Source organism: Convolutriloba macropyga, chromosome 7, assembly GCF_964194025.1.
Source record: "Convolutriloba macropyga chromosome 7, txConMacr16.3, whole genome shotgun sequence".
NCBI classification, from domain to species: Eukaryota; Metazoa; Xenacoelomorpha; order Acoela; family Convolutidae; genus Convolutriloba; species Convolutriloba macropyga.
In genome coordinates, this window is record NC_134474.1 from 27,592,812 (window position 1) to 27,656,703 (window position 63,892).

Below are 63,892 nucleotides of genomic sequence, written 5' to 3' on the forward strand. Positions count from 1 at the left end.
TTGTACCGCTAATTTGTATCCAAAATGAGATATTTTTCACTTGTTGTGGTTCAATTTGGGTAATTTTTTACAAGTTCTGGGCAATTTTTGGATTACCTGAGTGAATTTTGGGTCAATTTTGGGCAAAAAATGACAATTTTGGGTCAATTTTGATCAATTACCAGATCAATTTAGACAAAATATTGTAAAATCTTGGCAAATTTTGACAATTCTTTACCAAAAGCGGGTGTTTTCTTAATGAAACAGGGTGAAATCGGGAAAATTTTGTCTAAACTTGACAATTTTTTGACAATTTTGGGCTAATATGTCAATAATTTGGGTCAAATCTAATAGTTTCGGGTTAAAATTATTTCAATTTTGTGTCTAAAAGCAAAAATTGTGGTCAAAATTTACTACATATAGTTAGTTATTGGTTAATTTCAGGCAAATTCTGGATTAAAACCGATTAATTTGCATGAATTTCAGATAAAAACTGAAATATTTTGGTCAAAAATGGGCAAATTTAGGACTAAAGGCTCTAAAATTGGGCACTTTTTAGGTAAAAATTGAAAAAATTTGGTCTAAATAAGTGAATTTTAGGAATATATGAGCTTAATTTGGCAATTTTAGAGAACAATCTGGGCTTATTTTGGTGAAATTTAGTGGATTTTGGCACCAAAACTCAATTATTTAGTCAAAACTGAGGTGAATTTAGGCAAAAAACACACAATTTCTACACCAAACAGGGCTAAATTCTTCAAAAATCTGATGAAAAATAAAAGTTTTCACTTTATTCCGGACAATTCTAGTGAAAAATCGTGTATAATTGGCTGATTTTTGGATGAATTCTCACTAATTCCTGTTAATTTTGGCAAAAAATAGGAAAAATTGGGCTAAAAACCTGATAAAACCAACTTTGCTTATCTCAAAACTATGAAATTTTGGAAATTGGGGGGCTAAATCGAGGCGTTATAGTGACTGCTGGGGTGTTTGGTTAACAATACAACGTTATTTGTAGCTATCAGAGTGATTTATTAACTTTTAGAGACACTAAAAGGTACACTATGCATGTATAATGAGGTAGAACCACGTTAAACTAGGCTTATTTGCATGTGGGTCAATTTGTTTTTGCAATACTATGGGTTTGGAGGATGATAAGTTCGACTATTTAGATGATAAATTATAAGTTAAGATGTATAGGACACGCTAAGGTTAAGTTACGGACAATAAATGCGAGCTAGATTAATGGATATTGATGTATGATTTCGTATATAGGACTAGGGGGGATAGTACAGTTCGTTATGCTAACAGTATTAAAGATTTGGTTAAGTTGAACACAATTATTTAGTCTAAAAGTAACATTAATGTGACCGGTCTTGTCGAATTTTGTGCGGGGGGGAGTACAAATACGTCTTTTTATGATACACAATTATGTACTCACGTGTGCGCTTAAAAAACCAACCTACAGTGTCAAAATTTGGGTCTGAGAAGCAAAGAACCGGTGCTCAAAGTTATTAAATCAGTGGACTGTTCTTTTGTGGGGAGAACCCGTCTCTTTTAGTCGGTCGTAATTGAGACGTTCAGAATCTTAGAACATCTCACACAGGTACTGGGATAGCGCGGTATGTGGCCCTACCATAGAACCTGTGTGACCTCTGGGTTTTTGGTTTGGAAAACTAGCCACAAAAAGTCCACCAGGCTCCTAAATGTGTGAGCAACCGACGTTCTTTATTCCTCGTCGCACCAGTTTTTAACTCACTGGTGTGGTAGGTATTTTATTCGCTTGATCTTAATTACCACACTAGAGCTAAACCTATATTATTGTAGCGACCTTAATTGCGTGCTAGAATAAGTCTCACAATATGCTCACAATGTTCTTTGCTAATTTCCAAATCTATGTGTTATTTGCTAGAAAATAAAATTGGTTAGATACAAAGGTTAATTAGTAAATAGATAAAAATGATAGAGCACAATTGGGGGTTAATTCCTACTTGAAAATATGGTGGGGTATCTAATCTTAATCAAGAAATTGAATCCATCTTACTGCTGGATATGAATAATAATTTAACTCTATTTTTGTTAGAAAATTGGCAGACTTACAATTGCTGCAGATAGTCCCGCTTAGCGGAGAAAATAGTGGTTTCGCTCTTAGAGCAGAGAGAGGAAGAGAGAGAAGAGAATTTTTTGGTTAGATTTTTAGCGTCTTAAGTTGCGCTGGTTGAGTTGGAGAACTGATTTCCTTCAGCAGCAAAATCTAGTCTCGTGCGTGTTTATAATTGAGTCAACACGACTAAAAAATCACAAGACCTATGACTAGCTCCGAATCAATTCCTAGGTCATTCGTGGAGCCGACTACTACTCGTCTTTAGTCATATATTCGTTTCAGAATTGGTGCTGAAGAGCGGCCTGGATAGCTTCAGTATCCTTCACGTATTACGCGTATTAATAGCGGTGGTGAATCAGCCGGTATGGACCGCTGCATAGTGTATTAAATAATACACAGCAGTATTTGGCTATGAATAATGTATTCATTCACTCAACGAAATTCACGCAGCATAGCTCTCTCTTAATATTCCGTCAGTTTAGACTAAGTCTAAAGTGTTCACAAAGTCGACGGTTAAATAATTATACTCTCTGTAGTATCGGTAATTGCGGCGGCAATTATCCAATTAGCAATACTACACTATCAAAAATAATTTTACTGGTTTGCGGTGTTCTGGAGTTTTAAATTTTCCCAAAATTAGGCTGTCTTGGTTACTCAAAATTGCGGCAACGCCAAAACAAAATCAGTTTTTTGCACCTGAACTCAATGATTGTAAATCAAATTGAAAAAAAAATTCATTCTAGAAGATTTCACGAGTTCTCAGGGGATGTCTCAAATCCAAAATTCAAATTTTTGGCAGTGGAAAGGGTTCTTGCCAAATAGGTTAATGTTCAGTGACAGAGAATAGTTTGGTGATATGCTTTTAACAAACAAACTACTGAACAAAAGAATGCAGAGCTGTCAACATTGTTCTCAACCTAAGCAGCTTTCGCAAAATTGCATATGCCCATCAAGCAAGCTGAAGCTCAAATCAAATGACTGTCAAATTTTAATACTTTTAGACATCGAATCAGAGCAAAAATATCTTTGAAGTGAACTGGTAGTTTGGCCACAATTATGGTTCGCATTTGAAGTCAGGAAATATTAACTTTTTCCAGAGCTGCATCTAGTCGTTTAATGAAAAATATTGTGAAACAGATAATGCTACCCCACATATTTTGGCACTTTCATGGATACCCAGCTCAATTTATTAACAACCGAAGTCTTGCAAGTTTAAGGTTTCTTGAACTTCGCAATAGAAAAATAAATGTCTGGCGTATATGCGATATTTTGAGCATAAGGAGTGCTGGAACTGCTCGATGGGTGTGCAATTGGTTGAAAGGAGATTGCACGTTTTATAGAAGGGAACCCCAGTCAAAATTGGACGGTTACCTTGCAAGAGCTTCCAAGAATCTTGCATGAACCTTGCAAGATTACGCATGAACTTTGCAAGATTGCCGTCCGATTTCGAAGAGGCTTGAAAGATAACCGTCCATCTTGTAATACTCTTGCAAGATAACCGTCTTTCAAGAAGCGCCGGAAACGTGCCAAAGCTGCTTATCATAAGATAGTGCCCAAATTCAGAACTGAATAAGTTGCAAAAGGATCCATGGTGCTGAAAAATCGACGGTAGAATAATTGGACGGCGAGGCGACTGAACACAAGTCAAACTTGACTTTAACCAACTCCAAAAAACACTGTACACTGGTGCTGCAGGATGAAGAACAGTAATTGCTTATTTTGGAGTTATGGTGTAACCATTCGGAGTATTAGTGAAAGGGGCATTCTTATGGCTCCATGTAACCAAAAAATGATGATGGGAGACAACCCGAGAAAAACAGTTTCTTAGCAACAAAAGCCGTTCCAAATGGTAATAATATATTAACTCAAGACAGTAAGGGGCGTCAAAAAATTCAACTCCGGCATATTTTGACTGGTTTCGATTAATCCGATTTTCCAAGTTTGCGAACGTCTCTTTTTTTTGCCCCCAATTAGCTAGCCTCTCCATTTTTAACATCAATGATTTTGACCCCCAGTCAAAAGACGTAAATCTGAGGATCAATTTAGGACGTTAACTTAACAGTTTTTGCAGGTGCAATTCTCAGGAGTATTTCCTGAAAACTCGTTGGTGGTTGCACCTATTTATCAAATTGCCACAATAATTCCTGTTTTACAAGATTGACTCGATAATTACTGACATCTGGATATTCACTAGCAGTCAAAACTGGAAATACTAATTGGCTTTTCCCTCATACTTAAATGCGGGAAGTGCACAAACAATCGATATACCTCAAAGAGCACTTTTTCTAAGATCTTGAGTCCTATTTAATTACTGAGAGAACTCTTGGTGAGCATTTTCGCTCATTACTGGAGCTTGATTATCTTTGTCACCATGAGGGTATAATAAATTGTAAGAATAGAATGGTAAGAGCTGGATACTTCCTTAAGTATTCCAAAACGGTGGGGGTCCTTTCTGATTTCGCATTTTACCATACTGGCCGTTGCTGAGCTGCCGTTGTTCTACACTGAGCAAGCCCTCGGACAGTACGCAAGTCTGGGTAAACTTAGGACGAAAAAAATTTAGAAATTAAAAATTCTTTTGCTATTTATTTTTACCATTTTGCGTGAAATTTTTCAGAATTCCAATTTTTTGAGTACTCGCATCACTGCTTATTACGGTTGATGCAACAGGACGGTTGTTGTAAAATTGCAAAATATTAGCGGATGTTGATGAAGTTAATTTCAAAAACTAATACTAAAACTGGGTGATTTGTAATAACGGAAGATTTCACTGGTTTGCGTTGTTCTTAGGAATCTTAGATTTTCCGAAAAATAACGTGTCTTAGTTGCTCAAAATTGCTGTTTAAAAATCCGGCGGGGGGGTTGAATTTAAGTTGATTTTGATACTCACCGACATCAATAAAAGCACTGTACACAGGTGGTGCTGCGGGATACAGATTGGTAATTACCAGTGGTATATTAAATGTAGCCCTATAATTTTTAGAGTGATGGAGTAACCATTCGGAGTAATAGTCCAGGTGGCATTTTTACAGCTCCTTGTAATCATAACTTGATGATGGGAGACATACCGAAGGAAACAATATCTTAGCAACAAAAGGCGTTCCAAATGGTAATAATATATTTACTCAAGACAGTAAGGGGCGTCAAAAAATTCACCTCCGGTATATTTTGACTGGTTTCGATTAATCCGATTTTCCAAATTTGCGAACCTCTCTTTTTAGCCCCCAATGAGATAGCCTTTCTTTTTTTGACATCATTGATTTTGACCCCCGGCCAAAAGATGTAAACCTTAGGATCAACTTAGGACGTTAACAGCACACTTAACAGTTTTTGCACGTACAATTTTTCCTGAAAACTCGTTAGTAGTTGCACCTATTTATCAAATTGCCACAATATTTCTTGTTTTACAATTTTGACTCGATAATTACTGCCACCTGGATATTCACTAGCAGTCGATACTGGCAAAACTAATTGGCTGGCTTTTACCTCATACATAAAAGCGGGAAATGCACAAACAATCGATATGCCTCAAAGAGCTTTTTTTCTAAGATCTTGAGTCCTATTTAATCACTGAGAGAACTCTTGGTGAGCATTTTGGCTCATGACCAAAATTTAATTATCTTAATCATCATGAGGGTGATAATAAATTGTAAGAATAGAACGATGAGAGCTGCTGAAGTTAACAATCAATTTTTACGGTATAGTCAGTGAATGATGAAATGTGCTCAGTGTATGAGTTGAAATGGTTCAATTATATAAGAATTCAATGTTTGTTTACTTAGCGTAGGTGATAGTTGAACAATGGTTGACAGACAGCTGATGAATAACAGAGCGTAAATTGGCAATGATATAATTGCATAGTAAACAAAGCCCCTCTATGGAATGTGGAAAATTTGGGATGCAATTTCTAATGGTTACTTAAGATATTAGGGTCTGTTTCTTAAGGATCACAGTTTTTTGGTTGAGTATAAGTAGAATAGGAGAAACAACTGACGACTGACAGAACACCAGTCATAAGCTCAGTGAGTCTAAACTGCACATCACAGTTTATTGAACAAGCAGTTGGGAAACCGAGAGCATTCTTTTTTTTTGTTCAGTGTAGTGAATCAAGTTTTTGCATACATAATAATAGTTATTAGAATAAATTGTCTCTTTATTCTTCTACAGAAAAAGTTTCTATTTTAAATTATTTTGATGGCGAAGTTGCGGGTTGTTGGCCTTAGTGCAAGGTAGGCATTTCTCAGATATAATAAAGCGAACAGCGTAAAAGAAGAGTGGAGTTATCAGAGTAGCGAGCTAGCTCTTACTCCGCCAATTCAAAATTTAAACACAGACTTTGAAAAAAAAGGACGCGCAGCTCAAATAAATTTGAAATTTTGAAAAACCACTCTGTAACTGCTCCTCAATCAAGATGACTTCAGATAAATAGTAAACAACTTTTGTATTTTTGCACAATTTTTCATTGCAAGGCATCCTATTTGTAACTGCACCTCAACCAAACTGACTTCAGGTAAATTTTGCCGAACTTCTATGTTTGCACAGATTTTTCCATTGCAAGTTGTCTTATTTTGAATTAAGCTGATGCTGTAAGAAAAAAAAAATGAGCAAAAAGCAAATTTTATCCTCAAAACGTGTCTGCAAACGGAACTTTTCATAGACAAAAAGTTACCAAATTTAATTAAATTTTCATTTTATCGATAGATAAAAATTTTGTTCTGATTTCAGGAAAACTTCTGCTTAGAATTTGAGTTCGAAATGCGCCATAGATGTTATTTTTGTGAAATACAAAAAACTACATGCAACTATCTTTAGTTTCTAAAATAACTCAAGATAGTCCGCTTAGCATAATAGTTTCTGGTTTTTGGAAAGAATTGTGTTCGTGGCCAATCTCAGACTATCACCTGCCAAGAAATGATGCTGAATTTGTCGTATTTGATGAAAATGCATAATTCGTTGACGTTAACGATATTTTATCTTGATAATCTTACAGTTTCCAAGAAATCCAATGATTTTCGCTTTTTCACAAGTTCAAGGCTTCCTTTCCTACTGTTTTTGTACTCTTCTTTGCCGTTTGATGAGTTTTTTTAGTTTATTGGCTGTATTAGTAGCATGTTGAGTCATAAGGTCCAATAATTTTTTCTTGCTAGTATATCGGTTAGTTGTTTAGTTTTTTAGGGTATGATTGAAGTTTTCTTTGAGTTACGGCTTTATGGTTTGTTTGTTTTCAGATTTTGATAATAATAGTCAGCTAGCTTTTTCATTGAAATTTCCAAATTTTTGTAGGATTCTTTGTTGTCCTCTAGGTATGGTTATTTGCAAGGGTGTGACTAAGGTGGCTCTCGAAACGTATCGTCAGAGTGGAATCAAAGACTGCCATTGGTTTGCATACTATGACTTATTTACAAAGTTTGCATCCTAAATGGTTTATGCACAGAGAGGCAAAAAAGACTCTGGAAAAAAAGTATGCTCATTTTAAGCCTTTGAAAGTACGTATTGAGACAAATTTAGCAGTTTTGTACCACTGAATTTTCACAAAAGATTTGTCATGTGTTGCTTGAACGGAGTTTTTGTCTGCTACATATCTTTTCCTGTTCTTTCCTTTTTATTGCAGGCTTTATCCACTCAATGCAAAATTCTGCTTTTCGACAATTTGATTGACAAAACATCCGCTTAGGTTTCTGAATAAATCACTAGCTTTTCTTTGTGTTGGTGTGTATGTGCGTTTGTGTGTGCGTGAGCGCTTTGGTTATTTCAAAGATTTCAATTTTTGGATCCTGTTTTAACGAAATCAAGGCAAAATTTCGGAAAACCTTAGTTGTGTTTTTACTGCGAGATCAAAATTAAAAGCTTCCCATTTATTTTCCTCAAAAAGATTAAGCAAATGTCAGCAATACCCGCAAAAAGTAAGACTTAAAAAAACTTGAAAGACAAAATGAGGTAAACCTGAGCATAGCCAGACAGCGTCAAAAAACTGAAAAACAAACGCAATTGCGAGAGTGACGTTCCAAAGCCTGAAGGGGAAACTGCAAGCGAGTGGTTACTGCCGAGTTTGAAGAAGTTGAGTTGACGAAAACTTAATCATCGTGCAGCCTCCACACTGACAAACAGAGCGAGCTGTTTACTGAGACAAAAACAGTCAAGAGCACAAATATTGTTCAAGTTGAGCCAAATCGTCATCATCCATGATCGTTGTAGATTTTCCACCTATCCCTCTGGTCTCATCGCTCAATCAAATCAAGCCACTGCTAATCTTACTTCTTCAGTTCAACTTGCCAACTTCTGATCAAATCCATGTACTTTCTAAAATTGAGGCTAAAATCAAACTCACCGTCAACAAGCTGCATGCTATGAAAAAAAGGAACAATCCAAACAATAGACCATTTCCTGATACCAATTTCAAAGAGCCGGCACAACTTCGATGTGCACCACCATCATCACTGCCATAGGAGTTTGCTGTGCCATCTCTAGTAAACGCATCGAACACAACCGCACAGCTTTCCCAAGAAACCATGCATTTCGGTGGACTTCAGGTAAAGCACCAATTAACTAACAGGCCTGACATGCCGGGACAGTTTAGTCAGCCACTTTGTGGTGTAACACACCAATAACACAGATTTTGTTGGAGTGGCCCACTCAACGTTCTCCTCATGGCAGTCACAAGAAAATGTGAACTTAATTAAAGATGCCGCAGAAAGAGGAACAATCCCCTGTTGGATTGAAAAGTGTAGCGTAACGGTAGCGACCAATTGCAGTGTTATGTGCGGTTCGGGTAACATAGAGGTGAGATTGACTCGAAATCTTTGACGGTTGACTTCAAGTTGACGTAATCAAAACGTATCGTTAGTGTGAAATCAGAGACCGCCATTGGTGAGTTCGCATACTATTGCTTATGTACCAACATTGCATACTAATCTGGTCTATGTGCAGAGGCGCACAAAGATTCTGGAACAAAAGTGTGTTCAGTTTAGGTCTTTGAAAATGCGTATTGAGACAAGTTCAGCAGTTTTCTACAACTGAAATTCCAAAACAGTGATAACATCATAAGATCTTCTACTTCGCATAAAGATCGATTGGAGCATTAGGTCACACGTTTATGGTCTGCTCTAAAATGTGCCTCATTTCTTAAGGCAGCTGGGCCAAAGCTGTCACTCAAACTCTTGGTCTCCTTGACTTCGACAATTGGTTGCAGTAGATGGCCGCTGCATATCATTTGTGTAGGTGGCCTCTGCAAAGGAAGAGAATAACACCAACACTCCGAGGAAAATTTTGTCTAATACGATTGAATCCCACGCACGGAAAATGAAACGCGCTTTTTTTCCAATGTCTGTAAGGGAAATCATCACCTTTAAACAGTATCATGAAATTGAAGAAAAACTCTGACCCGAAGCAAATGTTGTGGCCGAAGCAAAACTGTGCTTCTCATGCTTGATTGAAGAGAATATATTCCTTCTGGAAGTCGTATGACTTCCAGGAAATTTGAAAGATATGGGTCCAACAGCTCCCTATGAAATTAAAAATCTTAACGGAATTGAGATGTTTTATCAATCACAATCTCAAAACTAACAACACTAGTTTTAATTCAAGATGAAGAAAACCCTCCTGTGGGCCATCATCGAGTAAGTGCTCTAAAATTGATGCCAACGCACAGCAAACAAACCCCGCTACTCTTTGCACTGTCTGTATGTCAGTCATCACCTTTAAGAGTATCAAGTGTTCGAAGAAAAAATTCTCACCCGAAGCAAATGTTGTGGCCGAAGAAAATTGTGCTTCTCAAGCATGAGGGAAGAGTATATATTCCCTCCATTCCTTCTGGAAGTCCTGTGACTTCCAGAAAATTCGGAAGATAAGGCTGCAACAACTCTCTTTAAATCATCACAAAATTGAGATGTTTTAACCATCACAATCCTCAAAAGAACACTTCTTTTAATTCAAGATGATGAAAACCTTTTCGTGGGACATCATCGAGTAAGGGCTCAACTATATCACCTGTCTGTATTATGAAAAGGCTTAATCACTCTTCTAATAAAGCTCCTACCGCTTTAGTCTTGTGCAATACCACTTCCAGTAACTTCTGTTTTCTCATTGGTCTCGCTTATAGAATTTTGATTCTTGCTCGACCTTCGTTGTTGGCTCATCCACTGGATGGGTTTTAATTTTACGAAAAACTTTAAAATTGTCTTAAGGTTAGTCTTGGTTTCTTGTTTTTTGGCTGTATGATGTAGTTTGTAGAGTAAGGTGCTATACTGTTTACACTTTTGTAGTATGGTGGTTGTTTGCGTAGTCTTGTTGCTCACCAGGATATGATCTATGTTTTTTCTTACTGCTGCTTTGTTTTGCGAAAATAACAAATATACCCGGCTAGCCATTTAGCGCACATTGTTTTATTTTTGTTTTATTCTCTTTTCATGCCGAGATACGGTTGTTTACTGCGGCGTGGGTTGGTTCTCACGTTACGGCTAGTAAGCTGCTCAAACCGTCCAGTTTTTTATTATAATACAACGTTGCCATAAATTTTTGCAGTTTAGTTCTCGTAAAGACTTGTCCTAAATTGTACAGAAATTTTTGGACTCCTTCATAAAAGAGACTTATGACCAAGAATAACGGCTTTTTAGTTTGATTGAGTTTGTGGCTTCGGTCTGCTGCAATTGCTGCTTCCTCACCCATTGCATGACGTTTTCTGCCCAATCTGATCACGGTTTCCCAGTTCCGAACGCTTTGCTATCTCCTAGTCTTGGATTGGTCCGCTCTTTTCACCACGTTGCTGTGCGACCCAAATTTTTGATTCAATCCATTTTGTTTTGATCAGTCATGCGCGTTTGCCTGACGCTTCTATTGCGCCGGTACGTCTCGTTTTTCATTGTATCGTGTGTCACTTTTTAAGCGTTTTGGTTTGTTCCATCAGTGCACATCTGTGCCTCAATGTTCGATCTATTTTTGACGGGCAAATTTGCCCCTTGTCCGCCTGATTGGCAGAACCTCCTCTTGGATTCTGCATCAAGACCGAGCCAATTTTGCGGAAAAATCTAGAAAAGTTTTTGCTGCGATGGTTAAATTAGAGGCTGAATAGATTGTAAAAAAATGAGCAAAATCAAAAACAGTTTCTTAACCTAAGAGAGGAAACTTGACAAAAAAGTCTGTGATGCGCAAAGATTCTTTTACAAGTCGAATTGAATAAAGAGCTCTTTGAACACAAAACTCATAAGATCCACATGTCGCTTATTAAAACCAGTAGTGCAAAATAGATACACTACTGAAAAATGGGTTCCTATTTGACCTCTTTAAAAAGGTCAAGCAAACTTCAACGACAGATAAAACTATTAAAACTAAAAAATAATGACACCTGAAAGACAACGCATAGTAGATCTTAGCAACAGGCAAGATTGAAACAATGCAATTGCGGAAAATATTATAAAGCTTGAAAACAAGCTTTGGAAGTCAGTAGCAGCCACTAAGTTCGATGAAAAAGAATTGATGAACCCCAAATATTTATGCAGTATTATGCAGCTTCCACAATGACGAACAAAAGGAGCTTTTTACTGCAAAAATCACAGTCACGAGCAAAAAACTTGTTCAAATTGGGTCAAATCATCATCGTCCAAGAGCTTTGCATTTTTTTCATTTTTGTGAGTCCATCACTCACTGAGATGAAACCACTTATTTATGTCTCATCAGTCAAATTCACCAACTTTTGATCATTTTAATGCCAATGCTGAAGTTGAGGCTAAACCCAAACTCACTGTCAACAAGCTGCAAGCTATGAATAAAAGGAACAATGCAAGCAATAATGTAGCTCCTGAAACCAAATAAAAGGAGCGAGCACAACCTCACTACACACCACCAGCTCTGCTGTTGGAGTTTGGTATGCCCTCTCAATAAAACACTTCCAACATCAACCGACAGCTGTCCAATATTACCGTCCCTTCCGTTTGCCTGCTGTTGAAAGACCAATTAGAATATTAGGCCGAGCATGACGGGATAGTTGAACTTAGTCAGCCATCCTCATTCACCACATTCAAATGTACTCGCTGACGTTTCAAGAAAACATAATCTGCCGGACCCGCAAAAATAACAAACCGTTGCACTTGGCGTCACTGACAACATAGATAATAACTCCATATAAGCATCAATTCTTATACCACGTAGCATTTTCCCGACAGTTACGTTCATTGCATTTCTGCAAAGGGCAGCACCTGTTCAATCCCTGCCATCAATTTGACATTTATTTTCAATTTTGGCCCAATTTTCCATTAAGTTCATTGACATCTGACATTTCTAGTCAAAATTGCTATAAGCTTGAATGGGTGCTATGACCTGAATTACAATAAGCTAATCTGCTAATTTGACTGAAACTTTGCGAAAATCAATCAAATTGAATAAAAAAAACTTCTCGGAGAAATTTTCGGTAAATACAGACAAACCTTGGCGGATTTTGAGAAATTGTTAAATCCAGTGAAGTGAAATTGGACAAAAAACGAACAAGAATTTAAAAAATTGTTCAAACTTTCTATTTTTGAAAAAAAATTAGCATTTTGAACAGAATTGGGTGAAAGTCTGACGAATTTATTGCAAAAACAGCCAATTAAGTGGTTGAATGCGCTCCAATTGTATATATTTGAGGTAATTTTAAGCAGAACTTGTAGAAATCAGTTCAGTTGACGACTAAGTTTGTTTAATGCTGAGAAAATCTTGGCAGAAACGGACAAGAGCAGTCATTTCTAGTATCAATTTGTGAGTTAAATATATAATAATCTGTTAAAATTGGAATATTTTAGCTTAATTACAATTGGCTGAATTTTGGTTAGTTATCTCTAATTTTTGTTATTTTATTCAAAACACAGACCAAATTGGACGATACGTTTGATGAAACCCACTTGGTTTTCCTCAAAGTTTTGAATATTTGCGGAGTATTTTGTTAAATTTAGGCGTAAAAGTGATTAAAACAACTTTTGGTTAACAACACAGCTTTTTTCTCAGCTAACAGACCAAGTTAATGACTTCAACGGGCATCAGTAGGTACACTGTACCTGTTTGATCAATTAGGTTAACACTAAAGTAAAATTGCAAATCGACTTAAGCACAACTGAGAGTTTGAGAATGACAAGATGTCTAATTTAGATACAAATTTAAATGTTTAATGGATTAAGTTTGCTAAAATTTTTTTTATTATGACGAAGCGAAAATTACAATTTGCAATGTTGACGATTTTAAAAATTGGTTTGATATAAACACCATTATAACGCCCAGAATAATAGTAACGTGAACGATGCTTTCTAATTTTTGCGCTGGTAAGAGTACAAAGTACTAATTTTATGATAACCAAGTAATCATTTACGTAAAAACTTTAAAGCCTGAACAAGAGTCTCAAATGTGTGTTCAAAAAACAACCAACGGCGCTCCTTATGAGAAAACAATATACCAGTGGAATTGTACCTTTGTGAGGAGAACCCGTCTTCTTTGGTCGACCTTAAGGGAAAAATTCAAGGTCCAAGAACATCTGCACACTGGTATTGCTATAGCGCGGTAGCTGGCCCTACATGAGAATCTGTGTAATATATGGATTTTGGTTTGGAAAACTAGCCACAAAATTCCGCCGAGCCTGCCCTTATTATTCTCTGAGCAACAGACGTTCTTTACTCTTCGTCGCAACGGATTTTGACTCTAAGTTGAAATGATTTTATGCGCCAATTTGTCACTCCAGAGGTTAAAAAGATGTTGAAAAAAAATTCTCACCCGAAGCGAATGTTGTGGCCGAAGAAAACTGTGCTTCTCAAGCATGAGGGAAGAGTATATATTCCTTCCATTCCTTCTGGAAGTCCTGTGACTTCCAGGAAATTCGGAAGATAAGGCTGCAACATCTCTCTATGACATAAATCATCACGAAATTGAGATGTTTTAACCATCACAATCCTCAAAAGAACATTTCTTTGAATTCAAGATGATGAAATCCTTTTCGTGGGACATCATCGAGTAAGGGCTCAACTATATCACCTGTCTGTATTATGAAAAGGCTTAATCACTCTTCTAATAAAGCTCCTACCGCTATAGTCTTGTGCAATACCACTTCCAGTAACTTCTAATTTCTCATTGGTCTCGCTTATAGAATTTTGATTCTTGCTCGGCCTTCGTTGTTGGCTCATCCACTGGATGGGTTTTAATTTTACGAAAAACTTTAAAATTGTCTTAAGGTTAGTCTTGGTTTCTTGTTTTTTGGCTGTATGATGTAGTTTGTAGAGTAAGGTGCTATACTGATTACACTTTTTGTAGTATGGTGGTTGTTTGCGTAGTCTTGTTGCTCACCAGGATGTGATCTATGTTTTCTCTTACTGCTGCTTCGTTTTGAGAAAATAACAAATATACCCGGCTAGCCATTTAGCGCACATTGTTTTTGTTTTATTCTCTTTTCATGGCGAGATACGGTTGTTTACTGCGGCGTGGGTTGGTTCTCACGTTACGGCTAGTAAGCTGCTCAAACCTTCCAGTTTTTTATTATAATGCAACGTTGCCGTAAATCTTTGCAGTTTAGTTCTTGTAAAGACTTGTCCTAAATTGTACAGAAATTTTTGGACTCCTTCATAAAAGAGACTTATGACCAAGAATAACGGCTTTTTAGTTTGATTGAGTTTGTGGCTTCGGTCTGCTGCAATTGCTGCTTCCTCACCCATTGCATGACGTTTTCTGCCCAATTTGATCATGGTTTCCCAGTTCCGAACGGTTTGCTATCTCCTAGTCTTGGATTGGTCCGCTCTTTTCACCACGTTGCTGTGCGACCCAAATTTTTGATTCAATCCATTTTGTTTTGATCAGTCATGCGCGTTTGCCTGACGCTTCTATTGCGCCGGTACGTCTCGTTTTTCATTGTATCGTGTGTCACTTTTTAAGCGTTATGGTTTGTTCCATCAGTGCACATCTGTGACTCAATGGTCGATCTATTTTTGACGGGCAAATTTGCCCTTTGTCCGCCTGATTGGCAGAACCTCCTCTTGGATTCTGCATCAAAACCGAGCCAATTTTGCGGAAAAATCTAGAAAAGTTTTTGCTGCAATAGTTATATTAGAGGCTGAATAGATTGTAAAAAATGAGCAAAATCAAAAACGGTTTCTTTAACTAAGAGAGGAAACTTGACAAAAAAGTCTGTGATGAGCAAAGATTCTTTTACAAGTCGAATTGAATAAAGAGCTCTTTGAACACAAAACTCATAAGATCCACATGTCGCTTATTAAAACCAGTAGTGCAAAATAGATACACTACTGAAAAATGGGTTCCTATTTGACCTCTTTAAAAAGGTCAAGCAAACTTCAACGACAGATAAAACTATTAAAACTAAAAACTAACGACAACTGAAAGACAACGCATAGTAGATCCGAGCAACAGGCAAGATTGAAACAATGCAATTGTGGAAAATATTCTAAAGTCAGTAGCAGCCACTAAGTTCGATGAAAAAGAATTGATGAACCCCAAATATTTATGCAGTATTATGCAGCTTCCACAATGACGAACAAAAGGAGCTTTTTACTGCAAAAATCACAGTCACGAGCAAAAAACTTGTTCAAATTGGGTCAAATCATCATCGTCCAAGAGCTTTGCAACTTTTTCATTTTTGTGAGTCCATCACTCACTGAGATGAAACCACTTATTTATGTCTCATCAGTCAAATTCACCAACTTTTGATCATTTTAATGCCAATGCTGAAGTTGAGGCTAAACCCAAACTCACTGTCAACAAGCTGCAAGCTATGAATAAAAGGAACAATGCAAGCAATAATGTAGCTCCTGAAACCAATTAAAAGGAGCGAGCACAACCTCACTACACACCACCAGCTCTGCTGTTGGAGTTTGGTATGCCCTCTCAATAAAACACTTCCAACATCAACCGACAGCTGTCCAATATTACCGTCCCTTCCGTTTGCCTGCTGTTGAAAGACCAATTAGAATATTAGGCCGAGCATGACGGGATAGTTGAACTTAGTCAGCCATCCTCATTCACCACATTCAAATGTACTCGCTGACGTTTCAAGAAAACATAATCTGCCGGACCCGCAAAAATAACAAACCGTTGCACTTGGCGTCATTGACAACATAGATAATAACTCCATATAAGCATCAATTCTTATACCACGTAACATTTTCCCGACAGTTACGTTCATTGCATTTCTGCAAAGGACAGCACCTGTTCAATCCCTGCCATCAATTTGACATTTATTTTCAATTTTGGTCCAATTTTCCATTAAGTTCATTGACATCTGACATTTCTAGTCAAAATTGCTATAAGCTTGAATGGGTGCTATGACCTGAATTACAATAAGCTAATCTGCTAGTTTGACTGAAACTTTGCGAAAATCAATCAAATTGGATAAAAAAAACTTCTCGGAGAAATTTTGGGTAAATACAGACAAACCTTGGCGGATTTTGAGAAATTGTTGAATCCAGTGAAGTGAAATTGGACAAAAAACGAACAAAATTTAAAAAATTGTTCAAAATTTTTTTTTTTGAAAAAAAAAAATAAGCATTTTGAACAGAATTGGGTGAAAGTCTGACAAATTTATTCCAAAAACAGCCAATTAAGTGGTTGAATGCGCTCCAATTGTATATATTTGAGGTAATTTTAAGCAGAACTTGTAGAAATCAGTTCAGTTGACGACTAAGTTTGTTTAATGCTGAGAAAAATCTTGGCAGAAACGGACAAGAGCAGTCATTTCTAGTATCAATTTGTGAGTTAAATATATAATAATCTGTTAAAATTGGAATATTTTAGCTTAATTACAATTGGCTGAATTTTGGTTAGTTATCTCTAATTTTTGTTATTTTATTCAAAACACAGACCAAATTGGACGATACGTTTGATGAAACCCACTTGGTTTTCCTCAAAGTTTTGAATATTTGCGGAGTATTTTGTTAAATTTAGGCGTAAAAGTGATTAAAACAACTTTTGGTTAACAACACAGCTTTTTTCCCAGCTAACAGACTAAGTTAATGACATCAACGGGCATCAGTAGGTACACTGTACCTGTTTGATCAATTAGGTTAGCACTAAACTAAAATTGCAAATCGACTTAAGCACAACTGAGAGTTTGAGAATGACAAGATGTCTAATTTAGATACAAATTTAAATGTTTAATGGATTAAGTTTGCTAAAATTTTTTTTATTATGACAAAGCGAAGGCTACAATTTGCAATGTTGACGATTTTAAAAAATGGTTTGATATAAACACCATTATAACGCCCAGATTAATAGTAACGTGAACGATGCTTTCTAATTTTTGCGCTGGTAAGAGTACAAAGCACTAATTTTATGATAACCAAGTAATCATTTACGTAAAATCTTTAAAGCCTGAACAAGAGTCTCAAATGTGTGTTCAAAAAACAACCAACGGCGCTCCTTATGAGAAAACATTATACCAGTGGAATTGTACCTTTGTGAGGAGAACCCATCTTCTTTGGTCGACCTTAAGGGAAAAATTCAAGGTCCTAGAACATCTGCACACTGGTATTGCTATAGCGCGATAGCTGGCCCTACATGAGAATCTGTGTAGTATATGGATTTTGATTTGGAAAACTAGCCACAAAATTCCGCCGCCTGCCCTTATTATTCTCTGAGCAGCAGACGTTCTTTACTCTTCGTCGCAACGGATTTTGACTCTAAGTTGAAATGATTTTATGCGCCAATTTGTCACTCCAGAGGTTAAAAAGATGTTGATCATGCAGCCCTATTTAAGTCCCGTTATAGCATTTTATTATTACCAATCCTATCTGCTGTTTGCTAGAGGCAAATAAGTTAGATTTGAAAATAAGTTTTTGGAGGATGGAGACAAGATATAGCAGAACTGCTTATTAATTTTCCTGATAAAAATCGGATTCGGGGCAAATAAAGCAAAAAAAAATAAATGATTTTACTGTTTGTTACTATTGAAATGGGCTGCTTTTTTACAAAAAATAGTCTTATATTTTGCTGCAAAGAATGGCTTTCCACCTTAGTGGATTAAAGTTTCTTTACTCTCAGAGCTGACGAGAGACCACATTTTTATGCTATACTTAAGCAACTTCGTTAGCGCTCCTTAATTTTTCTAACTGAATAAGTCTCTTCTGGCTACACGCTCGCGAGTGGTTCAGTTGACTCAACACTTTTATTAAACACGATTCGTATGGCTAGCTCCGAACTTGTTCCGAGAACATACTTGATGCCGACTGGTACTTGTCGTTAGTAATCTTCTTATGGGGGGAGGTGCTAGTTTTAGAGTAAGAAAAATGTGTGTGAATTTTGAGATGTTGAATTGGAAAAAAGTACTTAGTTACAGTCATCACTATCTATTATAGCGCATAATTGTATGTACTACTAATGTGAGGAAATAAGCTAAGCATTAGCTCTTACTGCTCGAGCTATATCGCTAAGCATTTAGCCGCCGCGCTCAGCTGAGCTTGTTGTTGTTTGCGGCTATTCCTCTGCTGCTGGGCTTGAATCGCCAGCCAGTGGATTGAATCCTCGCAGAGTTGGAAAAAGTGCTTCTACTACAAATTCACTGCTTTTTATAGTGGTGGTTTATACTTTTTGCCAGCTGGCATAATGTGATTGGTTGATTCACTATGTCGACATAGACTACAGCAATAGCACAGTAGGATAGCATCAGATAGCACTAAAAATGATTGAGTTTTGTATTGTATGTAGCACTGCTACATCTCACCCCAGTTTTAAGGAAATTGAAAAGTTTTTTCAGTTTGTGAATGTTACTTCTTCTCTGGTTGATCCGAATCTCTTTCTCTTCTTGTATTGCTTCGTTGCATCCAGTTACTGTGTTTTGTTGACACATCTGCTACGGCAATAATTCAATAAACTTCAGGTACCAATGTGTGGGCAAAATCTGCCTCACCAAAAAGCCATTTTAGTCAAACAAATAAAGGCAACGCTCTTTTTGGCGTTTTCAATAATAAACGAATGTAACTGACAAATAAATTGAACATCGCAGTCCGAAATCAGAATAATAACAATTGATAACAACAAAAACAAAGCAAGAAATTCATCCCTCCGGGGACAAAAAGAAAAAGAAAATAGTGATAACAGTGAACGAAAGAAGAAAGTCTCACATTCTTAAGGTGTGAATTTTTTGCTGCTCGGCGCACCAGATTTTAGAGTAAGAAAAATGTGTGTGAATTTTGAGATGTTGAATTGGAAAAAAGTACTTAGTTACAGTCATCACTATCTATTATAGCGCATAATTGTATGTACTACTAATGTGAGGAAATAAGCTAAGCATTAGCTCTTACTGCTCGAGCTATATCGCTAAGCATTTAGCCGCCGCGCTCAGCTGAGCTTGTTGTTGTTTGCGGCTATTCCTCTGCTGCTGGGCTTGAATCGCCAGCCAGTGGATTGAATCCTCGCAGAGTTGGAAAAAGTGCTTCTACTACAAATTCACTGCTTTTTATAGTGGTGGTTTATACTTTTTGCCAGCTGGCATAATGTGATTGGTTGATTCACTATGTCGACATAGACTACAGCAATAGCACAGTAGGATAGCATCAGATAGCACTAAAAATGATTGAGTTTTGTATTGTATGTAGCACTGCTACACTAGTTTAGGAAGCGGCCTGGGTAGCTTCAGTATCCTACATTCAACTCATATCAATATAGCGTTGGTGATCCAACAGTCGCAGCTGAATATGAATTCTGTCAAATAATGCAAACACTATAGCTCTATAAATAATAAAGTAGTCATTTGGTTCTAGCAGTTTTAAGCAGCGCTTTGTTTTTCATCATCACCTCATATGTTCATTGGCTCTTTTCTGTTCTGCCCCCCCCCAAGCCTTATATAGCCAGTCTAATTGCACCCCCCAAATATGTAGTTTTTGGTCCTTAGAGATCCCTTATTTCAGTCATAATAAATTGCCGTTACCGGTAGACGAATCGATGAAATTTTTTTTCCGTTTGTCAAAAAAAGTAGTACCATAAAGCTCTTCCTGTGAAAGAAAAGCGCAAAAATATTAAAAACAAGGATTTTTCTTTGTCTGCTTACATTATAAGCAAAGTTGAATCACCGTATACGTCTTAATTTCAAAACTTCGCGGCATAATTAAATTGTAAATGCCGTTTGTATATAATTGTATCGTGACCGGTCAATTGGCCGACATACAAATTAGCCGACACACCTTTTAGCCGACACTTGAGCAAATATAACCACTCGAAAACCCCAGTGCACGATAATTAACCGCGCTGTAAGCGATAAAAGTAGCGTCCCTTAGTTCTCAAACAAACATTAATGGGCTATTACTGCTAGCTAATTTGGCCATGCCTCAGCTGCCCGTGGGACTTGATATGAATCTATCACAACTGAACAAATTATTACGGCCGAACATAATTAAGTCGACGCTTCTATTAACACTATTTAAATAACACAGTAACGATTTCGGACTTTTTCACGGCGTCTTGATGAAATCTGTCGACCACTTGGCGTATCTTTTGTGTGTCGGCTAATACCCCTAGCCCCGTTTTGCATTAATCAAGTTTAGCATAGTTTAGCAAGAAGCGCTACTGGTCTAACTTATACTTGGCTGGAGAGAAGAAGCCTTGAAGAACAAAATGGATCAAGTTAATGAGTTATAAATGGTGCTCAAGTTTGAGAACTTAAGTAGTGTACTCCAGTTAGTGTACTGATTAGCACACTAGGCTTGCGATTAAAAAATTCTGGTTCGGTTTCAGTAGGGCAGCCCGTTTTGAAAGCTGATGCGCTTGATTAGATCCCAAAAGTGTGTTGAAAGAAGGATTTTTATACGTAGACTGATATACGTCGACAAAATGTCAACTTGATTGTCAACTTGTTCAACGTTAGCTTGCGCGTGAATTGAAGATTTCGTGGACGATCAAGGGCTAAAACGAGGTGAGCTTGTTAGGGGGCGCGAGTTCGAGATCTTAAGCCCTACTAGTGTAATAGAAAGCTGTTTAAGCTCTCATATAAGTAAGATATGCTGCTTCGAATCCAGAATTAGATATTTTCACTGACCTTGTGCTCGCACAGAACCTTCCTCAAACAAGCTGATTGTCTTAGATGAAACTAGCTGAGTTTTGACGAGACGTACCCAAATGTTATAACGATTGTTTTGTTGTGTTATCTGCATTAGTGCATTAGATTATCAGGGCTGATATTATAAACCCAAAAAACTCAGATCAGATCACTTCGGTCTCACTGGGAAGATATATTGAGGCCCAAGTTACGTGGTCTTGAAATATAGTGTTATCCAACTGGAGTCTAGAGAACGGCCATGCAAATGTCTGACCAGGGATTACCCCCTCTATGACTGTTCAATTACAGGTCTGCTTTATTGGAAGGTTGTCTGGGATCATAGCTCGGGCTATTGATGAGTTGATAACTAGTTTTTGCTTATCAGGCCCCGTTGCCCTGTGGAAGTTCTGTCCCTTATTCAAAGGAGTGGGCTACTCTATCTTCGTAATGAACGTGCTCTTTGCAATCTACTACAATGTCATATTAGGATGGGTGTTCTACTTCCTCATACACTCATTCACACTCACTAAACTGCCATGGGAAGGCTGTGATCACTTCTGGAACTCAGAGTGGTGTAGTGAACCTGTCAAACAATGCAGGGATAAGGTCAGTTTTGTATCTACTTACTTGTATATACATGTAGGTACATTTAAAATTAATAAAACGTGTTTGATGAACAATTGATTGAAAAAGGTGACGGCCATCCGGTTAATAAAGCTTTATTTTTGTTTTGTAACTTCAGCAATGTTCTGTAATTCTGGGCATGAAATTGTCTAAGCAATGCAAAATGTTTGATGCAACTTCTCCTACGTTCGAGATTTTGCAACCTTTGAACTCAAGTAAGTTGAGGTTTTCTTCACAAAAAGCTTTCATTTGAGTGAGCACCCTAGTAAGAGTGTGCAGGTAAATATGAGCTCATCATTTTTTGCCCAGCTTTCCTCATCCCCCACCAACCTAAACTAACCCCCCTTTACCTACCTATCGCCAAACTCAACTACCCCCCCCCCCCCCCACATAACCAACTACACCCCTCCCCACGTACCCAACTACTCCTCCCCCCCCCCCCGCCCCCACGTACCAAACTAACCCCCCCGCCTACCTATTGCCAAACCCCCCAAACCACCCCCCACATACACATACACAAACCCATACCTAGTCCCCCCAAAATGTAAAGTCAACGATAAATTAAATGCAAATATACATAAGACCTACGCAAAACTCAATGAAAAATTTTGTAATATCTGCGCTAAATTCAACGAATAATTATGTAAAATATACGCTAATTTCTACAAAAGATTATGCAAGATCAACGCTAGATTCAACGCAAAATTATGAAAAATCTAAGCCTACAAACGCAAAATTTTTTAAGATGGACGGTGAATGCGTTGAATTTTTGTAAGATTTACGCTTAAGGCAAGATTTACGCTTTATCTAAGTTCACAACAAAATTAAATGATCAACAAAAAATTCTTTGGTTGTGGTGCGGGAGGTGGGTTGAAGATAGGTAGGCTTGGGGGAGGGGGTTAGTTGGGTACGTGGGGGATAGGGTTAAGTTATGGATTTTGGAGTCCCAGTGGTGACTTTTCTGTCAATTTCATTTAAAGTGCACGGAAAACTTGTGTTTAACTCAAACTTTATTTCAAAAGAATTTCAACAAAAGTCAATAAAACCCCAACACGTCGCAAAATACAACTAATGAGAACTGAATATTTTTAAAAACTACGCTTTGAAACGCAAAATTATTTAAAGTATACGCTTAGAAACCGCAAAGTTTTGTAAGATCTTCGCTTAGAAACACAAAGTTATGCGCAATGTGATGTTGCAGTCCGATTTATAAAGAGTGTGGTTCCTAAGAAAAATAAGGTTCTGTGGCCCAATGGTAGAAGATAAGACAGGTATGCAGGATGTCAGTGGTTCATAGTCATAGTCTCATACGCAGAAGATTATGCGTTGATTTTTTGTAAGAACAACACTAATTTCAACACAAAATTATGTAGGATCTACACTAAATTCAACGCAACGCTATGTGAGTGAAACTGTAACTAGCGTTGACAAGTTGGAAAATTCGCCGCAATTTTCTTATAATCCTGTGTTGAATGCGTCGAAATTATGTCTCTAAATTCAACGTATTCAACGCAAATTTTTGTATGAAAATTGCTGTAAATATTCCGACTTGTCAACGCTAGTTGCCTCTTATCTTACATATTTTTGGCAAATTTCGTCGGTACGGGATGTCATTGCAAGACAACTTTTCTTGTCTAATAAGTTTGATTTCACTGCCGCAAGTACTCCTCGTTCAATTTCGTAAAGCCTTAGTAAGAATAATCTTCAATGAATGATGAAATTGAGTGACAATTACTTATTTTATTAGCAAGATTTCACTGTCGGAAGACAATGGAGATTGACAAAGAAGATACGGAAATTAAATACTTAGAACTAAATCTCTTAGGCCTTTTATTTACACTACTTTTACTACACCGGAGTGAACAATTTTCTATACTTTCTGTGAGCTCGTTCCCCTTGCCCATAACAGAACAACGTGTGAATGAGCAATTCGTCACTTTACAGATATTCCTTGAAATATTTGAAACAAATGGCTCTCCCCGAGGGTTAATTAAAGGGGGGAGGAGCTCCTGCATGCCTACAACAGCTTAATCCACTGCGCCAACTCTCACTTATTTCTTTTACATTTCTTGTGAATTTAAATCACATTGAGTAAACGTTGGAAAGCAAATGCGGTGAATTTTTGTAAGAAATGCGGTGAATTTCGCGGTGAATTTTTGTAAGAAATGCGGTGAATTTCGCGGTGAATTTTTGTAAGAAATGCGGTGAAATGTTGTGAATTATTTTTTTTCACAGCATTCACCGCTTTCACCGCACTTCTTACAATAATTTGCCGCAAAAGTCGATGCGGTGAATTTTGTAAGAAATGCGGTGAATTATTGGAAGGAATGAGGTGAAATGCGTTGAAATATTTATTTTCACCGCCTTCACCGCAATCACCGAATTTCTTACACAAATTCACCGCATTCACCGAATTTCTTTAAAAAATTACCCAAAAATCTCGACCCGGGTTTGAGGCGATGTTCGTTTGGGGTGATATTAAATTATGCTAGAGATATGGGGACTATACTGTGCGAAAGCTGCTGATTAAGGGTGAATTCTTGATTCCAGCCGCACTGGTGTTTTATTTTGAAGTCTTTTATTTTTCAAATCGATGTTTTTTTCTGGTTTTTTAATGCAACACGGCAAAAAAAAATTGAAACGATCAAAATTTTTCATATTTTCAACAGTCAGTAGTTGAATCAAACTTTACTTGTCTTCTGAAAACAGAAAAATAACCATATATCTTCAACTTAGTGGAAGTTCCAGATCATGTTACGTTGATCTCTACTTTATTCAATGCATTCTGTCATTTAAGGGTGGTGACATGGATCTGTTCGTGTGCAGAACCACAAACAGCATCTCAACGGTGCCGAATATTACAGACAACTCTAGTTTTAACTCGTCATTGTACGCAGCTAGTGCCAATTGGACTTCGCCAGCGGAAGAATTCTGGATTGGTAATGTGTTAAGGAAAAGTACAGGGATAGATCAGATAGGGGAGTTGTTGATACCACAGTACGCGGCATTTGTATTCTCACAGGCTCTAATCTACCTCATCCTCATTAAAGGTAACAAGTACACACTTCCCAGGTTGAGGTGCAAACTTCCCAGGTTGAGGTCCGCAGGTTGAGGAAGCAAATATGTCAAGACTGTCCCAGACGGAAAGATCTTATGTTCAGACTTCCGTGCGTTCATCTTCAGACTTTGGTGCGTTCACCAGACTTTCGTGCGTTTATGTTCAGACTTTCGCGCGTTCACCAGATTTTTCTACGTTCATGCTCGGACTTTCGTGCGTTCATGTCCAGTATTTTGTGCGTTTACCAGACTTTGGTCGCCAAAAACACGAATATGTCTGCAATGCTAATGTGATGGATCCCGCCCATGCTTTTTTCTTTGAAATTTTTCGAACACTTAGAGAGAAAAAGGGCTGCCATTTTACATCTAAGAGAGCAGGTTTCTAAAATAATTTCCGACAGACAATCGGAATCTAGGTTAAAGCAAGATCATAAACGTTAACGCTGGTTTATTTTACGTTGATGACTTCACCTAAACACGATGAACAATATAAAAGAATATTTCAAACCTAAGCCAGGGCTGAAGATTTGTTTTTGAGTACGGCGAACGGCCATCATTCTCATGGTTCTTTGCGTTCCTTTAAGAGACCTGACTCCAAATAATATTAGCAGCAGACAATTTCTTGGGAGATGCTTTGATTGTTTAGTTTTAATATCGTGTTCCCAGCCATCAGATGAGTACCCGCTTGACAGTCGTTTAAAGGAACAGAAAATACCATGCTTCTTAAGGGTATATATCGCGAAGAAGAAAACTTAGGAGTTTATGTTGAATCTTCGATATATAAAAAACTTTTTACCTGATGTTGGTGAAGTCAGATTATTGAATAATAGCTTCTAAATTGAACAAAATTGTCGCATCACATTTATTCAAATAACAAATTTATCAATGTACATAAAGCATAACTTTGAGCGATAAATTTGACCTTCCCATCATTGATAATGATAGTAAATCAACTCAACGATCCTTTCTGTAGATGTCAACGATACGTTCTCTGGTCGAGAGAACAAAGCGTTAAGTGCAAGAAACTGCGCTAGTACTTGCCATATACGGCAAGAGGAAAAATAAAACTGGTTTATACTTGAGTTGTAAATTAACCCATATCAGCTGATCTTGCGGATCTATGCGGATCTGTAGGTTAAGGACTTAAATTTCTAGAAGTCAACTTGTTCAATTTGCAGTCAACTTGGAATCGAAAAGTGACTTCGTATCTAGAGTTAACCTGGAACACGGATAATTTTTTTGATAGCTTGTCTAAGGTAACATTTGGGTATATGTAAGCTTTTTAGGACACTTTTCGCTTTTGATTACTTTTGAGAACAAAATTGTAAAACTCAATAGCGTCAGAAAGTTCTAGTAATTGAATTAAATTTGGTGTGGAGTGTCTTAAATGTGAGTGGTGTTTGCGACAAGAATAAGTTTTAGTCGTAAATTGCCTAGAAGAGAACGTGTATTTGAGACAAAATTTCAAACGTTTTTGCCTATTTATTTTTTTGATAAATATTGATTCTATAATCGTGTTAAAAGAGTTGGTCAGATGGAACCAAATGTGGTATGAATTCTCCCCAGTGTATGTAAGTTCTATATTGAAGAGGTTTCAGTATAGTTTGTCTAGAAAAAAGTATGTGTTTCAGATTTTCGTTGCGTTCAACAGACATGAGAGTTCATGTTCAGACTTTCATGCGTTTTTCGATGACTCTAGACTCTTGTAATTTTAGATGCACGACACCTTCTTTTGCATTCATCTTTGGTCTGGACATACTTGCTTTTGTCCGGGGCCTCAATCTGGTGTGTGCGTAACCGGAAAATTCAATTCGTTCCTTTTTTAGGGATTCTCCAAAAAATGGTATCGTGGCTGCATTTTATTTGCAGCGCCCTAAATGATTTTCCATGCATTTTTTTCTAAAACCGTGTGCATGTAGGGGGGGGGGGTGGAACAATTCTTGCTTCATTGGTTTTTAAAAATTCTGTTAAGAATTACGTTTCCTTTTATTTAGCAGGCCGGCAATTGATTTTTTTAAAATCTTTTCAGGTGTGAAATCAGTGGGAAAAGTGGTTTACGTCACTGCGACCGCACCATACATCATACTTTTGATCCTTCTAATACGCGGTCTCACATTACCTGGAATGGAAGATGGTATCAAATTTTTCATAACACCCGACTTTAGCAAGCTTTTTGACGTCAAAGTTTGGACCGGGGCAGCCAATCAGATCATTTTTTCACTCGCTCTGGGCTGTGGAATGAACCAAATGTTAGCAAGTTTCAAACAATTTAACATAAACTGCGAGCGCGATGCTTTGGTGGTAGCGTTTACCAATTGTGCAACGAGTATTTTTTCGGGTTTCACAATTTTCTCGATTTTGGGTTTTTTGGCCCATGAGATGGACAGTGAAGTGCCAGATGCGATACAAGATGGAATGGGACTAGCTTTCGTCGCCTATCCAAACGCCACAACACAAATGCCAGGTTTTTAAATTTTTGGTTTTTCAATACAAAAAGTGTATTTTTACAGTGTGGAAAATTTGACTGATGCTGGATTTTTTTATGAAAAAGTTTTAAAAACCGAAATCAAAGACACTTAGACTATACGAAGGAAAGGTATCTACACTATATATCTTTCCAAGTTCTGATATGAGAAAAGAACAACGTATCAAAAAAATGATAAAAGACGGGAGACGAAAAGAGACTTCTTAAAAATTTTTTGAAACGAAGAACTGTTCAAATCAATATCGGTTATTTGTACGCGCGAACATTCAAAACTCTTGGATAAAAGCGATAAATTCAGTACCAACGACAAAAACTCAATTGAAAACAAATTCTAATGAAGGAGAACTTGGGTTTCCCTCAGACAAATGACGTTTGCTAATAAAGAATTTGATATACAAAAATTTTAAACAATAATTAGAAAATGATGAATCATATCTTTTAAATCATGTCGAACGTTGAGAATATAATGTATAACTTCTTAACTGTCTGTGATCTCGATTCTAAAAAGAAAACCTGAATAGATCCATTCTCTCGGGTCAATCTTTTTTGCAGTGTCATAAATTCTTGTTATTTGTTTGCTTTTGATTTAGTCAAATATAAAAATTAAACTTGAGGTTTTTTTAAACCTCTGTAGATAAATCTGATCAACGTTTGACTTGTTCGCAGTCTATGTTGGAAACAGTTTCGTTTCCATCAAACAAGGAAAGGGTTTGTAAGGATTCTGGTAGAAGGAAGAATGGCAGAACAAGACGCCTAACTGATCAACAAATCTCAATGATCAATGAAATGGTATTTTGTGCGACAATTGTTTTTCGAGTACAACCACTGCTGGAAATTAGTTATGCCAGCAGCGTGTCTGTTCGTTCTTGAGATTGAAACCAATAACAGTTTTCGCTGATTTTTGATGACCTCATCTTTAATGACCAATTTCAAAAAATTTCGGTAGAACATCATGCCGGCCAATTCGTCCAATATCGTGAGACAGTTTATAGAGAGAAAATTAATTAAATTGTGCCATAAGATACGGTTAATATATCTCGACTAGAAACTCTTATTTCTTATACTTGGCCAGCGAGAGATGAAGTCTTGAGGAACTATGGAGAACAGGAGATGGTGCATTAAAGTTTTTGCACCGAAAGTTCAAAACCAGCTGCTGTTAAGGTTAGCACACAATCAAGATTGTATATAAGAAATGCTTGACTGATTGGTCTTTTGTCACAGTAATGAACCTGTTTAGAAACCTAAAATATGCAATATATTTCTGTTATAGTTTCGTGTCTATTGTTTTTAACAGTGCAACGTAGAAGTTTTACGTGAAATGAAATGATTTTTTGTTCCCTCCTTTATTCTGAATCCTGAGGTTGAAGAATGTTCTTAAATGTATGTTATTGATTTAATAGTTATCGAAACTCTGAGGCAAAAATGTGTTAATGCATAAATTCAGTATGGCAATAACAACCGTGCGGTAATGTTTTCTCGATACAGGGTTCAACTTCTGAAATTAATATTCTCGACAGATACTAGTCATATAAATAATGTTCTCGATTGCTGTTTGGTATGTGAAAAAACTTGGTTCAATTCTTTTATTTGTCCTCAAACTCGGCTGAAACTAATGGTACCCGGGCTGACCATAAAGAGTATTTCAGTACTGAACCTGAGTATTTCATTGACAATTATAGCTTGTAAAATTAGTACTGAAACAGATTAGTTACATAACAAAAGTTGATCACTATGACAAGAAAAAATTCAGAACAACTATTCATCTTGTTCAGAGTAATTTCATAGTAACAACAAAACAGTTAAATATTAGAAAATGCTGAAAGTGCCTGCTCATGTCAGGAAAACAAGCAAAATGCTTAAAAACGCATGCAAAATGCCTGCAACATACTGCATACTACTGCTGATACTGATACTGAATATGACACAAAGCGATTGGGTTGCGTTTGGGGTGCCTTTGGGGTGCCTTTGGGGTGCGTTTGGGTTGCTTTTGTATTCCGTTTCGGGTGCAACGTGAAGCGTCCGTTTGCAGATGTACTTAGTATCTCTAGTGTCACTTAGCAAGTGTTTTCACGATTTCCCGGGTCACTCAGCAGGTGTATTCTCTAACTCCCGGGTCTTCTAGCAGGTGTAATCACGATCTACCTGGTCACTACACCGGTGTAATCATGATCTCGCAGGTTACTAAGCAGGTGTCCTCAAGATCTCCCGGGGTACCTTACCACATTGTATTTATCATTTTAACTGAAGACATATACTGAATATACTTAACTGAATACTGTTGATATATTTTTTGTCAAAATCGACTCATCTTAATGTCGCTTCATTTTGCCGTTATTTGAGCCAACAAAGACAAATTGAGATATTTTGCACAACTCATTTCATTTGAATGTTGATATTTTTTGCCAAAATAATTCCAATAGATTGATATATTTTGTCATTGTTTGAGCCAACTAGGAGCTAAAAAAGAATTATTTTGTCCAACTCAATTCATTTGAATGTTGAGATATTTTTATCAATATTCCAGTCACTATAATATTTGAGTCAACTAGGGGTCCAATTCAGCAATGACTTCAACTGTGACTGAACTGAAACTTTGTTTTTAACAATTTTGTGTTCTCATCGTTTTGCTTAAAACAGTTGTTATTGTTCTTGTTTCAAACTTATAATTTTTTTAGTTTAATTGCATTCTGTCTCTTTTTGCAAAGTCTGTCACCCGTATGCTAAAATTTATCTCTCTTCAATGTATATTTACTTCTTTTTATGCATATTTACCTCTTCTACATCGACTTTTCAATTAGCAGTAATGTGATGTAGTTTGATATGAATACGCCTGTTGCGTGATTTAATATGGTGTGAATAGGAATTTGGTGTGAAATAATATGGTGTGACTTTGCCTCTGGTGTGATGTAATATGATGTCAATATGCCTGTGGTGTGATGTAGAATGATATGGATATTCCTATGGTCTGATGTAATATGGTGCGAACATGCCTGTAGTGTGATTTTGTTTGATGTCAATTTTCCTGTGGTGTGATGTAGTATGGTGTGAATAAGCCTGTCTTGTGATGCAAAATTAGCGCTGAAACAAGTTAAAAACCGTGTATTTTAGGCTGACAATCAAAGCTGAAATATGTTTAAAACAGAATAGTGTCAGGCTGAAAAGTGTTATACAATAATAATAAATAGGCTGATGATTGCATGATAACAGTTATGATCATATCAAAATCAAGATGAAATCAGAAGTACAACTGAATTCTGAAAAAAAGACTGAAAAGTGTAGGTTGTGGCATGGACACAATCTGTACAAATGTAAAATAGTCTATATACAGTCCCTAAATTTACAATGGTTCACTACTGCAATGCTCAGCGTGCTCAGCCCGGGAACTTACTGTCTTCAAATTTGCCTTGATAATGAGCGAGTGCCTTGACTTTGGCTCAATCGTCCTTGTGTTTTGCTTGATAAACGTTAAGGTCCTCGATGTTATATTTAACACATATTTTCATTTTGCCGCAAACTTTCGCCGCAAATCTATTTTTTAAGAATAATACTCCAGTTATGAAAAGTTTGGAATCGTAACTGAAAAGACGTAATCGAAAGTGCAAATATAAATGGAGGAACACTACTTCTACTGGTTTAAGTTGACCGGCTTAAAATTGTAATATAGTCTCTTCATGAAGAACTTTTGCAAATTTTGAAAAAATTGGCCTCGATTTTTCCTATTTCAAGAAAAGAATGAATCTTGACTAATTCAGAGTTATGAATAGAATTTGGTTGGAAAATTGAAAACGATTTGTCTTAACTTATGAAAAGAACTAAACACGACATACAAAAGATATTTGGCTCGAATTTAGCTGGTGCCTTCGGCCATGTAATCAAAGTCAATATTTACATATTCATACATAAATAAGGTAATAAAAACATGCAGGTGAATACACTAAGTTGTATTCGGACGTTCATTAGAGATGTAACTTATATTTGAAAGTGAACTCTGTAATTTCAAGTGAAAATTAAAAATTGATTTTGCAGTAAAAATTTTTTTTACCAGATAGAAAGTAATCTACTATGTTCTGTGAAAATAGGGCGCAGTCGATCACTCCATACCCCCTGTGTATGGTTTAACGGGTGGTTAAAGGTGGTAAAAACGAGCACGTACAACAAACGAGCTTAAAGCTGATCATTGTTGATTATAGTCTGGATGATCTGATCATTAACGCACACCTCGACCTGCACCCCCCCCCCCCTGTTCGAATTAGCTAGTCTTTTAATAAAGTCCAGCTTCAGACTAGGGAACTTATCGACTTCGTCGATAAGTTGGAATCGCAATGAGAATTGATCAGAATGTTTTCAGCATCTCCTATTTGGGCTCTACTCTTCTTCCTCATGATGTTCAATGTTGGCATTGATAGTGTCTTCACTGGACTGGAAGCCAACATCGTTAACATTCTGGACGAAGTGCCCAGTCTGAAGAGACAGAGGAAGTATGTGGTAGCTGTACTCATCCTCTGTTCTACTATATTCTCCATACCCATCTGCACACAATCAGGTCTGTAGCAACTGTTTATGTTCCTACCTATTTTTATTCATTCCTCAATTTTTTGGTAGCCTCGTCATTATGGTACGTTGCACAAATAGGCACAAATAGTAGTCGAGAAAATTTAATCATCTGAAATTTACCTTACGGCCTTAACAGATTGGAGAGAGAGCAATTTAAATTGGATTTCCCTCACGTTTTGATGGCTTTTACATTGCGTATTTTGTCTGAAAATCATATTCCTGAATTCCTAAATGTGTCCTTTCATACAAAGAAACGCACTGAAAACCTTTTTTGTCGGGGAAAATCCTGTTCACATATCTACAGCACTAATCAGGGAAGTAAACGTTCTTAACCTGCACGGACATAGTCTTCAAGCAAAACTTCTGCCAGGTTTTTGCTGTTCTTTTTGCAAGCAGTTCTTGGTATTTAAGATAATGGCGAGAACCAACTCGTGAAGCACAAAATTTAAGAAGCAAATTTGCCAGAGTCTGTTATTTAAATTTTAATTTAGCCCTAAAAAGGAAAAACTGTATTAAAAAGGGGTTAATATTAGTGAGATCCGGCTTTTTTGCTAAAGCAACTGAAATGACTGAAATAGAATCAAATCAAAGCAATTTTATCAATTCAACATTTTTTCGCGAAAAAATAAGATCCAACAAGCAATTTTCAGTACGTTTTTCAGCTAAATCCCAAATAATATCGTCAACCAAGAAACACGTTTAGTGTTATCAAACTTGATTGAGTTCTATTTAAATTCAAATAGTTTTTTTCTCAATTTAGATCTAGAAGTGAAATCAGAAGTCAATACAATGACCCCAGCATTCCATTATCTATTTTGAAAAAAAAAGCAAAATCTGGTCAAATGTAGATCTTGATGTTCCACATAACTCATCAAATGGTTGGTCTGACACAATGGCTATCAAATCATATAAACGCACATATGGGACACAATATCAAAAAATTTACGAAAAAGCAGAAATCTGAAAACAGAATTTATCCTTGTAAGAAAATCATGGGCATCATATTTGTAAAGGAAAAATGACGATACTTTAATCGTCAATCAATACCAACCATTAAATCGTAGATAGAACACAAGCATTCATTCGCATTTTTACAGAACAAGAAACTGACAATATTAGCATCAATGCACATGAGTAACGCATGTTTAAGAGAAATGAGATTCAGAAAATTTCACAAACTTAAGGAAAGCAAATTTTGGTCAGTAAAATTAGCTCTTACAGTGGCATATTTATTTAATTTGAAAGATTATTCAGCAAAAAGAAAATTCAGACACGTCTTTTGAGACAGGTTGGTAAAAACTATTACCAGTGAATTGCCTAAAAAATCGCTACTCATTTACACAGAAGCGAAAATTAAAAATCAATAAAAACTAAAACATTTAAGAAAAAGCACACTTTAGTTCTAAAGAGTTTGGATGAAAGAGAAGATAATGAGAGCCTATTACTTGATTTTCTGAATAAATGAGATTGTCTAAAGAATTGAGATTAACTCAACAAGAAACACTAATGAGGTACAAAAACACTAAATGTTTCTCACATAATATCATCTCTCAAATGAAAATAGAAAGACGTTTCATTTATTTGCCTTAGACAACCATTTTTTCTTCTCTTTAACCTTTGTATGCAATAAGACAACAGAATCCAAAACCACAGACAATCAAAACTCAAGAAAACTGTAAAGTTTACAGAAATTGTTTTTAATATTTGCTACTAACTGACAACGAAATACATCAGGCTTTATTTATATAGGAAGAGTTTTTTTTAAAAAAAGGGATGGTGAAAGTAAGATTAAAAACTGGCAGAACTCATTCAGAACATCATACATTTCTGTTTTGAACTTGTTTGAAGCTCATTGACATAATATCAAAACTCAGACTCAATACCATAAAACTCAAACAACGGCCCTAATTCAAAAACTTAAATATTTCAAAAAGAAATGCATCATTAAAACTCATGCATCTTTTTTTCAAAATTGCCGTGAAATACTGAGATAAAAGCGAAAACAGAAATCAAATGACCGAATTTGACAGCTGCTCCAAAAACCGAAAAATCCCTATTCAAATCAAATTATTTATTTCTAAAGAATAACCCTGAGAACAGCAAAAGCCGAAAATTTTTTCACTTCTACTAAAACACGCAAACGTTGAAAATAGGGCCATAATTTGGCAAAAAGTTAAACGTTCACAAAATTTTTAGCTTAATAACATCACGAAAAAAGGCAAACTTTTTGAAAAACATTTTACTTTTATACTCTACGCTTGACGAGTTTTTTTTGTCGTATCACTATGAAATTTTTACTATAATTATATTGATCAGTCAAAATAAAGAGAACAAAAAAAAAACAAGTTGAGCATATAATTCTTCCCTCGCTAAAGGTGTCATCGGAACAAAATTATGCATTATGTTTTGATTTAGTTCTAAAACATCACAATTAACTGAAAGACTTTCATAAAAAAAACAATGTTTTTTCATTAAATCTGCTACAAAGTTTTCATTGCAATCAGAAAAAGCAACTGCTTCTGAATAACTTTTTAGTTTTTAACATAAAATTTCTTTCAAACTTTGAACTGAATTCATATGACAGACTTGAGAAATTATAATTGACTGATTTTACTTAGGCGGCTTTTTGTCTTCCTTCATTTGCGTTCCATCAATTTAGCGTGATTCTTAGCATCTAAGTTCCAATAGAGAACGATACAATAGGTTGGAGTTTAGTTACATTCTGTTGCAAAAATATTAACAGAACTGACGTGTCAAATACTCATGAAACTGAACTCAACAATGCACTTCACTAGAGTTATGATGATCAAGGTATCGTATTTCTTTGATTTTTTTCTTCGTTGATTAAGTGACATAGTTTTAAATTAAACATGTAACTATGCAATTTAACCAATGAAAAACAGAAGTTCAAAAGAAGAAAATATTATCATAAATATTAAAATACTTTTGAATACCATCAAACTTTTGAAGATAGAATATTTTGCAGGAGATTTTGAACCAAATTTTGCAGAGTTATTGATTAATTGTTTTGTGTAATTTGGGAAACAAAGTTACTGCAAATGTTGCTAGCAAAAACATAAAGTTGGAATTTTCTTCTTCGAGCACTTGGGTCACCTTAAAAGCAACGTATGAACACATTAGGAAGCAAAAGTGCAATTTCTCGAGTAACTAAACTCGAGTTTGTTCATCTTGCTCACCGTTGTTGTTTATCTTTCCATATGGTTAGGGTTATAAGAGTTCTACTTCTCGTCACCACGACTCATTTTAATCCGCTTATTTTAACCCCATATCAGTTAACCCCTCTATCACTTCACTAATCTCTCATGTTTTGTCATAAGTGGATAAATTAATCCTGTATTCGGTTGTGATCACTCTATATCACGTCTCACGCGCCACTGAGGCGTGGCCATGGCCCGCGAGGCATGGCCAAGCGCCTATTTTATTTAATTAATACTTCTTATTATATAAAAGATTAATATCGGGGTGAAATGATAGAGGTGTTAAATGTTAGGGGTTTAAATGATAGAGGGGTAAAAAAACTTGGTGAAATGATAGGGTTCTAAAATTGACGTGAAAAAGCGTGACATTGATTATACGCGTGTGTCACTATTTGCAATAGTAAGTGAATTCAGTTCGAATTTTCTGCAAAATTTCCTTGAAACGCCTGTCTGTGGACATAATTTTTTTTGGCATCCTAGTCCAAAACCCTTGTCACACGTGTTCGTGGGACACTGTTGTCTACGTTTACAGTATCTAATAGCTACGACAGTGTTAATTAGACCGATATGAAAGAAATTCTAAGAAGCTCGAGTTTTGCAACTATCCATATATCACTACAAAAACTATTCAGTCTTGGAAATTTTCTCCAGTAATTACTAATTAAATTCGAGCAAAAGAAGTTTATAGTTTTAAGATAGGTACGTGCTGTAAATCGTAGTCATTGTTAGCCCATGAACAATGGTGACAAAATTTGTGTTATTTCTCTCTAATGTCCCCGGTTAACGTAACAATTTTTTTAATCGAGAATAAAAGTGACGCAAAGTGACAATTGGAGACTAGGTATTTTCACTGTTGTCCGCAAAACGCCAAACAATCTAAAAACGACGAGATGCACTTTAGCAAGGTAAAGGCAGTGACATTGCTTTCTAAAAAGATTAACCCTGGTTTCAGGCATCTATTGGTTCTTCTTGTTAGACTGGTACGTAGCCCTCTACCCCAGTTTTCTCATCCAGTGTCTTCAGAGTGTACTTGTGGCATATGTCTATGGAGTGAAGAGATTCTCAGTTGACATTGAGACAATGACCGGGAAACAACCTTGCATGTACTGGAAGGTAAAGCAGACAAAGTTTTTTCTAACACGAGCAGTTCAATAGCAAACAACCCTACCAGTCTTTGACGTGGTGTGTACAAGATACCAAAGAACCGCATGCACATATGGGCGCGGCTAGAAAAGATAGAGAAAATAGATAGAGTAAGCGCTCCTAATACGTCATTGTATGCGAGCAAAGATGGGAAGACCCGATTTTAAAGTGAAATTCTGACACAGCTAACTAGGAAATTTGAAAAATAATAGAAAATTTCTGCTAAAACATTTATGAAAATAGTTGTTAAACTTTTAAACTGTCAATTATTTTTTGTATTGTTGTGAAGCTGTATGCCGAGCGTAGCTATATTGTGGTAATCAGTTTTTTTTCTTATTACAATTCAAAGAATTTGAATTGTATTGGGGCGCTGTCTTTTTTACAATTCAAAGAATTTTTACAATTCAAAGAATTTGAATTGTATTGGGACGCTGTCTTTTTTTTTAAGATCTGTTCACACATTTTCATGATTTTTGAAGTCAAATTGGAGTAGTGATTTTGGTCACGCCGAAACAGGAAATGGAGCGAAAAAGCGAGCGGTTTTGCGGCGTGAATTTTTTTCGCTCTAATTTTAAAGTAGAGTGAGAAAGTGGTGTTTGAACAAAAATTCGGTTTCTCGGTAGTGGTTTTTTGTTCACATGCGGCAATTTCATTCTGATTTTTACTGTTTTTTCGATTTTTTGGATCGGATTTCTTTCTAAATGGTTTTTCCAATCCATTCACAGCTCGTTCTAGGCCTAGTTTTTTGTTTGAACTAAATTTCTCGCTAGTGGTTTTTTTGTTCACATGCGGCATTTTGACATTGATTTTTTGTTTTTTTTTATTTTTTGATCTGATTTTTCTTAAAATGGTTTTCTCAATTCACTCATAGTCCATTCTAGGTCTAGTTTTTCTGTTTAGTCAATGAAAATTCTTTGAATTGTACGTCAGGACTTGTCCTGCTATGTTTTTAGTCTTCTGACGCTCATTTTTTGTTTTGCATTCTCCACAACGCAAAGCTCAGAAGAACAGGGCGGTTTTTCACCTTATTAGTTTTCCGCTGATACTCCCCTTGATTGTGAACTCTTCATGTTACTATAAAGCTGTTGAAGGCCAATAAAAGACAACTGCTTCTGAAAACTGACAAGTTTTTTCCAACGAAAGAAACCATTTAAACAAAACGATTTTAAAACTTGCATTTTAAACTTTTTTTGATATAGCCATAGTTTCTGTCCTTGCTATCGAAGCTTTTAACCGTTTGTGGTTTTAATCCCGTTTCTTCACTGGTTTTAATTAAAAAATAAAATTTATAACAATAACTATAAACCAATGAAAAAAAAATAACGAAAAAAGAATTTTTGTTTTAACGAGATCCGGCTGTTCGGAATTCAAAACTAACGATCTCATCGGCTATTTTCATACCGCTCTACAAAAAAGTATATCAAGGTTATTTTAAGAAAAGTGTATGAGTTTGTGTTTGTTATTTTATTTACGATAAAAACGTTTTTTTTTTCGAAATTGTTTTAAGAACTGGGATATTTATTAAGTAGAAATGTGAGAGAATCGATTTCGCGTCAATTTAAACGGAGCTGATCTTATACGTAGTAATTTTATAAAAGTTAAAATTAGAGTCATTTACGTTAGTTCTTATTTTCTTTTGTTTATTGCAAGCTAGCGAAGAGTTCGTCGGACATTCTTTAAAATTCAGTTCACTCTTTTATGTCAAAAGGGAGCGAATTTCTGTAGTATATAGCCTAAGGTATCTGTGACAGAAAAACTCTCAAGTACTAGATTTGGTTTAATTTCAAATTTCATTGTTCAGATCCAAATTTTTCATGGTAGCCCTTAGCAATGTAAATAGAATGAACATAGAAAAAACCGGATAGTGTAATAATACTTTTAACGAGTAAGCACGCTGGATTTGTGACAGGAACGTCTAGCGCTATCACCTGCAAAAAGGAATACTTTTTTAAAGGAAAAAAAGAGTTGATTTTGTTTGAAATCTGTCGTTTACGAAACTTTACCGCAAATAATCAGTTTCGATGGAGATCAATGCCATATAGTTTCAAAACAATTTATATTGGTTTTGCTTTTTTTCAAACAAAGTTATGTGATTTCTGTGCGCCTAGGTGGAACCAACCAATAAAAATTAGGTGTGGCTCACTTAATAATTGGTTGAAACCCCGCGTGAAAAGAACAAACTCTGCTTGCCAGAATAACAACATTGACAAAATCCTCTCGCATGTTTTCGCAGAGCCCTATAAATTTGCATATATCACTCAGTTTGAGCTATTAGGTATTTTATAATACCTGCTGGCACCTGGCAAGTTGTTCATAGTATTTCGGAAGTGACTGGCAATGGTAGCCCACGCACTGATGACGGGCATCATAGTTTTCCACTGAGGCTTAGAGCTGGTGAAATGGTATGCACAGTGATACTGGAAACGATTACAAAAGCGCTAGGAACGCTTCTGATAAACAATACATATAATCTCCCAAGTTTTTTTGCGGAGTGCTTAAAAATCGTTCTCAAAGAGCGTCTCAGAAGCTTACTGAGTTCTTGGCTGATTTTAATATTCTTGCTAAAGAATTCATCCTATTGGCACTGACGAAATTAGACATTATCTTGTTATTCAATTTTTTTGGAAGAGTTACTCTTTAGATTGTGTGCTTAAAAAAAGAATAGAGACTAAAGATATATCCTTATGTGATGCTTTAAAATGAGTTTTGCATTTGGATGCAATCTGTCGGTTAGAGATTCGAGGCCCGGATGGAGTAAGTAATGGGTTGAATACTAGTCATCAAGGAGTTGAAACTACAGAGGGATATTAAACACTGCTCGTTGAACTTTCAAATTGAAATTTTATGATTAATTTTTCTTTATTTCTGTTTTCAAAAAGCAGGAAGAGCAGCCAGAATTGCTCAGAGAGTGCTTAATTTTTCCAAAACAAAAATTGTTTCATAATCAACGTTTGTCTGAAATTTTCGGACACAAACTGTTTTTCAAAAACAAATGTCTGACGGAGTGGACCAAAAAAGATCAGTGATGCTGTTGTTGAACATTCGTGGTTGAGCTCTTTTCGTGGTTGTTGCGAATAAGTGAAATTTGATTCAGGTGTGCTGGTTGGTACTGTCCCCTGGAGTGATATTCAGTCTCCTTGTGTATAATCTGGTCAACTACAGTGACGTCTCATTGGGCAACTACACATTCCCTAAGTGGGCACCTGCATTTGGTCTCACTATCATGGCTATGGGTAACTGCGATACACCAACATACTAAAATGCATTACACCATAATAACATTGCATCTAAGGTAACATTAGGAAAACACCAAAATAAAAAAAATGTGGAGGTAAATTGCGCGCGAACACTACTTAAAAATATCATGTTGATTTTTGTAAAATTACCTACAAATTCGTCTCGACTATTCACGTATTTTGGCGTTGCTGCATAATACCTGCAGTTTACCTGAATCTACAAATACAATAGCAAGCAAATCCACCTAAAAGTTGACCTGACAAAATTACGATAATTTAAGATTTTTCGGTCAATCTAACCTTCAAATTGGAAATTTTTGTAGTTTAGAAGGCTTAACAGAAGTAGAAGAAAAAAAAATAAAATCCATATTAATGTCTAATTTCTAATTTTGATTTTAGAAATTCTTCCCATACCTCTCTACGCAATCTACAAAGTGTTCGCAACCAAAGGCGACTCATTATTAGACAGAATTACGATCAATTTAAAACCCACCAGAGATTGGGGTCCAGCAAATACGGAGGACAGAGCACGAAACAATCGATTAATCGTAGAAAAATTAGGCTCGCAATATCTAACGGACGATAGTGTAGCAAACGCGCGTGTAAATAATCAAACCTTCAATTTTTAACTATTAAATATCGGTTTAAAATTTTGTACAATTTGCACGCAATAGTTGCAACAAATTTCAAATGATTTAATATTATCAAATTAAAAATGCATTGATATATAAAAACTTAATTTTTTTTTGCGGTTTCATTTGATCACGTTCCGTATAAACTGTTTTGAAGAAAAATTTTTCCTTTTCTCTTCCAAATTTGGTGGAACACTCACTATGTTTCACGATCAAACATAAACCACATCATCGGAAAGTGCAATGAACGCCGGTTGATTCTTTTGGCAGCTATTACTTTCCAATTTTCTGTAATCTGAAATAAAATTATACCCATTTTCCGTAGTTTTGAGAAATCATACTGAGATATGAAAATTTTGCAATATTACTGAACACTACCATAGCGGTCTGCCCGAAGCCGCAAGGAAAGAAACAACACTGCGGACTAAAGTTGTCAGAAAGAATTCTTAAATTTAAGCAAGTAAGTTTCCAAACTTCATCACCTATAAACATTTCTTTAACGCTTTTTTTTAGTAGAATCAGCACACACACGCACACACGCAAACACACACACATACACACACACACACACACACATACACACACACACACACACACATACACACACACACACACACACACACACACACACACACACACGCACACACACACACACACACACACACACACACACACACACACACACACATACACACACACACACACACACATACACACAAACAAACAAACAAACAAACAAACAAACAAACAAACAAACAAACAAACAAACACACATACACACACACAAAACACACACACACACAAACACACACTCACAAAAATACGTGCGCCCACACACATACACACACATACACACACACACACACACACACACACACACACACACACACACTCATACACACACACACACACACACACACACACACACACACACACACACACACACACACACACACGCATACACACTGAACTTTCATTAGTAGCCTATAATTCCAACTTATATCTGATCAAAATCATATTTCTAATGACTTTGTTTTGGGGAAATTTTTTATCTTCTTGGATTAATTTTCATTTTGGTTTACATTTTTTGTTTCGTCTCCACTCTCAACTGTCATCTCTGCTCTGAAAAAGTTTTGAAAACCTGGATAGTAAAAAATGTATAATTTTTTATGTATTTGTTTTTGTATTCAACCAACAGTCAACGCGGCATATGTAAATACACACCCAGACAGTCCATATTCTGTTTAGACCATAAATCTCAAAACATGTCTTATCTATTTAACACTGAACACTTTGGACAGACATAAAACCGCCGTCTTCTCAACATGTGCCAAAATTATTTGAAGCATAAAATAAAAGTTCACAAGATTAGCTATTCAAAGTCTCGCATCGTTCTTGTTGCATTCCTATCTAAACGTTTTGCAAGGAATTGAACTTTTAAATGATAAGGAGGCTCGGTAATGTGCGTTCGCACATAATGTTCCGATCCCACTCATCCACCTTTTGGTTTAATTGACTTTCAACAGAGGGAGAGATTGAAAACTTTCAAAGTTTAAATTTAAAAGGCGTTAAAACCCGACAAAAATTGAAATCACTCGAGCTCAATTACTTCCCTTAAAATTGAGACGTGTTTTGAATATTCAAAGAGTTGAAGCAAAGACCAACCAGGAGTCAAAACGGAAACCAAATATTTCGGAAGAAAACCAATCTATGAACCAAGGTACTGCAGCATTTAAATCAATTTGGGAGACGAAAATCAAACAAAGCGAGATGTTTTTAGTTAGTTTAGAAACAAACAAGAGGTTCGGTAATGTGCGTGCGCACATAAAGTTCCGATCCCACATCCACGTTTTGCTTTAATTGACTTTCAACAGAAGAAGGGATTGAAAACCTTCAAAGTGTAAATTTATCTCAAAAAAAATAGTTGTAGAAAAAAAATGCCGTACACTCAACATATTAAACTAATTAAGCAATGCCGTTCCAGAGGTCCAATGAGATATGCCATTATCAAAACTACGGGATTATAAAAAAAAATATTTTGAAAGCTACTAAAAATCATTTAAAAAGCGTTAAAACCCGACAAAATTAAAATCACTAGAGCTCAATTACTTCCCTTGAAATTGAGACGTGTTTTGAATATTCAAAGAGTTGAAGCAAAGATCAACCAGGAGTCAAAACGGAAACCAAATATTTCGGCAGAAAAAATTTATGAACAAAGGAACTGCAGCATTTAAAGCAATTTGAGAGCTGAAAATCAAACAAAACGAGATAGTTTTAATTAGTTTAAAAACAAACAAGATCTCGATAATGTGCGTTCGCACGCAATGTTCCGACCCACCTCATCCACATTTTTGACCTAAATATCTCCCAAATGAGGAGGAGACAGAAAGTTTTCAAAAATTTACATATTGGTCAGCCAATAACTGATTGAACAAAATAATGCGGGTTAGAAAGCCGCTGCGACTTTTGAGAGTACTGGGACAGCCAAGCATAAAATTCAAAACATAGCAAATATTAATTACAATCAAACTCAATATCTAAAAAAACACTTGATAACACAAAAAAGTGGAATCCGATAGAACCTGAACTAATCTGCTCTTCATTAGAGAAGATATGGGACCTGTCAATAATGCGACTCGGTAACAGAATGATAAAGGCGAGCAAAAAAACAAAAATCAAAAATGCGTTTCTTTTTTGAATACAACCACTTTCAAATTCATTAAAAGCAATACCCAAACAATTGCCTCACTTGGAAGGGCAATTTACACTTCATAGGAAGTAATTGAAACCTGTCATTATCCATAATATGACTGACTACTACAAAAAAAACGCCAACAAGAAAAACAATTTATTAAAAAACGGTGTCGAAACCGTTTAAACCATTGCAATCAATTGAAATTCTCAAATATCTTTCATTGCGTATTTCCCTCTTGATGTGGTAATCTACACAAAGAAACAAAAAACTCAGAAATAATCAATATACAAAAATCACACTTCATAATAAAGTGCGTAGTGGTGATGCCCAGAAGCCATTAATTGAAACAAAAACACTATAAAAACTGGATCTTCGTCCACGAGAAAGAGGATGCGACAATCTGGAATATTCATATAAACAAAACACAAAAGACACAGCTAGAAAGTTCAACTTTTTTAAAGAAAATACAAACAAACTAAATGCTTTCAACTACAAACAAAAACAAATTATCTTGTAAAAACTCGGGAGGTCATTTTGATTGTTATCAGTGAAGATGGAATATAGGACGACAAAATAACAACGAATACGGACATAACTCAAAAATTCGAATTAATTTTGGAAACCGCAGTGTCGAAGCCATTACAACTATTCGACAAGAAATATCATCAAAAATCTTAAATTTTCATGAGTTAAAGTGGGTTGTCTTTTAAAAAGGTCTTTTTTGAAAACAAAAAAAGAACCGAAAAATCCCCTTTCTAAAACTCAAGAAGTATTTATGAAATCACATTTTAAGCTCTAAGACGTCAATCAAAACAAAACTAACGTTAAGATATTGATCAGAGCAACCAAAAAATGATCTCGGCTGATAAGGGGACTAGGCTCCTTCTTGACAACAATAAAAAAAAATGGGAATTAAAAGAGGGCTTTGTTTGAAAAAAGTTATTTTAAATGCATTAAAACTGCAGCTGCAAACTGCATTTTGTAAACAGATTTAATTAAACTTCCACAAAAGCAATTAAGACTTTTGTTTTTCAAGATTATGCCGTTCGACAACAACAGAAAATAAATTAGTGGCCAAAGCAACCAAATTCAAATCTATTTTTGGAGAAAACTATTATTTTTTCACTGAAATCTCCAGAAATTTTCCATTGCGCATTCTGTCGATGCCAAGTGAAACTTTCTTTATAGTGATATTTTCAAAAGATAACAATTATCAACCTCAAGTATAAGCAGAAGCGCAAAAGTCACCAAACATTTTTGAAATTTAGTAGAAAACAAACCGAGCAACTATTAATTAAAAAACCCACTATAGCTACCATTTTTTTTTTCACTTGGAATAATGTTGCCGTGGTATATACTGAAACTAAGCTACGCAGAGCTACATTAAGCTAGAGGGAATTATAAAAGCGACCAACTTCAAAAGTTCAATGACACTTTTTTGACATTTTCGAAACAAATATATTCAAAGTCATATGAGGCATTGGATAGCAACTGGAAGCACTGTATAGGTTCATAGAAAATTATTTAAGAACCCCGTTGGATCTTTGGTGAATCAGCATAAGTCATGAATCTAATCTGCAAAAAAATTGATAAATAAGCCAGAACCAAAGAAATCATTTCAGGTACATGAAAACAGATTGTCAAGTCCACGAAAACAATGAGCCTTTCTCTGGAGACATAGTACATGTTTTGGCCTCAATTAGTTATAAACAGTATCGGTTATTAAGTGGGCCCCCACTTGAAGTAGTTCCCGTCTGTAATTAACATCAAAATAACAAAAGTGCGAATTAATTTTGAGAAAGACTGCGCCCCAATATAATCCGAACAACTATGATTGTAAGAATCTATGATGATTTTAAACCTAGCCCTGATTTGGCTGCGCGTCCAGCAAAACAATTAATTATTCCATTTGTTGCAAAATCGATCAATTAGAAAATGATATACGTCAATAAATCAAACAAATGCCTTTTGTAGAATTGTTGAGTTATTATCTAAATAATAACACAGAAATATTAAGCAAAAGATTTGGATCAAATAAACCGGCAAGGTCCTCTATCAGTAAAAGTGAAACTAAACTACTGTTTTTATCAATTTTAAAATATTTACGCAAAATTAGCGAAAATTTTGTTAAAAATCCGGAAAATGAGAATAAAAACAGCCAAATTCACAAAATTCATAAAAAGGTTAAACCTCGATAACTCCATTTTCTACGCTGGACAGGATTTCTAATGATACCATTATAAACTCTCTACGCTGAATATATCGATTGGCCATACTTGTCTGAACAAAAAACCCATTTGTGTATATAGGTCCCCCAAAAGTGGGTCGGAACAAATTTTAACCTCATGTCCGCAACAACTTTCATTCAGCAATGACGCGTAGCTTCAATTTCCGGAGTTTTGGGCGCTCCACTTCTACATTGTCACTAACTTCTCCAAATTTTTCAAAAAATTCGTGTCTCACCCAAGTATATCAACCACCTGGGCAATTTTTAGCAAGAGAAATAATTTTCAGTTTTGCTGAGGCACATGGGGAAGGATTTTTACTTTTTTCTATGTCGCAGTTCGGGAATGTTTCAATATGGGCCAGCAGTTAAAAGCAGAGTGTTCAGTCAAAAAATGCCTTCTCTCAAATCTGCTCTTAATACTACTACAGCTGATAAAGCAATCGCAACCCAGGTTGAGGTCCAGACCTAAATTATAGTCTGATCAGACTTTCCAGTCCGAAATTATCTCTGATCAGACTTTCCGACGGAAAATAACCCCGATCAGACTTTCCAGACCCAAGATAACTCTGATCAGACTTTCCAGACACAAAGGGTCTCTGATCAGACTTTTCAGACCGAAGGCGTTCTGATCAGACCATCTTCAGACCAATGTCCAGACTCAAATTCAGACCATTGCCCAGATCTTAATCCGACTATGATCAGACCCAATTGCGCTAAAAGAGGTTATGATCAGACCCAGTTGCGCTCGAAGCATTTATGGTCAGACCCAGTTGCGCTCACAGCCATTTATGATCAGACTGAAGCGCGCTCGAAACATGTTCTGATCAGACTCAAGTGCGCTCGAGATATTCCGATCAGAAAAAAATAATACCTATGGACAAGTCTCTTAATTTTGCTAGAATATATTCATTTCATTAAAACTGATGTTTGCAGTATTTAATTCATCTAAGGAAAAATCAATTATAAGAGTATCGCTAAAGAAAAGGAAACCCAACTGTTCAGAACACATTTTATTTAGTGCACCTCTTAGTGTATATTTCTGACTCAATGAATGAATGAATTTAGACAGCTTTCCATAAGAGACATCGGGGTCTCCAGTTGATCAAAATTACCTCTGAAAGGGGCTGGCTTTTCCTATCAGCTGGACTCTTTTTTTCTGATCAATTCTAGCGGACTTCAGATGAGTCTCTGATCAGAACGCTTCTTTATTGTTGCCTCATGGCAGAGCCAACATCTCTCAGTAAAAAGAAACAAAAAAAATGAAAAAATAAGGCGCCCGAAACTAGCCCTAATCAGACCCAATTGAGCTCGAAAACATTTTTGATCAGACCCAAGTGTGCTCGAAGAGGTTATGATCAGACCCAATTGCCTTCGAAGTTGCCTCTGATCAGACAAAAGAGCGCTCGAAGAGGTTATGACCAGACCCAATTGCGCTCGCAGTTGCCTCGGATCAGACCCAAGTGCGCTCGAATCCACCTATGATCAGACTTTTCAGACCAAATTGACCTCTGATCAGACCATCTCCAGACCGTCATCCAGACTGTAGTGCGCTCAAACTTCCTTCCAGACCCTGTAATTTTGGTCTGAGAACACTTGGGTGTGCGATCGACTGTGCCTGATCATATACCAATTTGGGTCTGGACCTGAACCTGGGAACTGTTATTTCAAACTATGCTAATTATGACAACGAAAAACTTGATCATAGTGAATTAATGTATCGTTAAACATAAGGTTCCCGAATCTTCTTACTGAAATTTTTCGGGTTTTTCCTCTTATAGCCCCCTCAACAAGCTTAGTGGTCAAAAACCCTATAGCACCCCTATCATGGTAATTATACCATAATGGGGGGGGGCTTTATCTCTCCTTTATCGAAAACATACCCTATTTTATTCTGAAGCAACAGCAGCAGAGGCAATGTAGACAGAGATGTTTTTTTTCTCTGTCCTCAAAAAACTCTTCCTTGCGGTTTTTAATTAATCTCAAACGAAGATTGTTACAATTATACTAGTCCTGTTGTATCTTATGCGAATTTTTGATTGGTGACCAATTTTTGTCTGACCCGTTTGATTTGTCATCCTTGAAAACGGTATAAACATGTAGCGCCCAGTGGGCATTAAGTTCTCCTGGAGCCTTTCATATCCCTTCTACTAATCGTGTTGGTCTTTTTTTGCGGATTTTCTATTGATGAGCAATTTTTAGTCTGACCCTTTTGACTTGTAGTCCTCAAAAATGGTATAGACATGTAGCTCCCAGTGCTCATTAAATTATCTTACAGCATTTCAGCTCACCAGTTTCCAAGTATGCGATTCACTGAAATTGTTTTCACTGGAGACTTATACTTATGGTGTGAAGAGCGGTTCTTAGAGTTTGAATCCCCTCACTCACACACACGCACAAACACACATACACACACGTCAGGCCCCGTCACTTCAACCCCCCCCCCCCCCACCAATTCCCACACCTGCACATCGCTTACACCGTAAGGGCCGTGTGCAGCGAAAGGCCCCATCCCACTGTTGCCCCCAGCTGCGCTGACCTCACGACCCTGCAATTAAATTGAAGCTAGCCTCAATAAGCCGTGGCTGGCTACTCACGAAGCCAACCACTCGTCGGTCGTTTGAAAGCAATTCGCCCGACGTTAGTCTGTTATGATATTTTTTGGCTATTTTTTGGCTCAAATTCCTAATACAAAAACATGTACCTAGCTAGCAGAATAGTGGAAAAGGTACCAATGTGAGAATGGCAACGATAGAATTGATTCTTTTATCGAAATTTTCCAGAAAAATGTTGAAAAACACTCACCAATTCAGACAGTTAAAAAAACGCGGGTATCTTTTAAGTATTTTAAGCCCTGGTTAACACAAGAAATGAAACATTTGCTACAAATTTTGCTTGTAATTACCTTGATAAATTTATTATACTTGATTTCAGAACTCTGACTAGAAAAGAATTTTATTCAGTCTTTGACACGTTGGACGATTACAAAGCTGGTGGACATGGTGGAGTATCAATTCTTATCATGAAGTCTTGCAAAATAGCCATAGACATACTGCATCTCGCTTTAAATGTGTCCAGTAAGTAAAAAGATTTTCCCAACTAAAATAAAACTAACCTATGTAACACCAATTTTCAAAAAAGATGACAAATTGGATAGCACAAACTACCGACCAATTTCTGTAACTCCTAGATTTGCAAAAAAAGTTTTGAACTCCTCCTTCTGACTTAGAGGACAGATTTCCTTGATGAGCGTTAAACTTTAAATAGAAAACAGTTTGGAAATCAGAAAAAAAGTCAATAATTGATGCAGTTTAAAAACTGGTTAAAACCGGTTTCGTCTAATTTAGATCAAAGTAAAGAAACTGATGGTATTTCTCTAGATCTTGCAAAAGCTTTTAATTCCATTTCGCATAACATTTTTCTTTAAAAAATGAAATGTATGATTTTTCCCAGGAAGCGAAAGAATTGTTATTATTATTTCTTGCCAACCGCAGACACAAGTTAAAAGTGCGGAGCATGATCACTGATTGTGAAATCGTGAAACAAGGTGTGCACTAGGGAATTGTTTAGAACAACTCATTTTTCTTCATATGTGAACAAGTTTTCATCTAAAAAAAACACAACGGAGAATTTATTTCAATTCGGAGATGACACAATTATTGTCTGCTGTGCAAATCAATGTAGCTTACAGGAGAAAATCCAGGAGATTTTACATTAAACAGAAGAATATGTAGAGATGAACAAACTAAATTTGAATACAAACAAAATCAAATTAACCTTTTTCTTGCGAAATAATTCTGATTTCTGATCTGTTTTTTTAGATAAACGAAGTTCTCACCTCAAAAAATGGCAGATATCCTGGTATTCAAATTGACAGGAAAGCAATTTTCAATGAGCCGCAGAATAAAGCCTTAAAAAAGATGGCTAATGCTATCAAGTCAATATACTTAATAAGGAATCAAATTCCCTGAAAGCGCGCATTTTTCTTTAAAATCATTTATGCTTTCACTTTCACACTTATCGTGTTCAACAATCTTTTTTCAAAATTTAACTTCAGAAGACCTAAAACGCCCTAATCGACTGATTAGCTGTGGTATAAACGTTTGCTTTCCACGCAAAATGTATGACAAAGCGAGAGATCCACTAATTCAGACAATGACCCTACGCGTTGAGATAATAATAGCAAAAATGTCGCTAATCAAATTTCATTTTGCAAAAGCCAGATCAAAAAACTCTAAAATTTTTTACGGGTATCTGAGTCTTCATCAAAGCACTCGAAAAAAACTATTCAAGTTTAGGCAGAATGTCAAAACCAGTTTTGGAATGAATTCGATTGTTCGTCAATGCGTACAAAAATGGAATGAGTTACCACAGTGGCGTTGGTAAAAAATGAAAATGTTTTTAAGATAACGCTGAATTATTTCTTGCTCTCAACAAAAAACAATTCCGGATCTATTGCACCCCCAGTGTTTTTTATGACCCCCAGTTACAAATAATATGTTATATAGCACGTTACTATGTAAAAAAAAATAGCACGTTCGCTGGGGGGTCATAAAAGATTTATGCTCACTAAGCTGGGGGTATGCTCACGAAACAATAAATCCAAAATTCTTTTGAATAGTAACGTAGGAGCCTGTAAACGTTGTAAAAGAAACCAATTTGTCAAATTAAAATTACTTCCAATACTTAAAACAAACGTTTTCGAACTTTACGTTCATCGTCAGGTTAAAACTGTTTTACAAATTGTTAAAAGATAAAATGAATATGTATTTACATTTGTCTGAGATGACAATTAAAACAATTCTAGGAAACATTCTAAAAAATTCAATCGAAAATTTTTCCTTATATACAATATTTAGCCTGTTTACAACACATATTTACATCTGTTATCAATTTACTTAAAAACATTCCTATTCCGGATTTTTCGATTTTGTCCATGTTCTTGTATTTTTAGGGTTATTCCGAATTTGCCCTAACCATAAGTATCCCTCTTTTGGAGGTTTTGCAAATTTCGTTTTGTCATGCACAAAATGTTTTTTGCCCTATGCATTCTCATTTAGTCAAAATTATGATTTGAACTAATATTTTAGCGTGAGTTCCCTCCCCCTATATTCGTCGCGTGTGTTTAGTGCCGGCTTCAGCTTGCTGATATATATAGCTTCGATGATCATTAGTTTTTCTACTGACCGACAGGCGTCCAGAATTCTCCATTCAATGTCATTCGTGGCGCCACGACATTCAACTAGATGTTGACCCACCTGTGAATCCTTCTTTTGATGTTCTGTTATCCTTGTGGTAACATGCCGGCTTGTTTGCCCAACATAGATGGATCCGCATCCATTACATTTAATTTCATATACCACGTGGGATTTCAGATCTCTATCAAAGGATGATTTCAGGGTGGGGAGGCACGATCTTAATTTTCGCGTTGTAAAAACTACTTGCAATTCGCATAGTTTCTTCAATTTGCTTGCGAAGTTTTGAGTGAGGTTGCCTCTGTATTGTAGAAAAATAGTTGGCTTATCATTAGATTTAGTCTTGCTTTTTTGATGCTCTTTTGGTTTTGTTCTTAATTGGTCTTTACCGCCACTTATTATTTTTTCTAGAGTCTGATTCACAATTTTTGAAGACCATTCCTCTGGATATTGATTTTTGGTCCAGCAAGATTTGTTCTTTTCAAGAGCCTGATCGAAGGCCAACCAATTAGAGGTTGCATTAAAAACCCTGTGAACCGTCCCTTGAATCACATTTTTCTTATGTTGAAGCGGTGCACAGCTGCGAAAATTCAGTATTATTCCAGTGTCAGTTGGTTTTTGATACCAATGACAGGTGATATTATTTTTGCTGCTCACATTTACGTTAATGTCAAGAAAAGCCAAACCCCCATCCATGTTCACTTTTTCTAAGGCTTATTCCTGTAAACGTTATTTATATTTCCAGGAAGTAAACAACCGGGAAGAAAATTTTATTATGTGATTCTTCGATAAAATTGATTGATGTTTATTATTTTGTTTGAATGGTTTTGAAGTATTTTTGTTTAAAATATAGTTAACCATATGGTTATAATTTGAATTTACTTGTAATAAAATTTACTTGTAATTTTGGCTATAATTTTGATAACGAGAAAAAATGTACATAGTAATAAACTCCTAGTCAAACAAGACGAATGACAATTTTATCTTCGGTTGATTGTTGCTCTCCTTAATTATTGAAGAATGTAGTGTTGTCCTTGCTCAGAGGCGTGTCGAAGTCCTTCAAAGCCAATTGAAAGTCAGGAAGGTGTTATGACCAACCTCACGGTATAAAAGAAAATAAGACTCCATAGTTTTGATTGTATCTTGAAAGATTTACTATCATTGGTGCGAGTTTGCTGATATTGAAATCTTTATTTTTTTTTGAGAATTCTAAGAAATGGAGGTTAATCTGCATAAACAGTCTGCGTGAACAACTTTTTGTAAATTTCTGAAATTTTTTACGGTCATGCTTACTGAGTTCTGTCAGTATTTTCATTTAATTCTTCTCTGTGATCCATTTTTTGTGGCAGTGGAACCTTTTGTAGAGAGGGAGGTCATGTGGGTACTACATTTTCAGTATTAGCGTTAGGGTGATGGGCGATTTTTTTAAATATTTGTTTGCCTTTTCATCGAAATGATTCCTTTGTTTTTTTTTGTAGCTCTTTCCAGCATTTCTCATCTACCAAAACGGGCTTGTAAGCGTACCCTAGCCCTATTTATAAACATGTTCAAGAATTAAGTGAAGATCGTTTATAAACAAAAGGACGACCTAGTTTTAATTTTTGTGGTGCTCCGCTGTTACCACTTTGACTTTTTAAAGACTTTGACCTTTTTGGTCGTTGGCCAAATTTCAACAGAAAAGGGAGAGAATGTTTGCTCCTGCTCCAACTAAGTTGAATTTTTCAAACAAAATGTCATGAAGACGAATATCAAACGCTTTTGGAATGTTCAAGTTTAGAACTGCAAATTCAGGTTCATTTTTTAGCTCGCTTAGTTGGCTTTTGAATTCGGGATAAGTAGAAGCTGAAGAGTCGTAGACTTGTGTAATCGCAAACAGTACTGAATTTCATGTCTTAGCTTTGGCTCTACTGCATTTTGTGTTAAATGTGTTTTTTAAAAGGAGCTGCAGGATAGCCGAACGATTGGCCTGCAGCAACATATTTCTACTTTCTTTTTCGCGTTGAATATTGGTTTTCTTTTGCTGATTTTGAAACCTCAGGGAACGGATCTTACTAAAGACAATTTTGAAAAAGCAGAGCATGTGATTTGCTTGCAAGTTTACAATATTTTAGAACTAGATTTTCAATATTTTGTCGGCCCATTGACTTTTCTGTTGTTAACTCTTGCCACCAATTTGTCAGTCTTTTCTACAGCCAATTGTACCATTTCAAACATTTTATATGTATTCCTGAAAAAGTAGGCGAGTGTAAAGCCGATGTCAACTGCTACAGACCCATAAGTTTTTTATGCTGCGTCTCAAAGCTGTTGGAAAAAATTATTTTCAACCGAATATATTCACATTGAAAAGACAATCTCTTTGAAAACCAATTCGGATTTAGACAGAGGAGGTCTGCAACAACTCAACTACTAATTTTTCTGAAGTCTTTATACGCCAAACTTGACGATGTGAAAACGAAAGAGTTGTCAGTCCTCTACTTAGACTTTGCAAAGCCCTTCGACAAAGTCTCTCACAACAAACTAATTGAAAAACTGCATTTTTTCGAAATTGGAGGAAATCTTTTAAAACTGATTGAAAGCTACATTAATAGAAGGAAACAGTGCGTCAAGATTAATAATGCATTATCCGAAAAATTAGAAATCACTAGCGGTGTTCCACAAGGGTCAATCTTAGGTCCTCTGCTCTTCCTCATCTTCATAAACGACCTTCCATCAGAAACTCCTCTCACTGAAAAGTTCGATTTCGCAGATGACTTCAAACTGATTAGCTTAAATCAGGAAAAAGCGTGGAAGGAATCGAGAACTGGTGCGATCGAAATCACATGACACTAAATGCATCAAAATGTAAACTTCTCTCTCTCAAAAGCGAACAAAAAGCTTCACTAAAAAATCAGGAGCTAGGAGAGGTTGATAGTCAACGGGACCTTGGTTTGATTGTATCCAAAAATCTTAATTGGAATAGCAACTGTAATCACCGGCTTTCGAAATCAACAAAAGCATTCTACCAAATAAAACGAAGCATGACCGACAGCGCCTCATTAAAAAATAAATTTAATGCCTACACTGGCTATGTCGTTCCAATACTATCATACTGTTCTCAAGCTTGGCTCCCAAACAGACAGCAGATTGAGAAAATTGAAAAGCTACAAAAAAGAGCCACTTCATGGATACTAGGTGGAAGGAACTGCACCTACAAAGAAAAGCTAATAGCATTTAAACTGTTGCCCCTAAGCCTGTATGTCGAAATGCACGATTTACTACTTTTACTATGGTTACTTGAAAATAAATTCGACATCAAAGTACACTTCGAATATCAAGACTTTGAAAAGAATAGACAAAACGCAAGAGGGCAATTAAAAATAGCAAAGAATCGTCTCAGGAAGACTGATAAAAAATTCTTTCATAGAGCCAAACTACTTTCCAACATCTTTTCCAAATTTGCTTCTAATTCAACACAACTATCGAGCAAAAAAACTGCGAGTGTCATCTACTGGAATTTCTTTGAAACGACTTTAACAAGAAATGCACGTGGAGAATCTTATGAAAATGTGGGATGTGCAACCCACGATTGAAAATCGAATAGAAATTGGACACGAAAACAAGGGTGCCTTGGAGCACCCCTGGGAAGACACTAAAGCCTGAACTACTACTACTACTACATTCTCTTAAATGTCAGCTCCGTCAGCTCTTAAGAATGCATGATTGTAGTTCGGCGTTGTTTAGTTTTTGTATTTTGTACATAAAGCAAAACAGCTAATGACAGGTTTGCGTTCAAAAAGTTACTCCTCTGCTTTCTGTTAAGTTTGTTGTCAGCTCGGTTTAATTTGATAGCATCAGGGTTGTCACAGATAAAGATATCCAACTGAGCTGATGTGTCTTAGCGGATTTTTACTTCAGAAGATTTATCTTGTACTTGAGTCTCGTACAAATTTGATTATGGAATTAAGTTTTTGTGCTTTGTGTTGTTGTCGGTATCGTTAATGTTAATGATTTACACGTGTAAGCGTTTGTTTCAAAAAATTTGTTCATTTCATTTTTCTCAGCGGTCGTGTTTTAGACCAATTTTTTTGTCGGTGTTTACATATTTTTCTATTCTGTTGTCGATTCTACTTGTACGATGTGTACATAGCTCCATACTCTGCGTCCGTGGCTCGCGCTCCATGCGCCGGCGCAGTGCTGTAGAAGCGTCGATAGACACCATTCTAGAGGAAGGGAGTCTGTTGTGCTAAATGTTTTATGTTTTTTCTAATCTTGCTTCACAATCACTACGCATAATACTTTAATTGCTGTTCAGCCATATCTTTTTTGATTATAATTCTAATGCTTTAATTTCTTTATCTTTTGCATCTGATGCTTCTACGTTTTTGATATCCTAAGATTGAACTAAGTGATCACTTTTTGGTCTAGTTTCTCATTTATTCTCAGTTTCAATTTTTTATCCCTATAGTATGGAGTGCATAAAGGCAGCAGGGTAACCAGCTGCATCGACATCCGCAGAGGTAACCAGTTTAACCGCGTTAGTGTTTTGAGGCAAAGTTTTTAAAGTAGCCATTGATTCATCTGGTCGCTTTCTTCTGCAGTTGTCTGACGCTATGTAAGTCAGTAATTGACTGGGCAATGCAATTAAATCTTCATGAGTATCTATAGTAAGAGTGGTCTCTATTGTCATATTTTTGCAATGATGCTCTGTTTTGTTGACATATTTCGCCCTACCGGTTAAAAGACGCAGCTCTTTTTTTCAGTTTAGTCCCAGTATGGTGCTGCTAGTTCGTAGTTGCACACATACTAATGCCTATATTCTTGGTCGATATTTGTGATTTGACAAAACTTTATGGAAAATATTTTTTGAGCAAATACAATGAACTAGATACATGTTCTGGAGTATAAACCGCATATTTGAGAATTGAAGTCCACATGATAAACTATCATAAAACTTAATCTCAACCAACCCAACCGGTCACGTGGAGTTTTAGAGCTTGTACTGTCAACAAACGTGAACTCTTTCAGATAATCAAAAATGTGATGGGTGATGGGCGATTTTTTTTAAATATTTGCTTGCCTTTTCATCGAAATGATTCCTGCTTTGTTTTTTTTTGGTAGCTCTTTCCAGCCTTTCTCATCTACAAAAACGGGCTTGTAAGCGTACCCTAGCCCTATTTATAAACATGTTCAAGAATTAAGTGAAGATCGTTTATAAACAAAAGTACGACCTAGTTTTAATTTTTGTGGTTCTCCGCTTTTACCACTTTGACTTTTTGAAGACTTTGACCTTTTTGGTCTTTGGCAAAATTTCAACAGAAAAGGGAGAGAATGTTTGCTTCTGCTCCAACTAAGTTGAATTTTTCAAACAAAATGTCATGAAGAAGAATATGAAACGCTTTTGGAATGTTCAAGTTTGGAACTGCAATTTCAGGTTCAAGTTTTGGCTCGCTTAGTTCGCTTTTGAATCCGGGATAAATAGAAGCTGAACAGTCGTAGAGTTGTGTACTCGAATTGTGTACTCGAACTGTACTGAATTTCATATGTCTTAGCTTTGGCTCTACTGCATTTGGTGTTATATGTGTTTTTTTAAAGGAGCTGCAGGATAGCGGAACGATTGGTCTGCAGCAACATATTTCTACTTTGTCTTTCGCTTTGAATATTGGTGTTCTTTTGCTGATTTTGAAACCTCAGGGAACGGATCTTCGTGAAGACATTTTTGAAAAATCAGAGCGTGTAATTTGCTTGCAAGTTTACAATTTTTAGAACTAGATTTTCAATTTTTTGTCGGCCCATAGACTTTTCTGTTGTTAACTCTTGCCACTAATTTGTCAGTCTTTTTCTACAGCCAATTGTACCATTTCAAACAATTTATATGTATTCCTGAAACAGTAGGCGAGTGCGGTTCATTTTCATATGAATATCTTAAACCGTCCCCCTCAGCTCTTAACAATGCATGACTGTAGTTCGACGTCGTTTAGCTTTTGTATTTTGTACCTAAAGCAAAACAGCTAATCACGGGTTTGCGTTCAAAAAGTTACTCCTCAGCTTTCTGTTAAGTTTGTTGTCAGCTGGGTTTAATTTGATAGCATCAGGGTTGTCACAGATAAAGATATCCAACTGAGCTGATGTGTCTTAGCGGACCTTTACCTCAGAAGATTTATCTTGTACTTGAGTCTCGTACAAATTTGATTATGGAATTAAGTTTTTGTGGTTTGTGTTGTTGTCGGTATCGTTAATGTTGATGATTTATACGTGTAAGCGTTTGTGTCAAAAAATTTTTTTTATTTCATATTTTTCTCAGCGGCCGTGTTTTAGACCAATTTTTTTGTCGGTGTTTACATATTTTTCTATTCTGTTGTCGATTCTACTTGTACGATATGTGTACGTAGCTCCATACTCTGCCTCCGTGGCTCGCGCTCCATGCGCCGGCGCCGGGCTGTAGAAGCGTCGATAGACACCATTCTAGAGGAAGGGAGTCTGTTGTGCTAAATGCTTTATGTTTTTTCTAATCTTGCTTCAAAATCACTACGCATAATACTTTAATTGCTATTCATCCATATCTATTTTGATTATAATTCTAATGCTTTAATTTTTTTTTATCTTTTGCATCTGATGCTTCTACGTTTTTGATATCCTAAGATTGAACTGAGTGATCACTTTTTGGTCTAGTTTCTCATTTATTCTCAGTTTCAATTTTTTATCCCTATAGTATGGAGTGCATAAAGGCAGCAGGTTAACCAGCTGCATCGACATCCGCAGAGGTAACCAGTTTAACCGTGTTAGTGTTTTGACGCAAAGTTTTTAAATCAGCCATTGATTCATCTGGTCGCTTTCTTCTGCAGTTGTGTGACGCTATGTAAGTCAGTAATTGACTGGGCAATGCAATTAAATCTATTCATGAGTATCGATAGTAAGAGTGGTCTCTATTGTCATATTTTTGCAATGATGCTCTGTTTTGTTGACATATTTCGCCCTACCGGATAAAAGACGCAGCTCTTTTTTTTCAGTTTAGTCCCAGTATGGTGCTGCTAGTTCATAGTTGCACACATACTAATGCCTATATTCTTCGTCGATTTTTGTGATTTGACAAAACTTCATGGAAAATATTTTTTGAGCAAATACAATGACCTAGATACATGTTCTGGAGTATAAACCGCATATTTGAGAATTGAAGTCCACGTGATAAACTATCATAAAACTTAATCTCAACCAACCCAACCGGTCACGTGGAGTTATAGAGCTTGTACTGTCAACAAACGCGCACTCGTTCAGATAATAAAAAATTATCCTAAGAATGCATCAACTAATTCCATTTTTTTAGTCCTGTGGTCTTTCTTATTGCAATTCTTCGCTTGACCGATTTTTCTTCTGAGCCATTTGACTTTTCGTCCCAAGAAACAGTATTAACAGGTAACACCCGGAGGGCACTAATGAATATTACCACACGGTTGTTATCGCCACCAAGTAGTTATCAAACTCCGAGGCGAAGCCGAGGTGTTATGACATCTTCGAGGGCGATAACTACCGTGTGGTTAATTTTTTTAAATCAACACCGGTTGCGATCATGTTTGTTTTTAGACTACAGGCTTATCAAACTGTTTCCAGCATTAGACTACAAGCTTATCACCACTCTTTTATTATATAAACAAGTAAACAGTGTTATTATGTTACTATGTAAACAGTGGCGATAACAATGTGTCATAAACTCGTAGTATAATGCTGAAGTGTTCCAATTTCGATCGGGCATTAAAATTTATTACACTGGCAGTTTATTTAACTTCTATTATCGCAACAGCTGTTAATTAAATTCTCGTAGAGCCTTATGCATAACCAGTATCTGATAATGCAGTCAACCAAAACTGTTTTGAAGGAGACAATTTAATATTGCAAAGGGCGGTTCTTTATCTTGATGATTTGAGCCCTCAGTCAATATCCAGCCCCTAATCAACCCCACACTCAGCACCCCTACCCCCTCCCGCATCTATTTACCCCCATTTCTTCCTCCTCTACCTGGCAGTGTTCTCCCCCTCTCGTCCAGCCCTCTCAGCTCTACCCCCCCCCCCCAACCACTTGAAGCCACCTCCCAATCGCTGTGTTAGAATATCAAAAAAAACTATAGTCTTGAACTTAGTGAGAATTAATAGAAAGAAAGTTTAACTTACCAGATTACCAAGACAGGATCAAATTGATTTTAATCAGAAAGCTTATGTAAATAAATCGTTAAAAATTGTTGCTAAGAATCAATTTTCGGTTCAAATTAGTGAATCTAGATAACTCTTATTAGAGTGAGGTTATTTGATGTAAAATCTTCACAACATGTATTGAATGATTATGATACCACCGGAAATGTGACTGAATTCTTAGAAAAGTGGAAATGCATACCATCTATGATATCCCCGGCGACTGATTTCTGGGAAATTTTCAGAAGGAAACCATTTTGGGCAACCCTTGCGACCCCCACTGTAAATCATGGTGCTAAGAATAGTTTTGTATCTTGACTTTCTCGCACTGATAATGGGTATATATACAGCTGATTTTTGAGCTTTTTTTCATCCCCAAATTCAAATCACCATCTTGATCTAATAATCAGATCTCTCCTGTAAATCTCTACTGTAAAGTATCATTTTTGTTATTCTGTTCTTGAGAAATGAATTTGCCGACTTATTTAATACGCTTTTTAATCCACTTGCCAAAACCATAACCCAACAGGTTTTGGGCCCAGCAATTTTCTACGTCATAAAACTAATTTCTAAAACAAAACTAATCTGTTGACGATAATAATCCTTTTCTGCTTGGTACCTTTTCTTTTCGCAACTTCTGCCTGCTCAAACTACTGTGGGTCAACAGACAGTGAAGCTGCTGACCTACACTACAAAGGCACAGGACTTTCCAATCTGGAGAACAAGATTTGTGGCAATGATGCAGACGAAGGAACTCTACAAATCACTACTTTGGACAGAGGAGCCACCCAATGAGCCTGCACCACTAGCCAATGGGGCTAGCAACGATGAGAAGAAGAACCACAAGGTGCTGAATGATGCATATGAGAAGGCAGTTGCAGACATCAAGGAGAAACGGAACAATGTGTGGTGCCATCTGGCACTGACTCTAGATGCAACAACGCTCATGCTGATAAGACATGACTGTTTGGGAGATGACGGCATTGGAGATGGAGCAAAGGCTTGAGAGCTTTTGCAAGAGGGATTTCAGAGTGTAGAGACGCCGACAGTGCTGACTTTGGTGGCACAGCTTGCTCGACTGCAGCTTGAGGATTCTGAGGATCGGGATAGCTTCATCAGAGGATAGAAGTTGCTAACAAGGCTACAAGAAGCAGGGGAAGCAATCTCAGAGACCCTCTTCTACGCCTTGATCCTTTATGGTCTGCCAATGAGGCATGAAAGTTTTGTTATACAGGTTGCGAGGTATAAAACCTAAGTCCAAGAAGCTGAGACAAGACAATGCGAAGGATTTCTCTCAGAGCAGTTCAAGATGTACTGTTCAGATGCAGGCATTCTACAAGAGAAGACCATTCCAGTGACGCCACAACAGAATGTCTTAGCTGAGAGGTGCAACAGGACACTGCTTGAGATGGCAAGATGCTTGCTCATTGACTCAGGTCTTCCCAAGATGATGTGGGGAGCAGCAGTTCTCCACTCAACAAGGATCAGGAACTTGGTTGTAAAACGAGGAAAAGAAAAATGCCCAGCAGAGCTGTTGCGAGGTATAAAACCTAAGCTTTCAATTAGTAAATTATCTATTTTTGGTTGCACAGTCTTCATGAGGAAGAGGGACAGAGACATCAGCTAACATGAACCCAAGGCGTTGGAAAGTTTGTGGGTTACACTAAAGGAGACATCGGATACATCCTGTATGTGCCCAACATACGCAAGGTGGTGGCAGTTATCATCCAGGAGTCCTAAGTGGGCCCAATCCCTGACAACACAAAGACGCACGACCTACTAGATGATGTCACATCAACTGGGGATCTGGCACCCAGATGATGGTCATCAAAACGGTGGCAACAAAGAGGAGCAGGGCACATCTTTTGCAATAAAGCAGGAGTGGTATGACGCAGAGAGCGTGAATATTCAAGAAACAACACAAACGAGATGCCTCGGATGTTGAAGCAGCACTTGAAGAATCTACGGCAACGAGAGGGAGTCTCAGAGAATCCGAGTCACTAGAAGACAGTGACGCAGAAGACTTATCACAGTCAGAGACAGTTGGCTTCTTGGAAGAGTCATTGGAACAAGCGTACAGGGCAGAGCCCAGACGAGGGACACGAGCAAGGAATATGCCGAAATTTTTTGGAGAAGTCAGGACCCATCTTCCTGTGACTGAGGGTGACTATGTGGAACCCAAAACAGTCTATGACGCCAAGCAAGGTGACGATTGCGACCAGTTGCACCGGCCAATGAAGGACGAGGTTAGGGCACTCCAAAACAACAAGACTTGGAGCCTAGTGAGTCCGCTAACAGACAGGGACATCATACCGGAAAATGGGTCTGCAAAGTGAAATTTGGACTGGTCAAATCGACAAATACAAAGCACGCTATGTGGCGAAAGGCGTCAAAGAAGTGGAAGAACTGGACTACTTTGAGACTTTTGCGCCTACCTGTACGTCAACTATCAGCGAAGCAGGGCCATGTGATGCACCAGTTTGATGTCAAAACGGTTTTCTTGCACTCACAAATAGAGGAGGAAGTGTATCTGGAACGGCCACAGGAGTTTGTAAATCTAGGATCAGATGGAGGGAATTTAGTAAGTCGACTGAATAAATCAATTTATGTTTTGAAACAGGCAGCTAACAACTGGTATAAGGAACTGGCAAACTTCCTACTGAGACAGGGGCTCACCAGAAGCAGGAATGATCATTGCTTGTTCGCGAGAGCAGAGACAGAGGGTCAGACCTTCATCATGGTCTGGGTGGAAGACATCATAGTAGCATCACGAAGCATGACAATGATCTCCGGTGACAAAAAGGACTTCGAGGCAACCTTTCACATGGAAGACAGAGGGAGATTACACTGGTTTCTGGGTCTAAGAATCAAACGAAAAGAGGTCAAAGTCACAGTCGACCAAGAACATTACTAGAAACGTTGCTTGAGTGGTTTTAAATGGATCATTGCAAACCCTCAAGAACTCCAGCTGATTTCAATTTGAGACTTCAGACAGCACAGAACGAAGACAAAGAAGTAGACCAAAGAGTCTACAGAAGCTTCGTGGGATCTCTTCTGTATCTGGCCAAACAAACGAGGCCAGAAATCATGTTCAGTCAACATTCTGTCCAGACAGAATGCACCTACCAATCAGCGCTGGCTGTGTGGAAAACGACTTCTGCGTATCTTCAAGGCTCAATTGGTTTAAAACTTACTTACACAAAAGAAGCTAGTTATGCTTTAGTAGGAGAAATTGATGCAGACTGGTCTGATGATGTGAACGACAAAAAATTAAAGACGGGCTATTACTTCAAGCTCAACGGACGTGGCGCAGCACTCAACTGGGTTGTCAAGAAACAGGTTACAGTTGCTCTTTTTTCATCAGAAGCAGAATAACAGGGCATGGCAGCAGCAGTTCAAGAAGCATTGTATCTAAAAACAACTTCTGGAGCATTTCGGCAACCAATAGAAACATCCAATAGCAATTGAAGAGGATAACCAGAGTTGTATCATGTATCAAATTGTGTCAAAACCCAGTCATGCACAAGAGGAGCAAACACATTGAGACAAAATTTCACTTCATTCGGGACAAGACGGCAGATGGGACTCTTTCAATTCATTACGTTCCAACTGACAAAATGCAGCCGAAATTTTTACCCGTAAAGAAGGTGGAAACATTCAGAACTGCTTTAATGGTAACAGACTCTACTCAATCAGCTCAAGTCTGAGTGGGGGTGTTAGAATACTAACTATAGTCTTGAACTTAGTGAGACTAAATAGAAAGAAAGTTTAACTTAACAGATTACCAAGATTGGAGCAAATTGATTTTAGTCACAAAGTTTATATAATTGAATCGTCAAGAATTGGTGCTTAGAAACAATATTCGGTTCAAATTGGTGAATCTAGATAACTATTATTAGACTGAGATTATTTAATTTGAAATCTTCCTAGCATGTGTTGAATGATTGTTTCCACCGGAAATGTGAACCACTTCTTAGAAGTCTAAATGCATACCAGCTATGGTATTCCCTGCGACTGATTTCTAGGAAATTTGCAGAAGCAAACCATTTTGGGTAACCCTTGCGACCCCCACTGTAAATCTTGGTGCTAAGAATAGTTTTGTATTTTGACTTTCTCGCACTGATAAGGGGTGTATATACAGCTGATTTTTGAGCCTTTTTTCACCCTCAATATGAAATCACCATCTTGATCCAATAATCAGAACTCTCCTGTAAATCTCTAAATTCTACTGTAAAATATTATTTTTATTATTCTCTCATTTTGAGAAATTAATTTTTCTACTTAGTTAAAAGCGCTTTTTATTCCGCTTTCGAAAACCCATAACGCAACACGCTGGACCCCCGCATTGTCCTAACACTTATTCCGCGCCCATGCAAACATCTCTGAGCCGCTGCAGGGTGCTACCGAAGTCAGTCGGTCGTTTGAAAGCAATTCAAACGGCTTTAGTCGGTTTATCAACAAGACATTTCCTGTAGCTACTAGGTTTTTTTTACTAAGTCATCGCTCATGACTTTTCATTTTTATCGTTTGATTTGAGGATCTTGCTGTTATCCTCGTAAGATCTTCCTGTGACGTTGTCTCCGTTGAACATTCATTGCAATTAAATCCTCACCTTTGTTATTGCTTTTGGCTCGTTTGGTTGATATTTGTGTGACAAGCAGGTTCAAAGGATTTTCTGGATGGTATGGTATGACCTCTGTTGCATATGATATGGCTAGTTCGGAAAGTGTTTTTGTTATTTGAACGGTCCTGAAAGCCCAAGACGCTACTGTGCATCAATATTAAATGACGCCTAATCTAAGGTACGCATCACCCTGCGTATGTCTCCCGTGAGCTTGCTACAGGAAGATCAAACAATTTCAAGAATGGTGCTCATGATGGGTACTGAAAGACCGTAGCTGAACAATATTGCAGCCCTATATTCAACCACAAAAATTTGCCAGTCTTTGAGTACATTCAGTTATTAATTGCTCTCTAATAAAGTTGTAGCAATTACTGTAAACGTGTTGGTCTTTTTGTATGCAAATTTTTCACCGGACCGTTTTTGCGCATTTCTTCTAGAACATTCTTTGACTTCACAAGTGACTTTTTCACGCTTTCGTTCTTCGTTTTTGCGTGATCTTTTTTGCTCTCACTCCGAAGTAAAGCTGGTTACTAAAATAAATTCGATTTCAGCATAGCAAAAAGAAGGTCCTGATAGCCGAGTGGGCAGTGTTTCTGGTTTTCGTTGAGCATTTCTCTTCACAGAGTGTTGGTAATTATTCACGTTTTTTCAGCCTCAGGGGTCACAAGACCTGGTGAAGGGTATGATAATAAGTTACTGGAAAAATTTTTTTGGCCATGTAATATTTTACTGGCCAGAAAAACAAAGAGCCATGTAAAATTTTACTGGCCATGTAAAATTTTACTGGCCAGAATTTTTTAAGATCACAAATTTCAGCAGTTTTTTTTATAATTTTTCAATATCGCGAATTTAATCAATTTTTGCAATTTTCAAGTTTTGAAAGTGTTTGTCATTTTTTAGGTTTCTCCAGCCTCAAGAGCCAAGGAACGTCCTCCGAGAGTCCCAGGGAGCTCCTTCGAGGTTTAACAATAAGCCGCT

The 63,892-nt window shown here is 36.7% G+C and overlaps 1 protein-coding gene across 1 annotated transcript; it reads left to right on the forward strand.

Moving 5' to 3' along the window:
* Window positions 1-4,580: 4,580 nt before the first annotated feature.
* LOC142342183 (sodium- and chloride-dependent glycine transporter 1-like) lies at window positions 4,581-40,119 on the forward strand. Its single transcript, XM_075393407.1, has 8 exons — window positions 4,581-4,620; window positions 21,454-21,674; window positions 24,490-24,742; window positions 26,779-27,213; window positions 31,583-31,777; window positions 35,959-36,119; window positions 39,244-39,382; window positions 39,785-40,119. Exons 2-8 carry the CDS (start codon window positions 21,516-21,518, stop codon window positions 40,012-40,014), a joined length of 1,572 nt encoding a protein of 523 aa, XP_075249522.1. The 5' UTR covers window positions 4,581-4,620; window positions 21,454-21,515; the 3' UTR covers window positions 40,015-40,119.
* Window positions 40,120-63,892: the final 23,773 nt, after the last annotated feature.

What these genes read in the sequence shown, in the direction of transcription:
- LOC142342183 (XM_075393407.1), top strand. Translation starts at nt 21,516, where the DNA reads ATGAACGTGCTCTTTGCAATCTACTACAATGTCATATTAGGATGGGTG. An exon ending in CTACCTCATCCTCATTAAAG is followed by an intron (nt 24,743 to 26,778) that starts GTAACAAGTACA and finishes AAATCTTTTCAG; the next exon opens with GTGTGAAATCAGTGGGAAAA. An exon ending in ACCCATCTGCACACAATCAG is followed by an intron (nt 31,778 to 35,958) that starts GTCTGTAGCAAC and finishes CCCTGGTTTCAG; the next exon opens with GCATCTATTGGTTCTTCTTG.